This window comes from Sus scrofa, chromosome 1, assembly GCF_000003025.6.
Source record: "Sus scrofa isolate TJ Tabasco breed Duroc chromosome 1, Sscrofa11.1, whole genome shotgun sequence".
Taxonomy (NCBI): domain Eukaryota; kingdom Metazoa; phylum Chordata; class Mammalia; order Artiodactyla; family Suidae; genus Sus; species Sus scrofa.
Genome location: NC_010443.5, coordinates 201315778 through 201387866, shown reverse-complemented (window position 1 = coordinate 201387866; position 72089 = coordinate 201315778). Strand labels below are relative to the sequence as shown.

At 40.4% G+C, this 72089-nt stretch overlaps 7 protein-coding genes and 2 pseudogenes across 7 annotated transcripts; all 9 read left to right on the top strand.

The window, feature by feature from the left end:
• IFN-DELTA-3 (interferon-delta-3) lies at window positions 4654–5169 on the top strand. The gene has a single exon (NM_001164853.1). It carries the CDS (start codon window positions 4654–4656, stop codon window positions 5167–5169), a length of 516 nt encoding a protein of 171 aa, NP_001158325.1.
• LOC110255446 lies at window positions 8220–9677 on the top strand (annotated as a pseudogene).
• Window positions 17639–18211, top strand: IFN-OMEGA-3 (interferon omega 3). Its single transcript, NM_001164844.1, has one exon. The coding sequence runs from the start codon at window positions 17639–17641 to the stop codon at window positions 18209–18211; it is 573 nt and encodes a 190-aa protein (NP_001158316.1).
• IFN-ALPHA-10 (interferon-alpha-10) lies at window positions 33445–33990 on the top strand. The gene is given in 1 exon segment (NM_001166310.1): window positions 33445–33990. A coding segment is annotated over 1 exon segment (546 nt).
• On the top strand, window positions 44525–45079 carry IFN-DELTA-6 (interferon-delta-6). The gene is given in 1 exon segment (NM_001166312.1): window positions 44525–45079. A coding segment is annotated over 1 exon segment (555 nt).
• On the top strand, window positions 52929–53501 carry IFN-OMEGA-4 (interferon omega 4). The gene has a single exon (NM_001164852.1). It carries the CDS (start codon window positions 52929–52931, stop codon window positions 53499–53501), a length of 573 nt encoding a protein of 190 aa, NP_001158324.1.
• Window positions 61009–61587, top strand: LOC110255444 (annotated as a pseudogene).
• Window positions 65417–65962, top strand: IFN-ALPHA-17 (interferon-alpha-17). The gene has a single exon (NM_001195375.1). It carries the CDS (start codon window positions 65417–65419, stop codon window positions 65960–65962), a length of 546 nt encoding a protein of 181 aa, NP_001182304.1.
• IFN-OMEGA-7 (interferon omega 7) lies at window positions 70306–70878 on the top strand. Its single transcript, NM_001130232.1, is given in 1 exon segment — window positions 70306–70878. A coding segment is annotated over 1 exon segment (573 nt).

Sequence of the window (72089 nt, the reverse complement as noted above, 5' to 3'; positions counted from 1 at the left end):
CTCTAGAAAGTGCCCAAGAAACATCTAAAAACAGACTTCCCATTGGTAGAAGCACATATGGATCCAGAATCTGCAACAATGAACATCCTGGAGATATTAATTTGCAATTGTTTGTTGCATATGTGGAAATCAGGACATGGTAAGGAATGTCCTTCCTTACCGATACAATGTAAAATGAGAAGATGACCTAAAGCTTATGAGGACCTTGAACTTTTAAGCCTGAGACAGGAAAGGTGAGCCTGCAAAGGGCACAGAGATGGAGTAATCAGTGCAGTTAGGAGTCAACCAGGGAAGACCAACTTTCAAAAAGCTCTGAAAAAGAAAACAAAGGGCTGGAGAATTGCATGAGATGAAACTTAATTATTGACATGTGATAAAGGATCCACATTGCATCTACATGCTGCCAGGACACACATGTGATCCTGTGGGACCACTTAACTTCCCTGAGCCTCAGCTTCCTCAAACATAAAGTAAGTGAAATGATTCCTAGAGTTGTTGTGACAAGTAGACAATCTAGAATATTCAAGAGCTCTTAGAGTATCACCCACTGAGAAATAGCTAAATAGGTAGTGGCTATTTTCTTGTTTTCAGACAAATATAAAGGGAAATAATGAATTCTCCTACCCCTTTCTGTAACTGACTGCAAAACACCAACAGTCAGCAAAACAGAATTGGAAAACAGTGTCTCATCAATGATATGCAATTATACACAAAATATAATAAAATATATATATGGTACATATGCATATAAACAGATACTATAAAATAATACTGCATATATAATAAAGCATATATCTATGTGTTGATTCTGACACCTGGCACACTGCCCTCTCCCTCTCTGCTTTTCTGGATCCCATTCTTTCACTCCATCACCACAATCCTTTTCTTCAGGTAGGAAATCCTCATCCACTCTGCATTAAGCTGTACTGCCCATTCATACAGCTGTTTCCTTTCCCATTAGGGTTTATGGCTGCCAATACCTTCCACCAACTGCAAACAGAAGTTGAGTGAAATTCTAGGTTTGTGCAAAAACCCCCAGATGAATGTCCCAGACTCACCATTGACAACAGAAGGTCCAGTCTGGGCTGGAGGTGAGAGGCAGACTTGTCCTCTTTGGGAATGACAAGAGCAGGCTGACCTGAAGAGGTCTTGGCCACGGAACAAACAATGGACAACATGAGAGCTTGGAGTTCGGTTATTTGGGAGGACCTTCTGAGGACAGCTTCTCTGACAGCTGTAAGGAACTGCTCCAGGGGGCTGTGGGGTTGGGGGGAGGTCAGTATATATACGATTTTGGTAAATGATGAACCCGCCATCAAAGACACTCTTGGTAGAAGGTTGCTGATAATCATGAGCAGCAGATGTCTTTGTTCATGACTTTACTGCTTTTCGAGGTATAAGAGGCAAGAAACTGGCTTCATAAAATTTTCTCCTGAAATGATCTATTATCCGAAGGCCTGCACTGTCAGTTTTCCCAGAGCACAGAGTGCCTCCTTCCTGATCCCCACCCTGACCTCCTTTCAGGGTGTAGGAAAGTTCAGTGACTTCATTCCTGTGGAACCAGATGGAGAGTGACACCTAAGTTGTCATCCCGAAGGAGAAACATCAGAGCTCATATGGTAGAAACTGATAGGGTTTTTTTCTTTGTTGTTAAAATCACACAAAATATAAAATGTTTTAAAAAAACAGATCCGGAGTTCTCATTGTGGCGCAGTGGTTAACAAATCCGACTGGGAACCATGAGTTTGCGGGTTCGGTCCCTGCCCTTGCTCAGTGGGTTAAGGATCCAGCGTTGCCGTGAGCTGTGGTGTAGGTTGCAGATGCGGCTCAGATCCCGCATTGCTGTGGCTCTGGCATAGGCCAGTGGCTAAAGCTCCGATTTGATCCCTAGCCTGGGAATCTCCATATGCAGCGGGAGCGGCCCAAAGAAATAGCAAAAAGACAAAAACAAACAAACAAACAAAACCTATCCTAGGAATCTGCGTTGAAGGGTTAATAAACTTATTTTACTATGTATCACTAAAGAAATAAGTCATAAAGTCTTCCTTATTTTTTTGAATTGGCATAAACATCTACTCTCTTCTAACTATTTAATACAGATTTTGTCTATTTTTCATTATGACATAAAGTCACTTCAGCTGACTCAGACCCCACAGCCTGTTGCCCTACAAAGCAACACATAGCTACACTCTGGCATCTGAAGTGCAAGTAAGCATCTTTTGTCATCATATGCTCTTCCCTCTGATTGTTTCTTTCATTCCTAAAGATGCTGTTCTTTCCCAGCTTTCACTTTCTTTAATGGGTTCCTCCAGACAAATCATTGTAAAGCTCCTCACTCAGGTTTGCCCCTGTATACTAGGTATGTCTGTCCAGATTCAGATTTTTTTCCAATTGTATAAGTGAATGTGATCCAAATAGGGTTAATGAGAGAACTGAGTTAATATTAACGAAAAACCTTACAAAATGGCTAGTCTACTTGCATGATAAGCAAGCAATAATATTCAGTTATTACTCCTTAATATCGTGATTACTATTATCCAGATTAAAATCAGGATTTTCTGAAATCTACTAATTTCCTTCTCTGGTTTTTTTGTTTGTTTGTTTGTTTGTTTTGGTAGGGCTGCAACTGTGACATATGGAAGTTCCTAGGCTAGGGGTCAAATCTGAGCTACAGCTGCTGGCCTATGCCACAGGCGCAGCAGCTCAGGAGCTGCATCTGTGAACTACACCACAGCTCATGGCAACTAGGGATCCTTAACCCAGGACAGGGATAGAACCGGCGTCCTCATGGTTACTAGTCGCGTTTGAAACCACTGAGCCCAAGGGGAACTCCCTAATTCCCTTCCTTATAATTCCACTTTTCTCAAAGCACTCTTTTCATTGCCTGAGTGGATTTATCAACTAGACAGATGCTCAACAAGGCTGATCTCCAAGATCCTGCCAGAGAGGGTTAGCAACTGAGGTCCTGATTTCTAGTCTCTCTTTCTCTCTCTCTCTCTTTTCTTTTTGTGGCCCCACCTGTGGTATTTGTGAGTCCCCAGACTATAGCTACCAGCCTCCACCTCAGCCATAGCAACACGGGATCTGAGCCGCATCTGCCACCTAAGCCACAGGTTACAGCAATGTCCAGTCCTTAACCCACTGAGCAAGGCCAGGGGTCAACTTGCATACTATCACATGCTATGTCAGATTTTTAACCCACTGGGCCACAATGGGAACCCTTCTCTTGCAAGTCCCTGAGAGTCTTACAAAGGAAGCCTTCAAGATACTATTAAACTTTGGCACATTCCATTTCGTCTGTAAATTTTTTTACCAAAAAATGAAAAAGTCTGACCTGGTAAATATCTTTAACTGCTTCTATGGGTCACTAACTCTTCTTTTTAACAATCTAGTTAAGTTGAGGTTCTGTGAAAGGAGTTTCAGTAACCCGAGTTGAGTAAAAATTATTTTAGACTGTCACTGAGTCAAGAGAAATTATCAAACACAGTAACGCTCTCAATTAAAAACAAGTAAAGAGATAATTCTGAAAATAGTAGGGTTTGCTTCCATTAAAGCCAGGAAGGAAAAATTAAATTGTGCTTTTAGTATACAGAAAGTAAATTTTAAACAATGCTTCATAAAAATACTGTTATTTTCTTTGTTTAATATTTATTATTTTCAAAAACTATTTTCATTAAAAAAAAAAAAACAAAAAACATTTTGCGCTATGCCTTTGGCACTTGTAAGTTCCCAGGCCAGGGATCCAACCTGTGCCACAGCAGCAACCCTGAATCCCAGCAGTGACAATGCTGGATCCTTAACCACTAGTGTACCACGGAACTTGGCATAAAACTATTTCAAAAATAGAAAACATTTAAACATATTTAATGTAAAATAAATATAAAGATTAATTTTAATAATTTAATAATATAAATAAAATGCTGTGGGTTTTTAAACATTCCTCCTTTTCAGTTCTTCAATACTTTCACCAGCACTTTAACGCTGTATCCTTAAAGACAACAGGAAAGTGGCAGACTTCCAGGGACACCAGCTTCCCCGCCCTAGACCGGGGTGGTGGCCTCGCTCCAACTCACCCCCAGGGCGTTCCCAACACCGCCCAGTCCCCCCATCGCCGCCGCGTCCCCCTTTCTCTGAGCTGCTCCTGCATCGCGCCAGAAAGGAGTCCTAATCTGTAAAATCGGCTACAATTCACTCCGATTCTGAACCTCAGACCCCCTCAGGAAACGGATTCTTTCCTAAAAATGGCCTCGCTAAAGTGTCTAGGAGAAAATAACACACAAAACTCAGGGGCAAGTCCAGAAAATGCACGCTTCCATTCTCCCTACCGGAGAAAAATGTCGCTGGCAGGACCGCGACAAGGCTCCCTCCTCAGCATTCTGCACCGAGAAAACGAAGGTTTTTTTCTCACTATTAAATCACCACAAAATTGCTCAGCGACTTGGGGACGCTCCTTCTCTCCTGCTGCCAGGGACGCTGAAAGCACACCTGGCAAGTCTGCCTTTCCAAAACCCGATAAAAAGGCTTCCTGCGCCCTCTTGCGGCCAACTAAAGAAACACACCGCCCGAAGTTCCAGGGAAGGAACATTTGTGCTAATTGTTGAGCGGTGCCCGCTCGCCTCCTGGTGGCCGTCCGAAGAATCACTGAAATTCTCAATGGCCCAGGTCTACTTGCTGGTGGCAGGAGTGATGCTCTGCTCCACTCCTGCTTGCTCTCTTGGGCAGAACTTGTCTGGGATCCCTAGCCAAGAAAATAGGGAAATCTCCACATATTTGTGGTGGATGAAAAGGATCCCCTCTCAGTTGTGTCTAAAGGAAAGAACTGATTTCAAATTTCCCTGGAAACGAGACAATAACACCCCAATCCAGATGACTCAAGGCACCTGTTACCACCATCTGATACTCCAGCAGATCAGCAACCTCTTCAACACAGAGGAGAGCCGAGCTGCGTGGAACAACACCCTCCTTGATCAACTGCTCTCTAGGCTTCATCACAGCCTGGAACAACTGTGGAAGCAAATGGACAAAGACAATCTGGCTTGTCCCTACTGGGAAACTGTTGTCCGGAAATATTTCCAAGGCATCCATCGCTATCTGAAAGGAAAGGAATATAGCCTCTGTGCCTGGGAGGTTGTCAGGGTCAAAATTGGAGAGTGTCTCTCCCTCATGTAACAATTCTCAAAGAGATGTCCAAAGAGAAAAAGGTCACACTGTGACACTCCCTAATGAGTCATATGATTGCTTGTTTTAGCCTCCAAGCAACCCCGACTCATATTTCCACAAATGCTGACAACTATTTGACCTGAAAATCATGAATTAACAAACATATATTTAAAGAGAAGAATATGATCTGTTTCCCTACATAACTATTTTATTTAATCTTAAATCTGATTAGCATATGGGGGCATTTGCTGTTCCTATGTGTGAAGTTTATTTTAATGGAAAGGTTATTAGAATAGTCTGTTGTTAAAGACATTTGTTAGTTAACTTAATGCTACCTTCCTCAACAGGTAACAGAAAACTGTCAGGATTCTGATCATAACACATATCTTTATCTTTCCTTTGCATCAGAGCACAATGCTGGCATTACTGATCAGATGACTTTTCTAGTTGGCTCTTTTCCAAACAGTGATTCAGTGACATAGGTACCCTCCGTTGCGTGGCTTTGGCATATTCAGCATATGACTCAAATTTGTCTGTAGTAGTTCAGTCTATTCCATTCTGTGGTAAGTGGTAAAAGTATGGTGGATCACATGGGATGTTTTCAAGGAACAGGCAGTACAGGGCAATATCACTTCTGCTCACATTACTTGGTCTAAGTTGATGCTCATGGGAATCTGAGTAAAAGGAAGTTGGAAAATTATGAGGCGACTAATGGAAGAGGACACAATTTCAGTGATTAAGACCCCCCTTCATTTTACACTTTTTGCACTAATGACATTCTAGGCGGTGGGAAAAAAAACCTAATCAATGTTCTTGCTTGCACACACTTTTTCAAAAAATCAATCTGGACTAAAGTCTGATTCCACAGTTTCAGCTTAGGGGAGAGGAGGGTAATTCACAGCATCATTGACTCTTTGCAAGAAGCATTCACATTGATTCCCAAAGGCATAGGCTGAGGAAAACATGCACATGTGTGGAGACATTAAAAGGTGTTTCCTTCTTACCTGAGGGAGACAAGAAAAGTATGATCAGGCAGCTCCTTGCAGGTACTTGAGGATCATTGAACTAAAAGTGAGAGGGAGTCTTTCATTTACGGCCAGTCCTGACTCTCATCCTGACCTTCTGAATACTGAAAATATTCAATATTCAAACTTGAAGAAAAGAGTCCTGCAAAAAGTCTTCAAAAAAAAAAAAAAACCTCACAAATATCATATTATAGCTCCCCTTGTAGAATGAGGAAGAATTTCTAAAGTATCTTGGACTTATTGTCCTCTCAGATCATTTCTACTAATGTATGTTGGTATTATTCCTCCTATTATTACCATGATTGTTCCCTTCATGGATATTGATTGAGCTCCTGAAATGAAAGGGGCTGGCCTGTATGTCTAGGAAAGAGGGTTGTGTCAGATGGTTTCTGTGCCTTTGGTTATTTCACAGACTCCTGGGAGGTATTCTGAGGATACAATAGGTCAGGTCAGGTCTTAGTCTATACCTGCTTTTTCAACAGAAGAGCAAAGACTGGGTAGTTTGTCAAGAGTAGAAATGTGTTGCTCGCAGTGCTGGAGTCTGGAAATCCAAGATGAGGGTGTCAGCATGGTAGGGTTCTGGTTGAGAGCCTGCTTCAGGTCTCACACTGCAAAGTATCCTCTAACCTCACAGGGCAGAAGAGTGAGAGGTTTATCTCAGACCTCTTTTATAAGGGCACTGATTCCACTTGCAAGGCCTCCATCTTCATGCTCTAATCAGCTTCCAAAAGACCCAGCACTTAATACCACCACTTTGGGGGTTTGGGCTTCAATATATGAATTTTGTGGGGACTCTAAACTTTGGAGCATAAAGGACACTTAAAAAAAAAGCCTAGCATATAAAAGCAAGGACATAGTCATGCTGAGTAAATTAAAAAAAAAAAAAGAAGAAGAAGAAGAAGAGCAGGTTGGCATGTCAAAAGAGCAGACCAAGGACTTAGAATCCAAACTCTTGCTTTTCATCTGAAGGAATGTGCTGTTTCATTCCCATTTTTGGAAATCAAACAGAAATGGAAGGGAACGAAGATAATACAGGAGGCAAATGATCACTCATCGTCTTTGTGAGGAGTCTTCAAAGTAGCTCCCCGATAAAGGTGGTAACTGCCCCATCATTGAAGACCCACCAAGGATAATATGGTAAATTGCCTGGTGGCTGTGAGCTGTGTGAATCAGGGAGAGTCTGAGTCTAGATATGCGTCTCTTTCTGACACCTGACTAGTAATTTTCTGTTGTGACAAACTGAGGGCAAGGTGGACATAAGGCCATTCTTCTGAGTTTAATATGGTGCTGAGCAAAGGCAGAAAATGGTGCTATTCCTGCAAATTGAATCCCCAGAGCCCCATGCCACCTAAAGGAAAGAGAATCCTGCTGTTTGAGCAGTAAACGTAGTGGCTATTATTAATACCAGTAGGGGAAGTGTGGAAATACTAGCCATTGTCACAGCAAATATGGCTGTGATAAAGGAAAATAATTTGGTCATTCATAAATGCCTTCCCATAGAAGAAAAATCAGCAAAACTGCTTCAATGAAAATTACTTGTTGAGTGAGTACACTGGGCCTGGTGCCAAGGATACCACAGAATATAAGACAGAATCCAGTTACTACAGAGCTGATTTGCCAAGATGATCACATAGCTAGTATTTAAAGATCAGAATTAAAGGTCTTTGGAAAATTAGAAATTTAATGCAAAAATAGGGAGAAAGATGTAAATTGATGATGATTCCTAAAAGGTGCATTCTCATTGGAGATGATATTGCTCTCACAGGTGCAAACATTGAGTTTTTAGGGCTATGAACAAATCTTGGCTATTACCATGGTTTGTGACACTCCAAACTCAACCCTATCCAACAAAATCTTAGTCCTTACTATTTACTAGGATTCATTTTTCTCTTTGGTTTTCTTGCATATCATGAAAAGACTCACATTGACTTTATGGAAGATAGGCGAACTTTACATATGATCAGTGCTACACTGGAGGAGTTTCTCTGCATCATGTGCTTGATTTCAATGTCCTATTCTGAGAGGTGCCTTTTATGTACTTACCGCTGCCGTTGGCTGTCTCGTGGATGTTGCTTAGGTTTGAGCCTCAGTGTGAATCAGGCTAGAGGAATTAAATACAAATAGAAAATTGTATTTGTAAATTAAATAAGGCAACATTTTATTATTTAATTCTAACAAGTTGTTCAACACATCAATAATGACGGTAGTGCTAAACAGAAGAAAAAATGTGGCCAGAATCTATATGAATACCTAGCAGCTAGTGAAATTAAAAACTCCATTCTGATATGAAGTAAAACAAAAAGGTAAATACCTAAACAAAGTTCAGGAAACAATTGGTTTTGCAATGATTTTGAGCCTTTTTGAATAATTATGTCCATAAATTGGTATTATTATCAGGTATGAATATAAATTTTTATTTGTATAAGAAATTTGATCCATTTCTAACTATATAAGTAAATGTATATTACATTAAAAGTCATTCTGCCACCTTAGTTATGAACTTAAATTTCAATTCAATAGCTTTTACATTTAGTTGGTAGCTTAAAACTTTTCGATATTGTTAACTCTGCACTGAATACAAAGAGTAAGTGTTACACTTTCTTTGCCTATGCATAGAGTAGAAATATTTATGGATTACCTAAATAGATACATAGTACAGCTGGTTATCAAAATTTAATGTGGGGGCAATAAGGAAAAAATATTTTAAAGGAGTCTGGGGAGGAGAAAGGCAGGTGATAATGAAAAAATGTTGAGAAATGCTGCCCTACACATTTGGAGAGTTCATGTAAAAAGCAGAAACAGACATAGAAAGAAATATTCAGAAAATGGAAATGAATTTGCTCCCATTTAAGACACAGGCCTGAGGGAAGGTCTTCAGACATCCTAGAGAGCAGGGTCACAGAGTCACCCACCTCAGCCAGGACAGCAGCATCTGCAAGGTCCCCAAACTCAGCCTTCCTCATGGTCCTGGTGCTGCTCAGCTGCAACTCCATTTGCTCTCTGGGCTGCAACCTGCCTCAAACCCACAGCCTGGCTCACACCAGGGCCCTGAGCTCCTGGCACAAATGAGGAGAGTCTCCCCCTTCTCCTGCCTGGACAACAGAAGGGACTTTGGATTCCCCCAAGAGGCCTTGGGGGGCAACCAGGTCCAGAAGGCTGAAGCATGAGATGCTCCAGCAGACCTCCCAGCTCTTCAGCACAGAGGGCTCAGCTGCTGCCTGGGATGAGAGCCTCCTGCACCAGTTCTGCACTGGACTGGATCAGCAGCTCAGGGATCTGGAAGCCTGTGTCATGCAGGAGGTGGGGCTGGAAGGGACCCCCCTGCTGGAGGAGGACTCCATCCTGGCTGTGAGGAAATACTTCCACAGACTCACCCTCTATCTGCAAGAGAAGAGCTATAGCCCCTGTGCCTGGGAGATCATCAGGGCAGAAGTCATGAGATCCTTCTCTTCCTCCAGAAACCTGTGAGACAGACTCAGGAAGAAGGAGTGACAGACACTTGGTTCATCATAGAAATGCTTCTCACAGACTAACAAACCCACACTTCCTCCTGTGCTGCCATGTCACAGCCCCTCATTTCTGTTGTCATCCTGCCATGAAGTGACTCAATTTGTCAAAGGCTTTCAGGATTATTAGCAACATCCATGTTCTATTCTACAGGCACCGGTTCTTTACAGATACGTTTGCTGATCTATGCATTTATATGTTTCAATATTTATTTATTTATCTATAAGATTTAAATTATTTTTTCTCCATTTGATATGTGCACCTTATAAAAATCTTTGTATTTAGTCTGTTTACTATTTTTCTTCATTCATTAAAATTTCACTATAGGAAACTTCCTGTATTTGTTATTCTTAAAAAAGAAACACCAAGACTAACGTGCAACCTGAACTGAAAAATGTGTGGTGTAATTCATCTCCCCATCATTATGACATTAAATTTAGAAGACAATATAAACTTCCTCTAAACAAGGTTATATGTGGCTGAAGTGAACTTAAGAAATCCAATCTTGCTTTCTTGTTTCTTTGATTCTTGTAGTGAAAGTAACTTGAAAACAATAATCAGTTAAGTGAAAGTTAAATGCCAATTATGTTTAAAACTAATGCTAATATTAGCAATTAATATCAGGTAAGTTTAATGCTGTAAGGAGAAGAATGGATAAAACATGAAGTGCTCTCAGCAGAAGGTAAATGAAGCCATGTGAGAATTCTAAAGCAAGAGTAGAAGTTCTTCTCTACCACTGACGGGTAGGTATCAAACAGCCAATGTCCATTGGGTACTGGAGCTGGTGATTTCCAAGCAATTCCTGGACTGTAAAGCATGGGAACAGAAGTGATCCAATCAGAAGAGGGCACAGAATGAGAAAAGGAATCAAGTTGAGTCAATGACCTTAACCTTAAGAGGGAGCGAAGAGCTGCAAGGGAAAATGAGATGGAATGGCCATAGATTAATAGGACAAGAGAGAAGGGTGAGAAGACTGTGTGTAAAAGATGGACACTGCTTAGAAGATGCTATTATATTCATTTAAACTGGAGATGGAAACTGCACCTCCTTGAGAAATTAGATGGCACTGGTCACCTAAGTGAGAGATGACTGGGTGGGATTCATCAGCAGAAACCATCCTGGAGAACCTGGAAGGATGATAACAGATGAGAACTCTCCCTGTTTTCTTCACCTGGGGAGTCATTTTATTACTTTCACTCGCCTCATGGTCAGATTTGCATTTGCTTTCCTTTGACTTGAGTGCATCCAAAGGCCATGAGAGCTTTCTAAGAAAGTTGAGGGAAGAAAGAAAACTATGACATAGTGAAAATTATGGAAACTAATGGTATGGACTGTTTTATGTTCCCCCTTTTACCTCTCTATTTTGTTTTCTGTTTCAAGGTGAAACAGAAATAATTCAGAAGCTGCAAGACAGCCCTTGCCAGAAAAATACTACTAAAAGGGAACATGTATAAAGTTAAGACTCTGGAATCAGCAGTGAAAAGAAGGCTACTGTTTTCTAGCATCATGTGCCTTACATCTTCCCTGCTCTGCACCTTGATTGTGACGTGGAGAATCATGAATCAAGAGGCTCCATAGGAATATGATGAATGATCAAATGATGCTTATTTATTACTTCAATATAAAGTTCTTTTTTTTTTTTTTTGAGGGCCGCACCCAGGGCATATGTATGTTTCCAGGTCCAATAGGAGCTAGAGCTGCTGGCCTACTCCACAGCCACAGCAAGGCCAGGTCTGAGCCACATTTGCGAGTTACCCTGCAGCTCACAGTAATGCTGGATCCTCAGCCCACTGAGCAAGGCCAGGGATCAAACCTACATCCTCATTGCTAATAGGTGGGTTTATTACTGCTGAGCCACAATGGGACCTCCTCAATATAAGGTTCTGATGGCAGGTTAATAGAAGCTTGCGGTATAACGTGTGATGGAAAATCTAAGAATACTCTTTGTTATTCATTATTTTGAGTAATGATAATGAACCCTGTGCTCATAATACAATGGTGTACAAGATACAGACCTTTCTCCTTTGGTGGTTACTTGTCAAATAGGTCTAATAAAGTCATTTTTGAAGAAGACCAATCCAGAAGGATGAGGCAGCTTGGCTGACATGCAGAATAAAGAGGGCAGAAACAGAGCCCTGGACCAGAGGTAAACACAGTCAAATTCCTAACAAGATAAATGGAAATCCTTACCCTAAAGGACAATTTACCTCGGTTCCTTTTACCCGATACACCATGTTCAACTCTCAATAGAAACTTACCATACTAAGAGGAAAAAAACTGTTTGAAGAGACAGAGCAAGGATCAGAACTAGACTCAGACAAAGTAGAGCGTTAGGAATTATTAGAGCAGGAGTTTCAAATAACAGTGATTATTGTGCAAAGGCCTCTAAAGTACCCATCTATTTACTCATCTCAGCCATACTACATATGGTATTTAAATTTTTTTTTGTTCATACAACATCATGTTCATATTTATAATTAGCTGAAATCTAACAAAATATGCTTACCTTTATCTTTTATCAAATTATTTTCCATTTAATTTATGAAATTCTTCCCCAGAGGATATCTTTAGTTTTCTCTTAAACAAAAGAAATAGCTAAAAGTAGCAACCCATACTAAAAACTGGATGATGATTTGTACTCATCATTCATTTCTTTCTGTTGGTTATATCTCAAAACTTCATTTTCCTACATCAGATATGTGATAGTTCTGAGAACACGGACGTGAATAAAAAAAATGCCAAACCTCTTCTTTGGAGCTTTCAGTTGGAAAGATAAAGAGATATAAAAGCAATAATGATGCTATATTATTTCAGTTAGGTTTCTTGTTACAATAAGAGAGAGAGGCACAGGGATTCTCTCGCCAGAATCTCAATGGAGGGATATCAAGACAGGAAGAAAGCAGATGTGATCTAGAAAGTGCTCAAGCAACATCTAAAGACAGACTTCCCATCAGTAGATGCATGTGTGGATCTAGAATCTGCCACAATATACATCCTGGAGATATTAATTTGCAATAGTTGAATATATGGAAATCAGGACATGGTAAGGAATGTTCTTCCTTATGAGTACAGTGTAGAATGAGAAGATGACTTGAAGCTTATGAGGACCTTGACCTTTTAAGCCTGAGACAGAGAAGAAGAGCCTGAAAAGGGCACAGAGATGGAGTAGTCAGTGCAGTTAGGAGTTAACCAGGGAAGAACAACTTTCAGAAAGAACTAAAAACAAAGGAATGGGACTTCCTGTTGTGGTTCAGCAGGTGAAGGACCTGATGTTGGTTTCTGTGTGGATCCGGGTTTGATCCCTGGCTTCGCCAACTGGGTTAAGATCCAGCATCGTCACAAGCTGCGGCATATGTCACAGGAGCAGATTGGATCTGGTGTTGTGGCTGTGGCATGGGCAGCAGCTGCAGATCCAATTTGACCCCTCATCTGGGAATGTCCACATGCCATAGGTGAGGCCAAACAGGAAAAGAAAAAGAAAAAAACAAAGGGATGGAGAATTGCATGAGAAGAAACTTCAACAATTATTTTTAAGTGATATAGGATTCTGCACTGAATCAAGATTCTTCCAGGAACATGGGTGATCTTGGGAATCACCTAACTTCTCTGAGCCTCAGTTTCCTCATACAAAAAGTAAGTGAAACTATTCCTAGAGTGGTAGGTAGTAGACAGTGCAGAACATTTAAGAACTCTTAGCAGAGTATCATCCATTGAGTGATGTCTACACAGGTAGTGGCTATTTTCTTGTTTGCATGCAAATATAAACATACATAATGAATTCTCCTACCCTCCTCCGTAACTGACAGTAAAACACTGCAAAGCAGAATTGGGAAACTGTGTCTTCTCAGTTATATGTATTTATATAATACATGTGCACATTTGGTACACATGTATATAAATATATACTACAAAATATACTACATATGATAGTAGTGCATACTGACAGCATAGAATTATCACACAAATATATGGACACTAACAGTGTTCCCAGCATGGGTGACACGGATACCACAGCAGCCTGCAGAGCATCAGAAGGGATGAGGGTCCAGTGCCAGCTGCAAACCTGTTTCCTCCTTAGAACCCAGCAAGCTACCACAGAGCAGGGAAGGATACTCCCGGGACAATGAAACCCAAGGAATTTATTACATTCCATCTTGATGGAGCCTCTTTGAAAGACGAACATAATAAAACAAGGCTGAACAGAAGGGACATGGGCAGGGATTATGATCCATTTAGGAACCAGTGGGGTAGAGCCTTCCCAGCAGGACATGTATCAGCACTGCGCACCCTGGAAGATGAGAACTGCTCAAAGCATCAAAGACCTTTGTGGAAATCCATTTATTTAATTTAGGCAATTTGGAAAGAGAACATTGATGGATCAATCATCTTTCTTCTCTTTGCAGCTGGTACATTCTGCACTAAGTAGGGACATTTAAGTCAGAGGGGCCTTTCAAGTACATTTAGATGTCTGGAAACCTTCCTGAGGATTAGGATCCAAACAATAGGCAAAAAACAGTCCTATATTACTTCTAAAAATGCCATCTTATTAATAAATATTGTTTTAAATAATGGTATTGTTTTATGCTGCTTTCTAGGTTGTGACTAAAGACATAAATCAAGACAACTACTCTAGGCAGTGTGGCTGACTATTGAGTTCAAACCAGGCTCTCCCTGATAAGCGGCCCTTTAAAAACCTTCACTGCTTCTGTCTAGGAAGCACATACGCTTTTCCCCCTTGGTCAGTCCAAAGCCTCGTCAGAAACCACATCTTAACCATTAGCTAGAACAATAAAGAGAAAAGACTCTTCACTGGGCTCTCTGGAGACAACAGAAGGTCCAGTTTGGGCTGGAGGAGAGAGGCACACTTGTCTTTGGGAATGAGAACATCAGGCTGACCTGCAGAGGACTCCTGGGACATCAGCGAGGTCCTTGTCCACTGAACAAACAATGGACAACATGAGAGCTGGGAGACAGTTCTTGGGGAATTTCCTGAGGACTATAGCCTGGAGGAGAGCTGCTCCGACAGCTCTAAGGATCTGCTCCAGGTGGTTGGGGGAGAGATCAATACACATATATGATTTTGGCAAATGGGGTACCTGCCATCAAAGACACATCTCGGTAGAAGTTTGTAATTATTTTACTACTTTTCTTTTCTTTTTTTTTTTTTTTTTGTCTTTTTTTTGTTGTTGTTATTGTTGTTGTTGTTGTTGCTATTTCTTGGGCCACTCCCGCGGCATATGGAGGTTCCCAGGCTAGGGGTTGAATCGGAGCTGTAGCCACCGGCCTATGCCAGAGCCACAGCAACGCGGGATCCGAGCCGCGTCTGCAACCTACACCACAGCTCATGGCAACGCCGGATCGTTAACCCACTGAGCAAGGGCAGGGACGGAACCCGCAACCTCATGGTTCCTAGTCGGATTCGTTAACCACTGCGCCACGACGGGAACTCCTATTTTACTACTTTTCTAGGTGTAAGAAGAGGCAAAAAATTGCTTTCATAAAATTTTCTCCTGAAATGATCTACTATCTGAAGGCCTGATCTGTCCATTTTCCCAGAGCACAGAGTGCCGCCTTCCTGATCCCCACCCTGACCTCCTTTCAGGGTGTAGGAAAGTTCAGTGACTTCATTCCTGTGGAACCAGGTGGAGAGGGACACCTTAGTTTTCATCCTGAAGGAGAAATGTCAGAGCTCATACGGACAGAAACTGTTAGGTGCTTTGTTGTTGTTCTTAAAATCACAAGAAAAATCAAGACAAATATATTGCAGGTGTCTGCTGTTGTGGGGTTAATAAAGTTACTTTACTATATTTGACTGAAGAAATTACTCATAAAAATCTTAGAGATCTTTTTTTTTTCTGAATTGGCAGAAACATCTACTGTTTTCTAACCACTTAATAGGGATTTTGTTAATTTTTCATTAGAACTTAAAGTCACTTTAGTTGACTCAGACCATACCCTGTGGTGCCCTATAAAACAGCAGACAGCAACACTTTGGCATTGGAAGTGGAATTAAGCATCTTTTGTCATCTCACTCTCCTCCCTCTAATTATTTCATCAGTACCTCAAGATCATCCATGAAGCAGCCATGTTCGTCCCTTCCCATTGTTCATATGAACCTCGCCCTTCCCCTCTGCATTGCCTTGTCCCCATCTGTGCTGCACTGAAGTTTGCTAACTTAGAATATGTCATTGTATCAGTGGAAAACCACTTCCATATTTCACATTCAAGACATTCAGACCTACATTGCTTTTCTTTTCCACAAAGCAACTGTCAAATTTTACTTTCAGGAAAGTTGCAATGAGGAACAAAATATCTAAAGTCTTGAAAATGATCGCAATTGCAGCCCATTTGCCTTCCTTTACTTCCTTTATTTTTCTCACCTCATCAGGAATTCAAACTTGCCCTATAAACCCCTAACATTAGTGAATGCAATTTCTAAAAACCTTAAGTGAAGAATCACATACAAGTAAAGAAAAGAAGGCAATTTCTCCCCTGAGAATAGCCTAGGCCTCACTGCCCTGCATCCCCGAGACAGAGGAAGAGAGAAACCCAGAGGGATCCACTGAATGAATGACCAACTGAAGATCATTAGTTTCTGTGACATAAGCTTCTCATGAGAGAAAACTTTGTCACTAAATCACCTTTCTCCAGCTGAGAAACTTTGAGTATAACAAGCATTCATTTGTTTAAGGACAAGAGTTGACCAACAAATTTGTATTGACAAAATGTAAATTATCTGTCAAGTCAAACTGAAGTGATTTCAACCGGATAACTTCTCCACATCCTAAGACAGGACACACCTTTGCTCTCAGCATCTGAGGGCTGCTGGCACCTTTGATACCTGAGGACACATGTCAGGAGAGGAGGAGGTCACCACTGAGGACTAGGGTCCTTCAAGCAAACACTCTGGGGGCAAAGGCAGAGATCCTGGGAGAAGAATTATCTTCCCAACAAATAAATAGGGCCCTCCACAGTGAGGAGGTTTTAAAGTTCTCAGGATGTGGTGAGTCTGCTTCAGGGAGTGGGTGCAGGAGGTTAGGATGGGGACTCTGTTCCTCTAGAGGACAGGGTGTTACTAGATGTGACACCCTCCTTGTGAGGGAGATGCTGCCAGGAAAACACAATCATCTTGGAATTAGAATCTCCACACCCATATTCTCCTGAAAAGAACCAGGATTCCTGTCAGGGATATTGGCCCAGGCTGTGGAGGACTATAAGTCCCCAGGAAGAACATGGTGGAAAGAAAGGACAATGTCTGTAATTGTCCTGACCTCCTGGTCCCCTGAAGCAGAACCACATGGATCTGCATGGATCTGTTCTAGAAGCAAGAGAAACATAAAAGAATATCATTCACTCATAGTCACTGGCCTCTTCTGTTAATCAAATAGTAAATAAAACCCCTCTTCCATTTCAAAGCCGTTAATTTCCAAAGGTGGTCTCGTAAATCCCTAAGTGAATACAGACAGACACCATAGAGCTGAGAGATTTGGTCTCCTAAGTAAAGAAGGTGGGAAAAATGGAGCCTAAGATCAGAGGTAGAAATTTGCTCCTACAATGGAGAAGAGCAGTATTTATGAAGGAAAGGGATTCACACACACAAAGAGGATGTGTTTATACACCAACATCACTTCTGACTCTGAGACAAAGACATTTCTTATTTGATTGATAAATATCCATTTGCATGGACATATCTGAAGTTTCTGGGGGAAATTAAACTTCTACGACAAAATTAATGGTTCACAGTTATGATGTTGTCTTGGACCATATCGAGAATACATAAATGAAAACCAAAAAAGACGTGAAAGTGTAGAGAAATGTTTAGAAAATGAAAATTACTGTGTTCCCTGTTTAATGGCCTTGCTTAGAGAGAATGGCATCAGAGAACCTACCCCCAAGGTCCCCCTAGACACCCATCTCAGCCAGGCCAGCAGCGCCCTCATTTCCCCATGGCCTTTGTGTTCTCTCTACTGACGGTCCTGGTGGTGTTCAGCTATGGCCCTGGGGCATCTCTGGGCTGTGACCTGTCTCAGAACCACGTGCACGTCAGCAGGAAGAACCTGGTGCTTCTGCATCAGATGAGGAGACTCTCCCCTCCCTTCTGTCTGAAGGACAGAAAAGACTTCGGGTTCCCCCAGGAGATGGTGGAAGGCAGCCAGCTGCAGAAGACCCAGGCCATCTCTGTCCTCCACGAGATGCTCCAGCAGACCTTCCTCCTCTTCCACACGGAGCGCTCCTCTGCTGCCTGGGACTCCACCCTCCTGGACAAGCTCTGCTCTGGACTCCATCAGCAGCTGGAAGACCTGGACCCCTGTTTGGTGCAGGTGATGGGAGAGCAGACATCTGCCCTGGAAATGGCTGTGAAGAGGTACTTTGAGGGAATCCATCTCTACCTGAAAGAGAAGAAATACAGCGACTGTGCCTGGGAGACTGTCAGAGTGGAAATCATGAGAGCCTTGTCTTCAACCACTAAATTGCAACAAAGGTTAAGAATTATGGATGTAGACCTGGGGTCATCCTGACATGATTCTCATTCACTAAGATGCCATCTCATCCTAGCACATTCATCTTTTGTCATTTTAAGAACCTCTTATTTTGGATCTACCCACAAAATGCATTGAATTAATTCAGGTTAGTCCTTTTCAGTAGTAATAAGAATTAATGTTTCAAAATTTTTCAACTCCAGTGTTATCTGTCCCTTAGCAATGACTGTCCTGATGTTACTCATTTATATATTATTTATTTATTCTGTTATCATCTTTATATTTTCATGTAAAAATATTTATGCTTATATTATATTTAAATTTATAAAATATAATATAAATAAATATTATTAAATTTTCATATTCTTTCGTCTTTTTAAATGATCTTTACTTTTTCCATTATAGTTGATTTACAGTGCTCTGTCAATTTGTACTGTACAGCAAAGTGACCCAGTCATGCATACATTCTTTTTCTCATATTATCCTCCTTCATGCTCCATCATAAGTGACTAGATATAGTTACTAGTGCTACACAACCGGATCTCATTGCTTATTCATTCCAAAGGCAATAGTTTGTGTCTATTAACCCCAGACACCCAGTCTTCCATTTTATTTTATTTATAAAATAGTTATCAAAGAAAACCTCTTGAGTTTAATTCTATAAAACAAAATCCTTATTTTTTTATATAAATCTCAGAATGATATTTGTCCATTTTGTCCTATGGAAATGTCCTACCATTTTCCAGAAAATGCTTGTCAAAAGGTGGAACTCCATGGGATTGAGAGAAGTTCTGCAAATTATGGAAAACTGTCAGTCCTTCTGTCATGGGTGGACCTGATTTATATTCAGTCAGCAAAGAGTGGCCCATGTAAATATCTGATGGAAAGACTCACCTCGTCCTGGGAAGCTGGTGACATGTGGTGTGATGGGGGACCTGGTTGCTTTTCATTGCAAAATTAATACATAAGATGTACAGTCATCTTTTCATTCGAGATTCTCACCGTGAAGTTAAGAGAAGATGAGTAACCAAATAGATGCAAATCCAGGACTAGAGAACCCAGAGGAGGTGACCTTCAGGACAGGGACCGTCCTTACGCTCCTGTGGCCAACGACGCTCACCCAAAGGGAGCTGGTGGCTGAGAAGAGAAGAATGTCCTGACTTGGGTCACATAACAAGTCACATTTGGTTTCCAGATCTGATCTTTTCTCCAGAGACACACATGGGGTGAGGCAATCAGACAAAATATGCACACACACAAAAAGGGGCCAAGAGATCTGCCCCACATGAGGTGGGTGCAACAAGAAAGCCTTTCACTGGTCGCTTCTTGCTCTGTTTTCCTTTCTCTTTCTCTCATTTGCCTACACTGTCTAGTTGACATTTTCTTAGCTCTTTCTAAGTTTAAAAAATAAGTTGCTACAATTATCATGCAGGTGTCTTATATCCAAGGGAGAGTCTTTCTCTGAAGAAGGTGTCATGAAGCAAAATTTCTTGGTCAAAATACATACATACTGCAAACTGTCCACGATAAAAATGATGATATTAATCATATTTGAGAGCATATATGTTTATATATGTTTCCACGCATTGGCCAAAACAGGATCTTATCACTCCTTCTTAGTTTCTGCCAACCTGGTAGTTGACAAATAGCATCTAGAAGATCCACTAGTTGTCCTTTTCCTATTGATGGTCACTGTTTTCAGTCACAGCCCAGTCAGGAAAACAGAAAATTTCCTCAAGTCTTCTAGCCCATCTCTTGGGACTTGCATGGAAGCACTCTAAAAGAAAATAAACCTGCTGGCAAAGTAGAAATGGGGTGGATGGCATTGGAGCCCCAGCATCACAGAGCAGAGCTGAGATCAGATGTGAAGCTGACACTTCAGCTTCAAGACCAGCACATGAGGACAGGCGACAGCCTTTCCCATCACATCCACTGGAAATTCAGGTTTCTTCTCTGAATTTCCTCTTCACAACAAATGCTGCTACTGCTTTGCATTGTCACTTTCTCACTTATTTATAGAACTTGACTATTGGAGTTCTCTGGTGGTCTCAGTGGATTTAGGATCTGGTGTTGTCACTGCGAGGGTACGGGTCTGATCCCAGGGCTGGGAAATTCTGTATGTTGCAGATATGGAAAAAACGCAAAGATTTCATTACCATTTTTTATACAAAATCCGTGTTGTTCAGGTAGAGGACACATAGTCTTTAGGTCCTCGACTAGATCTCAGTCCCACACTCACACTGTGTCCCTCCCACCTTCCTGGTGCCCATTCTGAGTTTCATTTGTGACATAAAATGTGGTTTTCCTGTGTTCCGGGCCCAGAACTCTTTTCAGTTCAAACTCATGAACTAGTTTGTGTTTTGTCCTAGTCTAGTTTTCAGGGATTTAAAAACACTCTTGATGCCAGTATGTTTCAAAGATGAATTCTGGAATCACATACTCAAATGCTTATTTGACAGTTGGTATCTAGTAAGCATCTCAAATTTAGGTAATTAAAAATTAAAATCTCCTTAAAAACACACAAAAGAAAATGTAATCAACCAGCAGAACCTGTCCTTTCTCTTTTTTTCCCTCGTCAGTTAATAGCAACTCTGTATTTCCAGGTTCTCAGGGTAAAGTGCCTGACATCATTCTCCACTTCTCTCTCTCACTTCCTGCATCCAGTCTGAATGCAATCAAATTTTACATCACTGAGGGTTTTCATGCAATAATTTTTAAATCTTTGCATTATGTACAAAATTACATTAAGCATCCTTGGTTGGATTTATTAATCATTAACATGCCTTCTGGTTGTTTGATATTTTTCTTGCTTCGCATGCATAGTTTTTTTGATAATCCCCCGAAAATCTTTTCTTATTTAACCTGTTTAATATTTTTGAACCAGAATTTTGTTATTCTCAGATAAGAAGTTGAATGATATTTCTCTTTTTCCCTTGAGGGGTAAAATTAATTTTAACATATTTGCTGGTATTTTCTGATTTATTTCCTTTTTACCAGTTCTTTAAGATAATTCTAGAACAAAAATATTTAAATTTATATGGAAATACAAAAGACCCTCAATAGAAAAATAATCATGAGAAAGAAAAATGGAGCTGGAAGAATCAGATTCCCTGACCTCAGACTATACTGCAAAGCTACAATCACCAATACAGTAAACCACTGGCACAAAAACAGAAATATAGATCAATGGAATAGGATAGATTGGCCAGAAATTAGCCCACATTCCTACGGTCTGTTAATATACAATGAAGGTGGCAAGACTATAAAATCAAGAAAAGACAGCCTCTTCAAGACGTGGTGATGGGAAAACTGGACAGCTACACATAAACAAATGAAATCAAAACACTAACATCATACACAAAAATAAACTCAAAATGAATTAGAGACCTAAGTGTTAGACTAGATACTGTAAAACTCCTAGAACAAAACCTACAGAACACTCTTTGACATCAATTGCAGCAATATCTTTTCAGATCCACTTCCTCGAGTAATGAACATAAAATCAAAAATAAATAAATGGGACTGAATTAAATTTAAAAGCTTTTGCACAAGGAATTTCCATTGTGGCCTCGTGGTTTAGATCCCTGACTCACCCAGTGGATTAAGGATCTGCAGGTGCCACAAGCTTCACAGTAGGTCACAGAAAAGGCTCAGATTTGTTTTTGCTGTTGCAGTGGCTGCAGCTCTGATTTGACCCCTAGCCCAAGGAACTCTATATGCCTTAGGTGCAGCCATAAATAAAAAACAGGAAAGCTTTTCCACAACAAAGGAAACCATAAACAAAATGAAAAGCCAGCCCACACACTGGGAGACAAGATTTGCAAATTAAGTGACCAGCAAGGGAACATGCAAACTCATGAAACTCAGTATTAAAGAGCAAACAAACCAATCAAAAAATGAGCAGAGAACCTAATTGTGGATATTTCTTCAAAGAAGGTATAAAGCCAGCCAAAAAAAACATATGAAAAGATGCTCAACTTCACTAGTTATCAGAGAAATGTAAATGACAAGTACAATGAGGCATCACCTCACATCAGTAGAATGGCCATCATCAAAAAGTCAACATTTTGCCCTTCCCCACATGTACTCACCCAGGGCCTTATAACTGAGGGTCATTTAAATGTTTGTGATTAATTGACTGCCCAGAGCAAGGGCACTTCTACATTTCTTACTCCCACCCAGTATCCTGCACAATGTTAGGGGTATCACTTGCCTTGACAGTTGTTAGTAAAAGTGATTAATGTAATAAGCTTAAAGTAGCTGTGCCAGAAAAACTGTTTGCAAACTACAGCCTGGCTGCATTTTCTTCTGTGGGTTACTGCTGACTTCTCAGGTGAGTAAATTTAACTGGGTACCTCCTTTTTTATTGTTGTCTTTTTGTTTTTTCTAGTGCCACACCTGCAGCTAACTGGATACCTCTTAGTTTTTTCTCTACCCCCTGTTTGATTTAGGGAAATTGTTTTGTTTTACTTGCAGGATGGTTTGCTGAACTTTAAAACTGAGAAAATTAGAAGACTGTATTTCATTCAATACACCATCTCTGTTATATTCTCTGTATAATTACATCATCCTTGAGTAGACTATACAAAGCATCAGGGACATAGTAAGCCTAGATATGACAGGTGTTACTGTGACAGGTGTACACAAAGGTGTAAAAGCCACCATTTCGTATCTACCTGAAAGATGGATACTATTTTTTTCTTATTATTTTTGGCCCCGCCCTGGGCATGTCTAAGTTCTCAGGCCAGGGACTGAACCAATCAATGCCACAATAGTGACTCTGAACCTCACTGGTAACAATGCTGGATCCTTGGGAGTTCTTGTTGTGGCTCAGTAGGTTATGAAACTGACTAGTCTCCATGAGGATGTGAGTTTGATGCCTGGCCTATTTCAATGGGTTGAGGATCCACCGTTGCTGTGGCTGTGGTATAGGCTGGTAGCTGAAGCTCCAATTCTAGTCTTAGCCTGGGAACTTCCATATCCCACAGGCACAGCCCTAAAAAAGAAAAAAAAGAAAAAAAGAAATAAAGAAAGAAAAAAAAGCTGTATCCTTAACCACTAGGCCCTCAGGGAACTTTCCATAAAACTATTTTTAAAATATATGATTTTAAGTTACTTAATTTAAAATACATATAAGCTGGTTTAAAAATAAATTTAACTTAAATATATAAAAAATAAAATGCTGTGAGTTTGTAAACATTCCTACTTTTTAGCTCTCCAGTAATTTCTCCTCCACTTTCACTTTGTAGCCTTGAATGAAAATCACAGAGCATCTGGGGGAACAGCTTTCCCATCCTCTGGCCTCAGCAGTGGCTTCTCCCCTACTCATGCCCAGGGCATCCCCAATGCGACCAAGCCCTCCCATCACCCCTGCTTCCCCTGTCTCTGAGCTCTCCATGCAACATACCAGGAACAAGCCCAAATCTGTAAAATTGGCCATGACTCGCTCTGATTCTGAGCCTCACACCTATCCGAAAACAAAATCTTTAGTAAAAAGGCCCAGCTAAAGTTTCTGGGAGAAAATAATGTACAAAACTCGGGGGAAAGCTCAGAAAATGCAAGATTCCATTCTACCCATCAGAGAAAAATGTCACTGGCGAGGCCATCACAAGACTCCATCCTCAGCACTCAGCACTGAGAAAAATGGAAGGTTTTTTCCCACACTATTCAAACACCACAAAATCACTCTGTGAGGACCTGAAGCTTTCCCTCACTCTGTCAGAGATGCTGAAACTGCAAACTCAGAAGTCAGCCTTTCCTAAACTCAATAAAAAGACATCCTGTGACCTCCTGCAACATCCTAGAGAATGTGAGTTTATAAAAACTTTAATAAAAAATTTAAGAATATTTAAGGTAAAACAAATACACAAAAATTAGATTAAAATTAAAATTAATTTTAATATATAAAATGCTGTGAGTTTTTAAACATTCCTACTTTCCAGTTCTTCAGTTCTTTCTCCTCCGCTTTAATGTTGCAGCCTTGAAAGACACCATAAAGTCACAGAGCAGCTAGGGACTCAGCTTCTCTGTCCTTGGCCCTGGTGGTGGCCAAGCTCCAACTCACCCCCAGGGCGTCCCCAACACGGGATGTCCCCAAGAAAACGGAAAAGGTATACAGTTTTTCCTTTCTGCTGGCCTTCTTTAAATCCCAGACACGTTCCTAAATCTTCTCCCTGGAGGGTCCCAATATCTACTAGATTGATGTCCAGATTTTAAATGCCTTTCTCTTTTCCCTGAATTTGACTTTCTTTGCAGAAACAATCCTGAATCTGAAAACACAACACAGCATGCTCTGACTTTGAGCCATCAGTTTCTGCGAAAGTGGGCACTGGTGTCAACTGGCTAAAATCTCCCACCAGAAAGGGAAGGACGGACGCAGGGGCAGGTGCAGAAAATGAAAGGCTCTGAGCTAAGCAGAGGCAGAGCTTCCCAGCCAGTCAGGCTGGAGAAGGAAGTTGACTCACAGCTCTCGTGGCCCCACACACTCCCTGGGCCGCCAGCAGCGCCTCGCCAGAAGCGCCTCCAAGAGTCCTGCTGACCAGGTCTCCTGGGTTCTCCTTGTGGATGCTGAAGGGGAGTTTGCCCTGTGGACCCTGAGGCGTGTCCTGCTGGGTGGGCAAGGCAGGCCAGCCTGTTTCGGTGAGTTCGAGCGCGCCCTCTCAGCCACCAGGGTGCAGTGAAGAGAGCTCTGTGAAGGAGGGAGTCAAGTTTCTCTGAGGGCCAGGAGGGAGTCAAGTTTCTATGATGAATTTCTAGACTAATGGTCTGACTGCTGATGGCAATGGGGATGATCTGCTCCGTCCCTCACATTTTACCCCTTAGTATATGTCATCTAATATTTTTCCAATCACTTCCCATATTCATGTAATTTGGCAGCATAAGTATTTGTTACCTTGAATCCACTAGAGCCATCAGCTTAGTGTTTTCTACAGAGGACTCACTGAAATGTTTGTGATTTCTTCCCTCTTTGGTGCAGGGGCCATAATTCTCAAGGGTCTTGCATATTATGCATCTCATAACTTTATGGTGTACTGTAATTAAGCAATCTATATGAACCACCAGGGATAATTAAGTATGGTTATTTTATCATTCTTAGGAGTATTAATTTTGTTGCTCATATTTAAGGCCCTCAGAAATAGTTGCCAGTTGATAATTTTATATTTCTTGTGACATACAGTAATCAGAATACATTACTATTTGGTCAACTGATCAACAAATCTGTAGGTAAATGAAAATTAATGAAAATATAGAGAATTTGTAACAGTGAGATATTTAGAAACACAATATCAGTCGGTTAGAAGTATACAGCTTTCCAGAAAATAAGTGATGGTTCAATATATGCAGTTGGCACAGGCATCTGATGTCATGTACAGGGAGGTGGACTGTGGAATCTGACATACCAGGTTTTGAAACCTGGATTGGCCATTTACTTATTAGATGGGTTGAGGTGCGGAAGTATTAAATGAGTCCCTTAGAAAAGTCAAAGGAATCTATACTTCCTATCACCATCATTTTTGATTAAGACTAGAATTTATCTGGTAGATGCTTGGTGATCTTGTTCCCAGTAGAATTGTAACATTTCATTAGTAATCAATTCAGGTTTAATGTGCCATTAAGAAAATGAAGCCAGCATCAATCAATGTGTTTTTTGTATCGAATAAAAGTCAAGAATGAAATATATCCTAATGACCTCTTGCCATAAACACAAGACCTTGGGATCCTATCACCATGTTACAGATGTAATGTGTGTGTGCCCCAAATCCATATATGGAAACCCTACCCCCAATGTGATGGATTAGGAGGTGGAGTGTTTGGGAGGTCATTTGGATTTGGTGAGGTTATGAGGGTGGAGCTCTCAGGAATGGGATTAGTGCCTTCATGAGGCTCACCAGACAGCTTGCTTCCTCTCTTGCTCTCCAGCATGTCAGGATACAAAGAGAAGCTGGCAGGCTGCAACCCAGAAGAGGGCTCTCACCAGAACTCAACCATGATGCCACCAGATTGCAAGCTTCCAGTCCTCAGAATTGTGACAAATACATTTCTGCCACCCAGAACTGTGACAAAAACATACAAGCCACCCAGTCTCAGGTACCTTGTTAGAGTAGCTTGAATTAAGACACAGGGCATCATTCATTTAGCTCCTATGACACATTAGTTAAGATAGTGCCTTAATATTTCAAGTTCAAATCATACCTGACAGAGATGAAATTGTCACATACAATCATTCTCCATCCTTTTCCTGAAAAGAAGAATGGATATCTGTGCTCACAGGTGAAACCTAAAGACAATGAATCAGTGAGAGAATTGACAGTCCAGCTAAAAAACATGAGTATTAATGATAAAGGAAACAGCAAGAAATAGGATGAAAGTATAAGAAAGAAAACAATGGTGTTTGGTTCCTCCCAAGAAATAATTCCAAGAAATTTCTAAAAGAACTCTTATTCGGGAGTTCCCTGGTGTTGCATAAGGTTAGGGATCCAGCCTTGTCACTGCTGTGGCTTGGACACTGCTGTGGCACAGGTTCAGTCCCTGGCCCAGGAATTTCCACATGCCACAGCTTGGCCAAGAAAATGAAATGAAATGAAATGAAATAAAATAAACTCTTATTCTAATATAGTTTTGAAAACACTTTGGAGGTCATTTAAAGAATTTTTCCCTAATCACGGCTTGCTTAAAATTTGGCATCAATCATTACTTTAATCAGTAACCAGTCAGAAAGGGGGACAGTGAAGTTCAGAGTTTTGAGAGTCAAAATATTTCTTTAATTTCTGAGTTTTCCTTTTACCTTGTTAATAAAGAGCTTCCTTGATTCTGAGTTCTGAATTATTTTCATTTTATTTTCATAATATCCTCAAATAGATAGAATGAAGTTAGGTTTTTATTCATTTTAATCTGCTCAGGGACAAATCTCCTTAAGGCAGGGGGTCATTTTGCCTAGTTTCTAAGTAAATCTACATATAAATTAATATAAAAGTTGGTATGTGTAATATCTCTGTGACAGGGGCTGATAAGAAAGGATAATTAATAAATTCAGATTTATTAACTATTCAACATTATTTATTTAATACTTTGCAATATTTTGATCTGAAGATCTGTTTTCTTAGTACATTATATTTCTGTACCTGTTTAAAATTACTAGAAATGTTTAGCCATATGTCAATTTAATCACTTTGTGATTGTGACAGGTATCAAAGAAAAAGTATATCTCCATTTGTTGTCTGATTTTATTATTTCATTGTGCTAATGTTAAATCAGAAATTACACAAAATTTCTTACTGATATAACTAGGAAAATTCCACTTTACCTATGTCAAGAAAATTGTATTTTTAATTACTCAGAAGGTAAAACATTTTAATGTTTTTTAAAAAGTTCAAATTATTTAAATACTTCATTTAGGAGATTTTTAACATGGTCAACACTGGTACACATGCTTGCACAGAACTGATCTGCCTGAGAAGAGAGATGGACCTTTGGCCCATCCCCATTCCCACCTCCATTCTAACATTCAGACTTTATATCATTTTATAAAAGAAAGTCTCTCTTAGACATCCCAAGACTCATCACGGCTGTTCCAGGGTGCAAGTCCTCACGGAGGGCCAGTTTCAGAAGATATAGCTTTGGGGAGAGATTCCCTTGCTGCAAAGTGGAAAAGGCTTTAGCAAGATGCTTATGCTTTATCAGTGAGCTCCTCTCTCTGCTGTATCCGCATCTTCCTTTGGACAGGCTGGGTTTTGATCAACATTAAAAGTGCTTAATTTTCATCATCGACATCCGGAATATGACTATTCCTTAGCATTACAACCACTTGTAGGTATGATCTTATTCTCTTCATACCAAAACTTATAGAACGTCTCTGCAATATGAGTCCCTATCTCTTCACATGCAGCCCATTTCTCCAATTACTAGAATCTGGTGCCTGTCTCCTTGTTTTCTTGAAACTGCTCAGCCAAGGTGCGTAACAAACTACATCTTACTGAGGCCACAGTTCACCGTCAGGCAGCCCCAGCTGACATTTCAGAAGCATCAAACACTTGTTCCCACATTGACCATTTTAAAGTTGGACCTTCAGCTGGTTTCCATGTCACCACCATCCTCTGCTTTTCTGCTTCTCCTCTTCTTCCTTTGCTGACTCCTCCCTCTCATCTTAGGGACCTTCGGTTTTCCTCAAAATTCCACACTAGGCATCACACTTTGTCCTCTCTGCACAGAGTCTCAATCTCCCAAATGGTTCCAAATGTCATCTCTGAGATTACAACTTCCATATGCATGACTTTACCCAGAGCCACATCTCAAAACACTTGTTCCTCTCCAAACCCTTTATCTCCCTGCTACCCTACACGATCTCCACACAACATGTCCACCACTGGCCATCATGCAATTACCTGGCTAACCCTGCAGACCCTTGAGATGCCAGCTCACCAGCTGCTTCTTCCAGAAGCTTTCTCTGATCCGTGGGATTCCACATGCTCCCAGTGTCCTGCACTTTCCCTGTCACAGTATCAACATGCCTTTAGTTGAATGCTCACCAACCCATATCCCCACTAGACTGGAAGCTCTGTGACAATACCAAGGTGTCTGCTCTGTTCATTGTATCTGGCACCCAGCACAGTGGCAACAAATAGAAGGCATACTCACTACCTATTTGTTGAAGTTTAAATTCCATGATTCTAAAATATATTTCAGACAGTTTCTTCATCATGAAACTGCTGAAATGGAATCGACAACCATCAGACATACTTTTTCAACAAATTAAGGGAACAGCTCCAATAAGTAACAAGGACTTACTGAATAGCACAGGGAAAGTTACTCAATATTCTGTAATAACCCACTAAGGAAAAGGATCTGAGGAAGAATGGATACATGTACCTGTATAATTGATTCACTTTGTTGTACACTCATGCAACAATCATCAATGAAGCGTCAAGAGAGAAAAAAGGCACACGTGATACATCCTAATCAGTAACATTATTGTTTGATTTGACCCCCAAAGCAATCTCACCTCACATTTCCACACATGCTGAAAAATATTTGAAATGAAAATCATGAAGTATCAAAAATATGTTTAGAGAGACTATGATTATTTCACTGAATAAATGTTTTATAGAGTAATTTCTTAAATTTGATGAAGTTATTGGGGGCCATTTGCTGTTCCTACGTGGGAAGTTTATTTTTAATGGAAAGGTTTTCAGGACAGTCTGTTGTTGCAGACATCGGTCAGTTGACTTAATGCTAGCTGCTGCAACAAGTGAACAGCAAACTGTCAGCAATCTGATCCTAAGAGAAATTTAACTTTCCTTTGTATCAGAGCACCACACAGGCACTCCTGATCAGATGAATTTTCTGATTCGCTCTGCTCCAAACAATGATTTGATGACATGGGAACCTGCTATTGTGTGGCCTTGGCATATTCTATGTATGACTTCAAATTTCTCAATAGTGTTCAGGTTTTTTTTTTTTTTTTTTTTTCCTAGTTTCAGGAAAGGGAGTAAGTATGGGGATAGCATGGGATGTTTTCAAAGGCCAGGTCAGTACAGGGCAATGTCACTTCTACTCACATTAGTTGGCCTGAGTTGATGCTCATAGGAATCTAAGTGCAGAGAAATTGGGAAATGATTCCATGACTAAAGGAAGAGGGGAAAATTGTAGTGAATAAGAACACCCTTCATTTGTACATTATTTGTACTGATGACATTCTGCGTGGGAAAAAAACAACCAATATTCTTGTGTTCTTGTCTGCACACAGTTTTTACAAAACAATGTGAGGAGTTCCCGTCGTGGCACAGTGGTTAACGAATCCGACAGGAACCATGAGGTTGCAGGTTCGGTCCCTGCCCTTGCTCAGTGGGTTGACAATCTGGCGTTGCCGTGAGCTGTGGTGTAGGTTGCAGATGCGGCTCGGATCCCGCGTTGCTGTGGCTCTGGCGTAGGCTGGTGGCTGCAGCTCCAGTTCGACCCCTAGCCTGGGAACCTCCATATGCCGCGGGAGCAGCCCAAGAAATAGCAAAAGGACAAAAATAAAAAATAAAAAATATAAATATAAATAAAATAAAAAACAATGTGAGTCAATTATGGAATAATTATTCCATAATTTCAAGTTAGGTATGTTTACCTGGCTGCTTCTCATTAAGAGCTCTAGCTGCACTGATTCTGAAAGAATGATTCATGCTGATTCCCAAAGGCATAGGCTAAGGAGGGAAATATCCACATATGTAGACACATTATAAACTGTTTCTTTTTTCCCTGAGGAGTAAAGAAAAAGTATGATCAGGCAGCTCCTTGCAACCTCTTGAGGACCTCTGAACTAAAAGTGAGACTGAGACTTCAAGTTACATCCAGGCCTGTGATCCTCATCCTCATCTTCTGCATACTGAAAATGAAAACTTGAAGAAAATAATCCTGCAGATAATCCTCAAAAAAGCCTCACACAATATTCCCTTAAAACATCCCTTGTAGAACCATGAATAATTCATAAAGGGTCTTTGCATTGTCGTCCTCTCACACCACATCTATATAATATATGTTGGTATTATTCCTTCTATTATTGCCATGATGGTTCCCTGCTTGACTATTGATTGAGCTCTTGACACAAAAGCTGCTGTCCTACATACCTAGGAAATGAGGTTGGGCCACATGGTTTCTCTCCATTTAGGTATTTTACACACTCCTGAGTAGTATTCTGAGGAGAAAATAGTTCAGGTCATGTCTTGGTCTATTCTTGCTTCGTCCCCAGAAGAGCAAAGACTGGGTAGTTTGTAAAGAGCAGAAATGTATGGCTCACCGGTCTAGAGCCAGGAAATCCAAGATGAGGGTGTCAGCATGGTGGGATTCTGGCGAGAGCCTGCTTCAGATCTCACGTTGCAGAGTCTCCTGTAAGGTCACAGGGCAGAAGAGTGAGGGCTTTTCCTCAGACCTCTTTTGTAAGGGCACTAATTCCCCTTGTGGGGCCTCCATCCTCATGCCCTAATCAGTTCCCAAAGGGCCAATCACTTAATACCATCACATTGGGGGTTTGGAGTTCAAAATAGGAATTTTGCAGGGTCTCAAACATTCAAAACATAGAGATCTTTATAGACTATACACCTGGCATCTAAAAGTAAGCTTATAGTCATGTTGAGTAAAAAAGAAGAACGAACAGGGTTGCAGACAAAATAAGAAGAGCAAGGACTCAGAACAGAAACTCTTGAGTTTTGACCTGAAGTAATGCTCTAATTATTATATGACAGATTTTGAACAAAAGCTTGAAATGGAGCCCATCATCCCAAGCAATGGAATGAAAATACAGAGGGCAAATGAGCATTCATCCTCTTTGTGAGGAGTCTCTAAAGAATCTCAGGATAAAGGTAGTAATGGCCCCATCAATAGAACCACCAAGAGTAGGTGGGTAAATATCTGGTTGCTGTGAGCTGTGTGAATCAGTTAACTGTTGGGTGATTACACTGGGCCTGAGTGCTGAGCATACCACAAAGAATAAGACAGAGTCCAGTTACTACACAGCAGATTTGCCAAGGATGATCACATATCTACTGTTTAAAGATTGGAATGTTGATAGCTGAGGAAAGACAAAATCCACAGCAAAATCAACGGCACTCAAGAATGGAGCTGAAAGTTAATTCATTCCACAATAATATTCAACATGTTTTCAGTTCTCAATTAACTAAATTGGTGGCTTCCTTTTGTTTGACAAGAATTTACTTGGATTGGAACCTCTGAAAGTCCTTTGATAACTCTGAAATGTAGTGCAAAAATATAGAGGAAGATTCAAAGGGATGATGACTTCTAAATTATGCATTCTCTGTGCCCTAAGAGGTGCAAACATTAGCTTTTAGGGATATGAAATAATTGTGTTATTAGAATGCTGTGTGGCACTACAAATTCAACCCTATCCAACAAAATCTTATTCCTCAGTATTCATTTTTCTCCTTGGGTTGTCTGCTGTATCAGAAGAGCAGTACTGACACTGAATTCACTGAATATAAACAAATTGTACGTAAAATCAATGAGGGGTAGCTTTTACTTATCAGCTTCTATTGGCTGTCTTGTAGATGTGGCTGATGTTTGAGTCTTAGTGTGATTGAGGCTATGGGAGTTAAATACAAACATTAAATTGTATTTGTACATTAAAAACAAAAATGGTTATATTTCATTATTTAATTCCTCTAAAGAAGATGCATATCAATAAATATGTCATGTGCTAAATAGAAAAATTTTGAAAATATCTATATATTAGCCAGTGAAGTTAAAAAAACATATTCTAATATGAAGCAAAACTAAAGTAGTAAAAACAAATATTAAGAAAATAATTTGTCTTTCAATGATTTTGACTAGTCTTGAATGTTTTTTATTTTTTTTTTATTTTTTATTTTTTGTCTTTTTGTCTTTTTTTTTGTTGTTGTTTTGTTGTTGTTGTTGTTGTTGTTGCTATTTCTTGGGCCGCTCCCACGGCCTATGGAGGTTCCCAGGCTAGGGGTTGAATCAGAGCTGTAGCCACCGGCCTACGCCAGAGCCACAGCAACGCGGGATCCGAGCCGCGTCTGCAACCTACACCACAGCTCACGGCAACGCCGGATCGTTAACCCACTGAGCAAGGGCAGGGACCGAACCCGCAACCTCATGGTTCCTGGTCGGATTCGTTAACCACTGCGCCACGACGGGAACTCCTTGAATGTTTTTTAAATAATACTTTGATATCATTATAAATCATCTATATAAATATTATTTGAGTATGTAATTTAATACATTCTTATTTTAGTAAGTCAATATATTAGACTAAAAGTCACTCTGCCAACTTAGTTTACAAGACTTAGTTATAAACGTAAATAAGATTCAATAGTTTTTACATTTCATTTATAGCTTAAAATTTTTTGTCCTTCTTAACATGCATTGAATACAAAGAGTAACCTTTCACATTCTTTTTCTATGGATAAGATAGAGATATCCATGGATTACATAAATAGATACACAGTATGCCTGTGTTTACATAATTTCATGGGGGAACAATAAGGGAAAAAAAATCTAAAAAGGCTCTGTAGAGAGAGGAAGGGAAGGCAATAATGAAAAAGAAATGGTTGAGAAATGTTGCCCTAACCCATTTGGAGAGTGCAAAGTGAAAAGCAGAAACAGAACTAGAAAGTAAGAGAAAACATTTCAGAAAATGGAAATGAATTTGTTCCTATTTAAGACACAGGCCTGAGGGAAGGTCTTCAGACATCCTAGAGAGCAGGGTCACAGAGTCACCCACCTCAGCCAGGACAGAAGCACCTGCAAGGTCCCCAATGGCCCCAACCTCAGCCTTCCTCACGGCCCTGGTGCTGCTCAGCTGCAATGCCATCTGCTCTCTGGGCTGCAACCTGCCTCAGACCCACAGCCTGGCTCACACCAGGGCCCTGAGGCTCCTGGCACAAATGAGGAGAATCTCTCCCTTCTCCTGCCTGGACCACAGAAAGGACTTTGGATTCCCCCAAGAGGCCTTGGGGGGCAACCAGGTCCAGAAGGCTCAAGCCATGGCTCTGGTGCATGAGATGCTCCAGCAGACCTTCCAGCTCTTCAGCACAGAGGGCTCGGCTGCTGCCTGGAATGAGAGCCTCCTGCACCAGTTCTGCACTGGACTGGATCAGCAGCTCAGGGACCTGGAAGCCTGTGTCATGCAGGAGGCGGGGCTGGAAGGGACCCCCCTGCTGGAGGAGGACTCCATCCTGGCTGTGAGGAAATACTTCCACAGACTCACCCTCTATCTGCAAGAGAAGAGCTACAGCCCCTGTGCCTGGGAGATCGTCAGGGCAGAAGTCATGAGATCCTTCTCTTCCTCCAGAAACCTGTGAGACAGATTCAGGAGGAAGGAGTGACAGACACCTGGTTCATCTCGGAAATGCTTCTCACTGACTAACAAGCCCACACTTCCTCCTGTGCTGCCATGTCACAGCCCCTCATTTGTGCTGTTGTCCTGCCATGAACTTAATCAATCTGTCAAAGATTTTCAGAAATATTAAGAAAAATCCTATTCTACTCTACAGGAACTGGTTCATTACAGATGTTCTTGCTAATCTATTTATTTATCCATTTTAATATTTATTTATTTATCTATCTATAAGATTTAAATTATTTTTGTATATTTAATATTACATGCACCTTATAAAACATCATTGTATTTGGTCCATTTATTATCTTTATTTATTAAAATTTTACTATAGGAAACATCTTGTATTTGTTTGTTTAAAAAAAGAAATACCAAGCCTGAATGTGCAATCTGATTAAATAATGTATGATGCAGTCATTGTGACATTCAAGTTAGAAGTGAATATAAACTTTCTCAAAGCCAGGTTGTATGTTGCCCTTAGGATAGAGAGCTGAACATAAGAAATTCAATCTGGCTTTCTTATATCTTTGATTTTTGTAGGGAAAGTAACCTGAAAACAATAATCAGTTAAGTGAAAATTAAATACCAATTATGTTTACAACAATACTGATTAATGTTAGAATGTAATATCGGGTTGGTTTCAATGCTATAAGGAGAAGACAGGAGAAAAAAATGACATTCTGTCAGCAGAAGGTGGATCAAGCCATGTGAGGATTCAAAAGCAAAAAGAGAACTTAATTCTCTACATTGATTGGTAGGCAATGTAACTGCTAATGTCCACTGGGTACTGGAGCTAACGATTTCCAAGCAATTCCTGAACTGTAAAGCATGGGAACAGAAGTGATCCAATTGGAAGAGGGCACAGAATGAGAAAAGGACTTGAAGTTGAATTGTATGCCCTTAAGAAGGAGGGAAGACCTGCAAAGGAAAATGAGGTGGAATGATCCTAGGATAATAGGACAAGACAGAAGGGTGAGAAGACTGTGTGTAAAAGACTGACACTGCTTAGAAGATGCAATATGTTCATTTAAAATGAAGATGGGAACTGCCCCTCCTTGAGAAAATAGATGGCACTGGCCACCTTAGTGAGAGCTGACTGGGTGGGATTCATCAGCAGAAACCATCCTGGAGAACCTGGAAGGGTGAGGAGAGAAGAGAACTCCCCCTTTTTTTCACCTGGGGAGTCGTTTTACTACTTTCACTTTCCTGATGGTCAGATTTGCTTTTGTTTTGCTTTGACTTCAGTGCATCCAAAGGCAATGAGAGCTTTCTAAGAAAGTTGAGGGAAGAAAGAAAACTATGACATAGTGAAAATTATGGAAACTAATGGTATGGACTGTTTTATGTTTCCCCTTTTACCTCTCTATTTTGTTTTCTGTTTCAAGATGAAACAGAAATAATTCAGAAGCTGCAAGACAACCCTGCAGAGAAATAGCAACTAAAAGAGAACATATATAAAGTTAAGACTCTGGAATCAGCAGTGAAAAGAAGGCTACTGTTTTCTAGCATCATGTGCCTTACGTCTTCCCTGCCCTGCACCTTGACTGTGACATGGAGAATCATGAATCGAGAGGCTCCGTAGAAATGTACTCACTGATCTAATGACTATTCATTACTTTAACATAAGGTTCAGATGGGAGGTTAATAGAAGCTTGTGGTGTGAGGTCTGACAGAAAAAATCTATGAATATCCTTTGTTAACCGTAATTTTGACTAATTATTATGAACTCTATGCTCATGATACAATGGTGAATAAGATATAGCTCTTTCTCCTATATTGGCTTCTTGAAAAAAGGTCTAATAAAGCCATATTCAAGAAGACCACTCCAGAAGGATGACGCAGCTTGGCTGACCTGCCTCATCCGCATTTCATGAAGAGGACAGAATCAGAGCCAATGACCAGAGGGAAACAAGGTCAAATTCCTAGCAAATCCTCACCCTAAAGGCCCATTTACCATACTTCCTTTTACCCCATATACCATGTTCAACTTTCAACAGAAGCTTACCACACCGAAAGGTAAAAAACACAGTTTGAAGAGACAGAGCAAGTATCAGAACTAGAACCAGAGAGAGTATAGAGTTAGGAATTATCAGACCAGGAGTTTAAAATAACAGTGCTTTTTGTGCAAAGGGCTCTAAAGTACCCATCTATTTATTCATCCACTTCATCTCAGTCAGATCTTGTATGCTATTTAAAATCCTTTTGTGGAGTTCCCGTCGTGGCGCAGTGGTTAACGAATCCGACTAGGAACCATGAGGTCGCGGGTTCGGTCCCTGCCCTTGCTCAGTGGGTTAATGATCCGGCGTTGCCGTGAGCTGTGGTGTAGGTCGCAGACGCGGCTCGGATCCTGCGTTGCTGTGGCTCTGGCGTAGGCCGGTGGCTACAGCTCCGATTCAGCCCCTAGCCTGGGAACCTCCATATGCCCCAGGAGCGGCCCAAGAAATAGCAACAACAACAGACAAAAAGAGGCAAAAAGACAAAAAGACAAAAAAAAAAAAAAAAATCCTTTTGTACATATAACATCATGTTCAACTTTATAATGTATTCAAATCTAACAAACAGGCTTACCTTTATATTTTATCAAATTATTTTTTGGTTAATTTGTGAAATTCTTCCCTAGAAGACATCTTGGAATTGTTCACTCTTACAAAAAGAAATAGCTTAAAATTGCAATCTACACTAAACATTGGATGATTGTATTCTACTCAATTCTTTCAGTTAATTATATTTTTAAAACTTCACATTCTTACAACACGTGATAGTTCACATATCTGCTGTAAGAACACAGAGGTGAATAAAGTAAATATCACATCTCCTCTTTGGGAATTTCAGTTTGGCAGAGAAAGACATAAAAACAATAATTATGTTAAATTATTTCAATTAATTTGCCTGTTTCAATGAGAATGAGAGAGGCAAAGGGATTCTCTTGTCATAATCTCAAATGAGGCCTCTCAAGAAGGGGAGAAAGCAGATGTGCTCTAGAAAGTGCACCAAAAAAACAAGACAGATTTCCCATTGGTAGACAGGTATGTGGGTCTGGAATCTGCAACAATGAATATCCTGGAGATATTAATTTGCAACTTTGGTATGTTTAGAAATCAGGACATGGTAAGGAATATCCTTCCTTATCAGCAGGCTGTAGAATGAAAAGATGACCTAAAGCTTATGAGGACCTTGAACTTTTAAGCCTGACACAAAGAAGGAGACACAGCAAAGGGTGCAGAGATGGAGTAGCCAGTGTAGTTAGGAGTCAGCCAGGGCAGAACCTTCAGAAAGCACTGAAGAAGAAAACAAAGGAGAACTGCACAAGATGAAACTTTAATAATTATTTAATGGGGATAGTGGATTCTGTATTGAATCTAGATGCTGCCAGGACATACAGGTGATTCTGGGTGACCACGTTACTTCCCTGAGCCTCAGTTTCCTCAAATGTAAAGTGAAACTATTCCTAGAGCTGTTGTGAGGAGCAGAAAATATGAAACATTCAAGAGTACTTAGCAGCTTATCATCCCCTGAGTGAAGGTTAAACAGGTAGTGACTATTTTCTTATCACATAAATAGAAATGTGTAATTCTCCTACCCCTCTCTCTCTGTAACTGACTGCACAGCACTGACAGTCTGCAAAACAGAATTGGGAAATAGTGTCTCATCAATCATATAGAATTATACACATGATAATATGATACATATACATATGTGGTACACATACATAAAACATAGACATCATAAAATAAACTACATAAAGTATACCACATATCTATCTGCAGACGCTCATTCCTGGAACACTTTCCTCTTCCTCTCTGCTTTCCTGGATCCCACTTTTGCACTGCAACATCACAATACTTTCCTTCTTCCCAGTATAGAAATCCTCATTCACAGGCTGCATTAAGCTTACTATTCACACAGCTGTCTTCTTTCTCATTAGGGTTTCTAGATATCAATTTCGTCTAAAGACAAGAAAGTCACCAAGTGCAAGCCAAAGAAGGGAAAGTGCAAGGTTTCACTAGAGCGTGACTCCAGGCTGTCTGCCTGCCAAACACTGCAGGTCCAGACTGTCCAGCCTCCAAGAAACACAGGGAATAGAGGGAGCCCTGCCCAACACTGAACTATGGCGAAAACCAGGAGCTCAGTTGTGCCTCTATTGGGTGCTTCCACATGCTGATGGCATCAGGAGGGTCTCCCCTGGCTCAGCACTCTCATTGGCTCAAAAAACCCGAAGCCCAGGAGACATGGAGGTGAAAGTCAGCAGAGCTGGAGAACTTGGAACAAGAACAGAGATGTTTTAAGCTTTCACTGGAACAGCAGCAGATCCTCAGGACAAGGAACAACATGCATGAGCTGCACTGAGGCAACACTATCTCCAGAACATTCCTTTTCTGAGAATGAGAAGACTGAAGTGGATGCTGAGAGCACAGGGAGCACACAAATACATGGCCACTAGCAGTGTCCCCAGCGTGGGGGACACTGATATCACAGCAGCTTGCAGAGCATCAGAAGGGATGAGGGTTCCTCCAGTGCCAGCTGAAAACCTGTTTCCTCCTTAGGACCCAGCAAGTTATCACAGAGCAGGGAAGGATATTCCAGGGGACAATGCCATCTAAGGAATTTCTTACTTTGCATCATGATGTGGCCTCTTTGAAAGATGAACAAAATAAAACAGTGCTTGAACAGAAGGCACACAGGCAGGGATTTTGATACACTTAGGAACCGGTGGGGTAGAGCCTTCCCAGGAGGACATGCTGTGCTCAGCAATGTGCACACTGGAAGACGACAACTTTTCAAAGCAGCGAAGACTTTTCTGGAAACATATTAAGTAATTTAGGCAATTTGAAAAGTGGGCAATAATGGATCAGTCTCTTTGCTTTGCATACTGCACTGAGTAGGGACATTTAAAGTCAAAGGAACATTTCAAGTCTTTTAGAAGTTTGGAATCCTTCCTGCACATTAGCATCCAAACAATAATTAAAAAAAAAAAGTCCTAAATTACTGCAAAAAATGTCATCTTATCAATGAATGCTATTTAAATGATATTTCAATTCCTACAATATTATTTTGTGATGCTTTAATAGGTGGAGACTATAAACATGAGTTAAGACAACTATTCTAAGAAGTTTTTCTGGCTGTTAAGTTCAAGCCAGACTCTCCCTGCTTAGCAGCCCCTTATTTTTCTTTTTTCTTTTCTTTTTTTCCTTTTTGGCTGCTCTGGGGTATACGGTGTTCCCCGGGCTAGGGATAAGATCCAAGCTGCCATTCCACCTAAGCTGCAGATGCAGGGCAGGGGATAGAACCTGTGTCCTGGCTGATCCAATTGTATCACAGCGGGAAATCCTAAGTACCCTTAAAAACCTCCACTGCTTCTGTCTAGGAATCGCACATACTCTTTCACCTTCGTCATTCAAAACCCTCATCAGGATCCACATCTTAAGTATTAGTTGGAACAATAAAGAGAAGAGACTCTTCATTGGGCTCTCAGTAGACAGCAGAAGGTCCAGTCTGGGCTGGAGTGAGAGGCAGACTTGTCTTTGGGAATGAGAACAGCAGGCTGACCTGAAGAGGACTCCTGGGAAACCAGCAAGGTCCTTGTGGACTGAACGAACAATGGGCATCATGCAAGCTGGGAGTTCAGGTATTTGGGAGGATTTCCTGAGGACTATAGCCTGGAGGACAGCCTCTCAGACAGCTCTAAGGATCTACTCCAGGGAGTTAGAGGGGCTCAGTATATATATGATTTTGGAAATGGAGTTCCTTGCCATCAAGGACACATCATGGTAAAAGGTTGCTTCTTGTCAGGAGAAGCAGATGTCTCTGTTCATGACTTTACTGCTTTTCTAAGTGCAAGAAGATGTAAGAAATTACATTCATAAAATTTTCTCCTGAAATGATCTACTACCTAAAGGCTTGATCTGTCAGTTTTCCCAGAGCACAGAGTGCTTCCTTCCTCATCCCCCACCCTGACCTCCTTACAGGGTATATTAAAGTTCAGTGACTTCTTTCCTTTGGAACCAGATGGAGAGGGACTGAAGGAGAAATGTCAGTGCTCATATGGACAAAAACTGTTAGTTGCATTTTCTTTATTTTTAAAGTCATAAGAAATATCAGTGTTAAAAAAAGGCCTATTTATAAAACCAAAACAAATTGATGGATTTTAAAAGCAGATAAAACAGGTGAAACCATTGGAGGTAGGGAAGAATTGGGAGGCTGGGAATAACATATACACACACTACTGTATAGGTAGATGATTGGCAAGAATATATTGAATGGCACAGGAAAATCTGCTCAAAAGTTTGTAATAAAGTATACAGAAAAATGGGTATATTTCTATATATGACTGATTTACTCTGCTGTACAACTGAAACTAATACAACTTTGTAAGTCAACTATACTCCGATAAAATAAAAAAAAAAAAATAGGAGTTCCTGTTGTGGCACAGTGGAAATAAATCTGACTAGGAACCATGAGGTTGTGGGTTCGATCCCTGGCCTTGCTCAGTGGGTTAAGGATCTGGCATTTCCATGAGCTGTGGTATAGGTTACAGATGTTGCTTGGATCTGGCATTGCTGTGGCTGTGGTGTAGGCTGGTGGCAGTAGCTCCAATTCCACCAATAGCCTGGGAACCTCCATATGCCAAGGGTGCTGCCCTAAAAAGACAAAAGACAAAAAAAAAAAAAAAAAACCAAAAAACAAAAACCAAAGTGCTTAGTCCAAGATATAAAATTCAGTTATTACTTTTTAATATCATGACCACTCTTATCCCAATTAAGATCATGATCTACTGGAATCATCTAAATCCCTTCCTTGTAATTCTAGTTTTCCCTAAGTACTCTTTTCATTGCCTGAGTGGATCTTTCAATTAGACAGATGCTCAGCAAGGCTGATCTCCAAGATCCTGCCAGAGAGGGTTAGCCTTCTACCAACTGGGGTTCTGGTTTCCAGCTTATTGTAAGCTGACTTCTTCCTTCTCTCTTCAAAACGGATCGCATGAGGATTAAATTTTAAAAAAAATTCACGTGGCTCATTCTACAAGTCTGAAGGCAGTCACGTGACCCAAGAAGTGTGTCTTCTTTGAGCCTCTGGCAGAAGCAGCCACATGCCTGCCTTCCTGTTGTACATACTGGCCTCACCCTTCCCCCCTGCATAGCCTTGTCCCCATCTGTGCTGCACTGAAGTTTGCCAACTTAGAATATGTCATTGGGTCAGGGGAAAACCACTTCCCTTCTTTCATAGTCATGACGTTCAGACTTAATACTTGTTTTCTCTTTGCCCACAAAACAATGCAGATTTTACTTTCTAGGAAAGGTGCAAAGAGAAACAAAAAACTAAAGTCTGGAAAATGAAAGAGACTGTAGTCCCTTTGCCTTTCTTTTACTTCCCTTTATTGCTCTTACCTCATCATGAATCCAAACTACTGTAGCAGCAGCAGGACTAATCTTGCCCAATCAGCCCCTCAGTCAACATAGTTTATAAAAACTTTAAGTGAAGAGTCACACACACGCAAAGGAAAGAAGGCAACTTCTCCCAGACACAGACGACGTGAGAAGCCCAGTGGTTTCCACTGACCAACTGAACAACCGAAGGTCACTGGATTCTGTGCCATGAGCTTCTCAAGAGAGACAAGATCATCATTGAATCCCCCGCCTCAGCTTTAACACTCTGAGCTTAACAAGTGTTCAGTAGTCTAAGTAACAAACGGAACAATAAAACTTGTATTTGGCAAAATACAAATTATGTGTCTATTCAAGGTAAAGTGTTTGCAATTGGATAATTCCTCCACCTCCTTAGACACAACAAACATTTGCTCTCAGCATCTGAGGGCTGCTGACGCATTTGATACCTGAGAGAGGACACAGGTCAGGAGAGGAGGAGGTTACCACTGAGGACTAGGGGCCTTCAGGAAAACACTCTGGGGGCAAGGGGAGTGGGAGTCCAGGAGGATGAATTATATTCCCAACAAATAAACAAGCACCTCTGTAGAGAGGCCCCAAATGCAAACACAAACTCTAGGAGAGGCATGGCCTACAGGACTGTGAGGGAGCACAGCACAAGCTTCCACCCTTAGAGTGGTGCCTGGGGCAATTTGGAGAGAAATCCTATAGCACTTGAAGTGTTTTGCATTTAGGAAAGTTGTCTGAAAAAATATAGTTGTTCTGTGAATCACAGAAACAAGATGAATAGTCCTTCCCTCGTCCTTAGTTAGGCTCAGACCATCTCTGGTGATATAAAGACACAGATTTTTTTAAAAAGTTGTACAGACCAGGACTTGGGTTAAAAATACGAATCTGGGTGAGGATGGTAAGCTAGAGGACATTCCTATATTTTCAGCTGTGGAAGATCACCACACTAATTCTAACTATTTCCTGGGGGAGTATTAGGGTAAAGTAAGGAAATACTTTCCACAAGTATGAATTATAAATCAAGATAAGAATTTTTTTTTTTCTTTTTTAGGGCCAAACTTGAGGCCCTAAAAAAACATGGAAATTCCCGGGCTAGGGGTGGAACCAGAGCTACAGCTGCCAGCTTCCAGGCACAGCCAAAGCAATGACAGATCCGAGCCACATCTGCAACTTATACCATAGCTCACAGCAATGCCAGTTCTTTAATCCGCTGAGGGAGGCCAGGGATTGAACTCACATCCTCATGGATCCTACTCTGTTTCAGTAACCACTGATCCACGATGGGAACTTCCAAGATAAAGAACATTTGAATGCAATATTTAAAAAAAGAAAATTCTAAACCTACACAATGAACAAAATATCAAAATTTTAAATAAAGACAATATTGACCCTGCACTTGCAACTCCCTGAGAATCTTTCAAAGGGAGCTTTCTAGTTTGCCAGTGACATCATGGAAAATTCTATTGTCTATAAATTCTTACTAAAAAAGTTTTAAAATGGTCTGACCTACTAAATGTCCCAACAGCTTGTATAGGAAATGAACTCTTTTAAACCATAGAGTCAAGGTCGAGTCCTAGAAAGAGTGTTTCAGTAAACCTGACTTAAGTATTATTAAAAACTGGTACAGAGCCAGGAGAACTTGTCAAATATGGAAATTCTTTCAATTAATAACACGTAAAAAAATTAATCTTGAAAAAAATTAATTTAACACTTCCATTAAAACCTATAAGGTAAAAATGAAATTATATTAAATGATTGCTTTTGCTTTAAAATAAGCAAGGTTTTGGAGTTCCTTTGTGGGGTAGTAGCTTAAAGATCTTGGCGTTGTCACTGGGTTGCATCATAGCTATGGCTGAGGTTCCATTCCTGGCCCTGGCCTGGAAAATTCCCTTTGCCATGAGCTTGGCCAAAAAAAAAAAAAAAAAAAAGTTCACATAAAGTTTGATATAGTGCTGTGTTTCAATCATATATATTTTAATATTTAATTTTTTATATTTTAAAATAGTTCAATAAATTATTAAAATATAAAAATAATTTAAAAGTAATTTAAATTAAACGGATATCAATTAAAATAAATTTAATTTAAAAATATAAAAGGTAAAATGCTTCAAGTTTTTAAACATTCCTTCTTTCCAATTCTTCAATAATTTAACTCTGTAGCCTTGAATGACACCAGGAAAGTCACAGAGACTCTTGGGGCACAGCTTTCCCGTCCTCTGGCATGAGGAGGACACGCGCCAAATCACCACCTGGGCGTCCCTAACACCTCCCAGTCCTCCCGCGGCCGCCCTGTCCCCCCTTTCTCCCTCTCTCTCTCTGTCTCTCTCTCTCTCTTTTGTTTTTTTGTTTTGTTTTGTTTTGTTTTGTTTTTTAAGCTTTTTAGGGCCGCATTAGCGGCATATGGAGATTCCCAGGCTAGGGGTCGAATCAGAGCTACAGCTGCCGGCCAATACCACCCACAACCAGCGCCACGTCAACCCAGGATCCGAGCCGCGTCTGCAACCTACACCACAGCTCACGGCCACCTCGGATCTTTAACCCACTAAGTAAGGCCAGGGGACGAACCTGCAAACTCCTGGTTCCTAGTCAGATTCATTTCCGTTGTGCCACAATGGGAACTCCACATCCCCCTTTCTCTGCGCTGCCCCTGCATCGCTCCTAAAAAGCCCCAATCTGTAAAACTGGCTACAACTGGCTCTCAATCAGAAACAGATTCTTCCGTTAAAAAATGACCTCGCTAAAGTTTCTGTACGAAAATACCGCAGAAAACTCAGGCGAAAGCTCGGAAAATGCAAGGTTCCCAGATCCCTACCAGACAATAATATCGCTGGTGAAGCCGGGACTAGCCTCGCTCTTCAGCAGTCAGGGACTCGGGAGGTTTTTCGTGCACTATTAAAGCAGCACCAACTTGCTCCGTGCAGACGATCAGCTCTTTCTCTCGCGCTGCCAGCCCCGCGGAAACTACAGCCTCTGAAAGTCAGTGTTTCCAAAACACCGCCTAGAGAAGCACTCTGCCCTGGGTTCGGGGAAGGAACGTTCTCGCTTACAGTTTAGCGGTGCCCGCGCGCGCCCCCTGGCGGCCCTCTCCTGAATCGACTGAAATTCTCAATGGCCCACATCCATTTGCTCCTGGCAAGAGTGATACTCTCCTCCACTGCTGCTGGCACTCTTGGCCAATTCTCTGGGATCCATAGGCTAAAGAATAGAGAAATCTTCATGCTTTTAAGACAGATGAAAAGGATCTCCTCTCAGGCATGCCTAAAGGACAGAACTGACTTCCAATTTCCTTGGAAAGGAGGCAAAACCACCAGAACACAGACATCTCAAGGCACCTGTTACCACCCTCTGATGCTCCAGCAAATCATCAACCTCTTCAACACAGAGACCAGCCGTGCTGCTTGGAACGACACCCTCCTCGATCAACTGCTCTCTCGCCTTGATCACGGCCTGGAACGACTAGAGCAGATGGAAGATAACAATCTGGCTTGTGCCTATTTGGGAAGTGTTGTCTGGAAATATTTCCAAAGAATCCATCGCTATCTCAAAAAGGAGGAATGTAGTTCCTGTGCCTGGGAGGTTGTAAGAGTAGAAACTGAAGCGTGCCTTTCCCTTATGCAACAATCGTCAACGAAGAGTCAAGAGAGAAAAAAGGCACACTTGTGACACATCTTAATCAGTAACATTATTGTTTGATTTGACCCCCAAAGCAATCTCACCTCACATTTCCACACATGCTGAAAAATATTTGAAATGAAAATCATGAAGTATCAAAAATATGTTTAGAGAGACTATGATTATTTCACTGAATAAATGTTTTATAGAGTAATTTCTTAAATTTGATGAAGTTATTGGGGGCCATTTGCTGTTCCTACGTGGGAAGTTTATTTTTAATGGAAAGGTTTTCAGGATAGTCTGTTGTTGCAGACATTGGTCAGTTGACTTAATGCTAGCTGCTGCAACAAGTGAACAGCAAACTGTCAGCAATCTGATCCTAAGAGAAATTTAACTTTCCTTTGTATCAGAGCACCACACAGGCACTCCTGATCAGATGAATCTTCTTATTTTTTTCTCCTCTAAACAGTGATTCAGTTTCCTAAGTACTGGCTCTTTTGTGGCTTTGGTATATTCAACACGTGACTTCAAATTCTCTGTACTAGTTCAGGTTATTTTTCTAGTCAACAATAAATGGAATAAATATGGTTATAGCATGGATGTTTTCAAAGGTCAGGTCAGTACAGGGCAATGTCATTTCTGCTCACATTAGTTGGCCTGAACTGATGCTCTTAGGAATCCAATCCAGAGAAGTTTGGAAATGATTCTGTGACTAATGTTAGTTGAGAAAAGTTCACTGAATGAAATCACCTTTCATTTTACACTGTTTACAATAATGACATTCTGGGTGGGAAAAAAACAACCAATGTTTTTGTATGAACACAGGTTTTAAAAAACAATCTCAGCCAAGGTATGATTCCTTAATATCAACTTAGGTATATTGATTTGGCTGCCACTCATTAGAGTTCTAGCATGACCGATTCTGAGAGAAGGATTCAGGTTGATTCCCTAAGGCATAGGCTAATGAGGAAAATATCCCCACCTGTAGACCCATTACAACTGGTTTCCTTTTTCCCTGAGGGAGACAAGAAAACTATGATCAGGCAGCTCCTTGCAAGTCACTGAGGATCACTGAACTAAAAGTGAGAGCGAGTGAGTATTCCCTTTAAATCCTGGCCTGATTTTTATCCTGATCTTCTGAATACTAAAAATGCAAACTTGAAGAAAATACTCTGGCAAATAATCTTCCAAAAAATTCCTCGTATGATATTCCATTATAACTTCCCTTGTAGAACCATGAAGAGTTTATAAAGTATCTTTATTGTCCTCTCACATCACATCTATATAACATATGTCGGTATTATTACCCCTCATATTATACCATGATTGTTCCCTTCATGAATACTGACTGAGCTCCTGAAATGATAGGGGCTGGACTAGATGTCTAGGAATCAAGACAGACATCTTGACTTGATGACAGACATCAGATAGTTTCTCTCCCTTTAGGTATTTTCTAGATTCCGGGGAAATATTCTGAGGAGAAAATAGTTCAGGTAATGTCTTAGTCTACTCCTGTAAAGAGAAGAAATGTTTTTCTCACAGTACTGGAGTCAGGAAATCCAAGATCAGGGTGTCAGTGTGGTCGGGTTCTGGCAGATCCTGCTTCAGGTCTCACACTGCAGAGTCTCCTGTAACCTGACAGGGCAGAACAGTGAGGGGTTTATCTCAGACATCTTTTATTAGGGCCCTAATTCCACCTGTGAGGTCTCCATCCTCCCTAATCAGCTCCCAAGGACCCACCATATAATAGCATCACTGGAGTTTAGGACTGCATAATTCGAATTTTGTAGATCCTCAAACATTCAAAACCTAAAGTCTTTAAAGCTGCAAGCCTGGCATCTGGAATTAAGAGTAGAGTGTTGGTGAGTCAAAAAGAAGAATGAGCAGGGTGGCAGGAAAAAGGGAAGACCAAGGACTCAGAATCCAAACTCTTGATTTTTGACCTGAACTAATGCTCCCATTATTATGTTGCAGATTTTGTGTATCAACCTGAAATGGAGTCCACCATCCCATGGAAGAGGATGAAAATATAGGAGGCAAATGATTTTTCATCTTTTTTGTGAGGAGTCTCCAAAGAATTTCAGGATAAAGGTAGTAACAGCCTCATTTATAGAACCACCAAGAGTAACTGGGTAAATGTCTGGTTGCTGTGAGCTGTGTGAATCATGGCGAGTCTGAGTTTAGATACATGGCTTTATCTGACACCAAGCTATTTATTTTCTATTATGACATAGTAGAGGGCAAATTAGAGATGAAGCCATCCTTGGGCATTTAATATGGTCACAGAGGTGAATAAAGCAAATGCTAAACCTCTTCTTTAGGAGCACTCACTTTAGAAAATAAAGAGATATAAAAGCAATAATGATGCTAAATCACTTCAATTAAGTTTCCTGATACAGTGAAAGAGAGAGAGGCAAAGGGATTCTCTCACCAGAATCTTGAAGGAGGCAACTCAAGAAGGGAAGAAAGAAGATGTGCTCTAGAAAGTGCCCAAGAAACATCTGAAGACAGATATCTCATTGGTAGACACATATGTCCATCTGGAATCTGCAACAGTGTACATCCTGGAGATATTAAGTTGCAATTATTTGCTGCATATGTGGAAATCTGGATATGGTAACTGATGCTGTTCCTTATGAGTAGAGTGTAGAATGAGAAGATGACTTGAAGCTTATGACAATGAATTTGTCTCTGAGACAGAGAAGGCGAGCCTGCAAAGTGCACAGAGATGGAGTAGTTAGGAGTCAACCAGGGAAGAACAACTTTCAGATAGAAGCAAAGAAGAAAATAAAGGAATGGGAGTTTCTGTTATGGTTAAGCAGATTAAGGACCTGAAATTGGTCTCTGTGAGGATGTGGGTCTGATCCCTGCCCTCACTCAGTGGGTTAAGTTCCAGCATTGTCACGAGCTGCAGTATATGTCATAGATGTGGCTTGTGTCATGCCTGTGGCATGGGCAGCAGATGCAGATCCAATTTGACCCCTCATCCGGGAATGTCCATATGCTGCAGGTGTGGCCAAAAAAGAAAAAGAAAAAAGCAAAAGGATGGAGAATTGCATAAGATGAAACTTAAAGAATTATTTATATGTGATATAGGATTCTACACTGAATCAAGATCCTTCCTGGACCCATGAGTGATTTTGGGAATCACCTGACTTCTCTGAGCCTCAGTTTCTTCATATAAAATATAAGTGACACTATTCCTAGAGTGGTAAGTAGTGGACAGTGTAGAATATTTATGAAATCTTAGCAGAGTATGATCCATAGATTGATGGCTAAACAGGTAGAGGCTATTGTTTTTGTTTGCATACGAATACAAATGTAAATAATGAATTATCCTAACTTTCTCTGTAACTGACTGTAAAACACTGCAAAAGACAATTGGGAAACCATGTCTTCTCAATTGTATGTACTTATATAATACATACGCATATATGGTACACATGAATATAAATATATACTACAAAATATACTACATATAATATACTATATGTCTATCTGGTGATTCTGATACCTGTACACATCCTCCATCCTCACAGCTTTCCTGGATCCCATTCTTTCACTGCAACATGACAGTCCTTTCCTTCTTCCCAGTATAGAAATCCTCATCAACTCTACATTAAGATTTACTGCCCACTCACACAACTGTTTTCTTTCCCATTATGGTTTCTGGCTGTCAATTTCCCCTTAAGACAAGAAAGTCACCAACTCCAAGCAGAAGTTGAGTGAAAGATCTAGGTTTGTGAGAAAACTCTTAGATGACTTCATGCTCTCTGCCTGTCAAGCACTGCAGATCCAGACTGTTCAGCTTCCAAGAAACATAGGAAATAGAGGGAACTCTGCCCAACACTGAATGTAGGGGAACCCAGGAATTCAGCTCTGTCTCTGTTGGGTGCTTCCACGTGCTAATGGCATCCGGAGGGGCTCCCCCAGCTCAGGACTCTCAGTGGCTCAAAAAAACCCAAAGCCCAAAGTTCAGGAAACATGGAGGTGGAAGTCAGCAGCAGCTGGAGAACTTGGAATGAGAACAGAGGTGTTTAAAGTTTTCACTGGAACAGGGGGCAGGTCCTCAGAACATGGAAATACATGGATGAGTTGCACTGAGGCGGCTGTTTCTCTAGAACATTCCTTTTCATAGAATGAGAAGACTGAAGTGGATGCTGAGAGCAGCGAATTATCACACAAATGTATGGACACTAACAGTGTTTCCAGCATGGGTGACATGGATATGACAGCAGCCTGCAGAGCATCAGGAGGAATGAGGGTCCTCCAGTGCCAAGTGCAAACCTGTTTCCTCCTTAGAACCCAGCAAACTATCACAAAGCAGCGAAGGATATTCCTGGGGACAATGAAACCCAAGGAATTTCTTACATTCCATCATGATGGAGCTACTTTGAAAGATGAACAAAATAAAACAATGCTGAACAGAAGGCACACAGGCAGGAATTATAATACATTTAGGAACCAGTGGAGTAGAGCCTTCCCAGCAGGACTTACATAAGCAATGTGCACACTGGAAGATGACAACATCTCAAGTATCAGATATCTTTGTGGAAATTCATTTATTTATTTTTGGCAATTTGGAAAGAGAACATTGATGGATCAATCATCTTTCTTCTCTTTGCAGTTGGTGTATACTGCACTGAGTAGGAATATTTAAGTCAGAGGGACCTTTCAAATACATTTAGATGTCTGGAAACCTTCCTGAGAATTAGGGTCCAAAGAACAGGCAAAAACCAGTCCTACATTACTTCAAAAAATATCATCTTATTAATGAATGTTGTTTTAAGTAATATTTTTATTTCAATCTTACAGTACTGTTTTATGTTGCTTTATAGGTTGTGGCTAGAAACATAAATCAAGACAACTATTCTAAGCAGTGTGGCTGACTATTGAGGTCAAACAAGACTCTTCAAGCTAAGGAGCCCTTTAAAAACCTTTACTGCTTCTGTCTGGGAATCGCATATGCTCTTCTACCTTGGTCATACAAAGTCCTCTTCAGAACCTATATCTTAACCGTTAGATAGAACAATAAAGAGAAGAGACTCTTCACTAGGGTCTCAGTAGACAACAGAAGGTCCAGTCTGGGCTGGACATGAGACACAAACTTGTTGTCTTTGGGAATGTGAACAGCAGGCTGACATGAAGAGGACTCCTGGGAAACCAGTGAGGTACTTGTCCACTGAACAAACAATGGACAACATGAGAGCTGGGAGTCACTTATTTGGGAGGACTTCCTAAAGACTGTAGCCTGGAGAACAGCCTCTCAGACAACTCTAGGGATCTGTTCCAGGCAGATGGGGGTGAGGTCAGTACATAAATGATTTCGGCAAATGGGGAACCTACCATCAAGGACACATCTGGGTAGAAGGCTGTCACTCCTCACAAGGAGCAACTGTTAATGATTTTACTGCATTGCTAGGTGTGAGAAGAGGCAAGAAATTGCTTTCATAAGATTTTCTCCTAAAATGATCTGAAGGTCTGCACTGTCACTTTTCCAGAGCAGAGAGTGCCGCCTTCCTGATCCCCACCCTAACCTCCTTTCAGGGTGTATTAAAGTTCAGTGGCTTCATTCCTGTGGAACCAGATGGAAAGGGACTTCTTAGCTGTCATCCTGAAGGAGGATTGTCAGAGCTCATGTGGACAAAAAATGTTTGGTGCTTTGTTTTTGTTGTTCTTAAAATCACAAGAAAAATCAAGACTTAAAAAAATATATATATTCCAGGTGCCTGCTGTTGGGGGGTTAATAAAGTTATTCTACTATATTCAATTGAAGAAATCACTGATAAAATCTTGAGTTCTTTTTTTTTGTCTCAATTGGCAGAAACATCTACCCTCTTCTAGCTACTTAATAGGGATTTTGTCAATTTTTCATTAGAACTTAAAAGTCACTTTAGTTGACTCAGACCATACCCTGTGGTGCCCTATAAAACATCAGACAGCAACACTTTTGGCATCGGAAGTGGAATTAAGAATCTTTTGTCATCTCACTCTCCTCCAGGTATTTCATTGGTACCTCAAGATCATCCATGAAGCAGCCATGTTCGTCCCTTCCCGTTGTTCATATGAACCTCGCCCTTCCCCTCTGCATTGCCTTGTCCCCATCTGTGCAGCACTGAAGTTTGCTAACTTAGAATATGTCATTGTGTCAGTGGAAAACCACTTCCATATTTCACATTCAAGACATTCAGACTTACACTGCTTTTCTTTTCCATAAAGCAACTGTCAAATTTTACTTTCAGGAAAGTTGCAATGAGAAACAAAATATCTAAAGTCTTGAAAATGATAGCAATTGCAGCCCATTTGCCTTCCTTTACTTCCTATATTTTTCTTACCTCATCATGAATTTGAACTTGCCCTATAAGCCCCCGAAAGGGAATATAATTTCTAAAAAATTTAAGTGAATAATCATATACAAATAAAGAAAAGAAGACAATTTCTCCCTTGGCAATAGCCCAGGCCACACTGCCCTGCATTCTCAGAGATAGAAAGAGACAAAGGAAGAGAGAAAACCAGCCGGATCCACTGATGAATGAACAATGGAAGACCACTAGTTTCTGTGACATAAGCTTCTCATGAGAGACAGATTCATCACTGAATCTCCCACCTTCAGCTGAGAAACTTTGAGGATAACAAGCGTTCATTTGTTTAAAGAAAAGACCTGACTAACAAAATTTGTATTGACAAACACAAATTATTTGTCTACTCAAACTGAAATGATTTCAGTTGAATAAGTCCTCACAGCTGGATACAGAACAAACATTTGCTCTCAGCATCTGAGGGCTGCTCAGCTTTGATACCTGAGGACACAGGTCAGGAGAGGAGGAGGTCACCACTGAGGACTAGGGTCCTTCATGCAAACTCTCTAGGGGCAAAGGCAGGAGTCCGGGAGGATGAATTACATTCCCAATAAATAAATAGGCCCCTCCACAGTGAGGAGATTTTAAAGTCCTCAGGATGTAGTGAGTCTGCCTCAGAGAGGGTCCAGGAGGTTAGGAAGGGCGCTCTGTCCCTCTAGAGGACAGGGTGTTACTAAATGTGACACCCCCCTTGTGAGGGAGGTGATGCTGGGAAAACACAATCATCTTGGAATTAGAATCTCCACACCCATATTCTCCTGAAAAGAACCAGGATTCCTGTCAGGGATATTGGCCCAGGCTGTGGAGGACTATAAGTCCCCAGGAAGAACATGGTGGAAAGAAAGGACAACGTCTGTAATTGTCCTGACCTCCTGGTCCCCTGAAGCAGAACCACATGGATCTGCATGGATCTGTTCTAGAAGCAAGAGAAACATAAAAGAATATCATTCACTCATAGTCACTGGCCTCTTCTGTTAATCAAATAGTAAATAAAACCCCTCTTCCATTTCAAAGCCGTTAATTTCCAAAGGTGGTCTCGTAAATCCCTAAGTGAATACAGACAGACACCATAGAGCTGAGAGATTTGGTCTCCTAAGTAAAGAAGGTGGGAAAAATGGAGCCTAAGATCAGAGGTAGAAATTTGCTCCTACAATGGAGAAGAGCAGTATTATGAAGGAAAGGGATTCACACACACAAAGAGGATGTGTTTATACACCAACATCACTTCTGACTCTGAGACAGACATTTCTTATTTGATTGATAAATATCCATTTGCATGGACATATCTGAAGTTTCTGGGGGAAATTAAACTTCTACGACAAAATTAATGGTTCACAGTGATGATGTTGTCTTGGACAATATCGAGAATACATAAATGAAAACCAAAAAAGACGTGAAAGTGTAGAGAAATGTTTAGAAAATGAAAATTACTGTGTTCCCTGTTTAATGGCCTTGCTTAGAGAGAATGGCATCAGAGAACCTACCCCAAAGGTCCCCCTAGACACCCATCTCAGCCAGGCCAGCAGCGCCCTCATTTCCCCATGGCCTTTGTGTTCTCTCTACTGACGGCCCTGGTGGTGTTCAGCTATGGCCCTGGGGCATCTCTGGGCTGTGACCTGTCTCAGAACCACGTGCACGTCAGCAGGAAGAACCTGGTGCTTCTGCATCAGATGAGGAGACTCTCCCCTTCCTTCTGTCTGAAGGACAGAAAAGACTTCGGGTTCCCCCAGGAGATGGTGGAAGGCAGCCAGCTGCAGAAGACCCAGGCCATCTCTGTCCTCCACGAGATGCTCCAGCAGACCTTCCTCCTCTTCCACACGGAGCGCTCCTCTGCTGCCTGGGACTCCACCCTCCTGGACAAGCTCTGCTCTGGACTCCATCAGCAGCTGGAAGACCTGGACCCCTGCTTGGTGCAGGAGATGGAAGAGCAGACATTTGCCCTGGGAATGGCTGTGAAGAGGTACTTTGAGGGAATCCATCTCTACCTGAAAGAGAAGAAATACAGCGACTGTGCCTGGGAGACTGTCAGAGTGGAAATCGTGAGAGCCTTGTCTTCAACTACTAACTTGCAAGAAAGGCTGCAAATTGCTAATGTAGACCTGGGGTCATCCTGACATGATTCTCATTGACTAAGATGCCATTTCATCCTAGCACATTCATCTTTTGTCATTTTGAGAACCTCTTATTTTGGATCTACCCACAAAATGCATTGAATTAATTCAGGTTATTCCTTTTCAGTAGTAATAAGAATTAATGTTTCAAAATTATTCAACTACAGTGGAATCCGTCCCTTAGCAATGACTGTCCTGATGTTACTCATTTATATATTGTTTATTTACTTATTTATTCTGTTATCATCTTTATATTTTCATATAAAAATATTTAAGCTTACATTGTATTTAAATTTATAAAATATGCTATAAATAAATATCATTAAATTTTCATTTTATCTTATTAATTATGAAGAAAACTTCTTGTGTTTTTTTTAATTCTGAAATCCAAAATCCTTATTTTTCATATAAATCTCAGAATGATATTTGTCCATTTTGTCCTATGGAATAGTCCTACCATTTTCCAGAAAATGCTTGTCAAAAGGTGGAACTCCATGGGATTGAGAGAAGTTCTGCAAATTATGGAAAACTGTCAGTCCTTCTGTCATGGGTGGACCTGATTTATATTCAGTCAGCAAAGAGTGGCCCATGTAAATATCTGATGGAAAGACTCACCTCGTCCTGGGAAGCTGGTGACATGTGGTGTGATGGGGGACCTGGTTGCTTTTCATTGCAAAATTAATACATAAGATGTACAGTCATCTTTTCATTCGAGATTCTCACCGTGAAGTTAAGAGAAGATGAGTAACCAAATAGATGCAAATCCAGGACTAGAGAACCCAGAGGAGGTGACCTTCAGGACAGGGACCGTCCTTACGCTCCTGTGGCCAACGACGCTCACCCAAAGGGAGCTGGTGGCTGAGAAGAGAAGAATGTCCTGACTTGGGTCACATAACAAGTCACATCTGGTTTCCAGATCTGATCTTTTCTCCAGAGACACACATGGGGTGAGGCAATCAGACAAAATATGCACACACACAAAAAGGGGCCAAGAGATCTGCCCCACATGAGGTGGGTGCAACAAGAAAGCCTTTCACTGGTCTGCTTCTTGCTCTGTTTTCCTTTCTCTTTCTCTCATTTGCCTACACTGTCTAGTTGACATTTTCTTAGCTCCTTCTAAGTTTAAAAAATAAGTTGCTACAATTATCATGCAGGTGTCTTATATCCAAGGGAGAGTCTTTCTCTGAAGAAGGTGTCATGAAGCAAAATTTCTTGGTCAAAATACTGCAAAATACTTGGTCAAAATACTTGGTCAAAATACTGCAAACTGTCCACGATAAAAATGATGATATTAATCATATTTGAGAGCATATATGTTTATATATGTTTCCACGCATTGGCCAAAACAGGATCTTATCATTCCTTTTTAGTTTCTGCCAACCTGATAGGTGACAAATAGCATCTAGAAGATCCATTAGTTGTCCTTTTCCTATTGATGGTCACTGTTTTCAGTCACAGCCCAGTCAGGAAAACAGAAAATTTCCTCAAGTCTTCTAGCCCATCTCTTGGGACTTGCATGGAAGCACTCTAAAAGAAAATAAACCTGCTGGCAAAGTAGAAATGGGGTGGATGGCATTGGAGCCCCAGCATCACAGAGCAGAGCTGAGATCAGATGTGGAGCGACACTTTAGCTTCAAGACCAGCACATGAGGACAGGAGACAGCCTTTCCCATCACATCCACTGGAAATTCAGGTTTCTTCTCTGAATTTCCTCTCCACAACAAATGCTGCTACTGCTTTGCATTGTCACTTTCTCACTTATTTATAGAACTTGACTATTGGAGTTCTCTGGTGGTCTCAGTGGATTTAGGATCTGGTGTTGTCACTGCGAGGGTGCGGGTCTGATCCCAGGGCTGGGAAATTCTGTATGTTGCAGATATGGAAAAAACGCAAAGATTTCATTACCATTTTTTATACGAAATCCGTGTTGTCCAGGTAGAGGACACATAGTCTTTAGGTCCTCAACTAGATCTCAGATCCCACACTCACACTGTGTCCCTCCAACCTCCCTGGTGCCCATTCTGAGTTTCATTTGTGACATAAAATGTGGTTTTCCTGTGTTCCGGGCCCAGAACTCTTTTCAGTTCAAACTCATGAACTAGTTTGTGTTTTGTCCTAGTCTAGTTTTCAGGGATTTAAAAACACTCTTGATGCCAGTATATTTCAAAGATGAATTCTGGAATCATATACTCAAATGCTTATTTGACAGTTGGTATCTAGTAAGCATCTCAAATTTAGGTAATTAACAATTAAAATCTCCTTAAAAACACACAAAAGCAAACATAATCAATCAGCAGAACCTGTCCTTTATCTCTGTTCCTTAGTCAGTTAATGGTAACTCTGTATGTCCAGGTTCTCAGGGTAAAGTGCCTGACATCATTCTCCACTTCTCTCTCTCACGTCCTGCATCCAGTCTCGACGTAATCAAAGTTTTACATCACTGAGGGTTTTCATGCAATAATTTTTAAATCTTTGCATTATGTGCATCAGGCTTCTATAATCTACCAAATCATGTTAATAGCTATGCTGAAAGCATCCTTGAATTATTAGGTAAATATACTTAGGATTTATTAATCATTAACATGCCTACTAATTATTGTAGTTATATTTTTCTTGCTTCGCATGCATAGTTTTTTTGATAATCCCTGAAAATATTTTCTTATTTGACCTATTTAATATACTTGAACCAGAATTTTTTTATTCTCAGAAAAGAATGTGGATGATATTTCACTTTTTCTCACAAGGGGCTAAAAATAATTTTAACATATTTGCTGGTATTTTCTTATCTATGTCCTTTTCACTAGTTCTTTAAGATAATTCTAGAACACAATAATTTTTAATTTGTATGGAAACACAAAAGACCCCCAAGAGACAAAACAATCTTGAGAAAGAAAAGTGGAGCGGAAGAATCGGGTTTCCTGACTTCACACTATACTACAAAGCTACAATCACCAAAACAGTATGTCATTGGTATAAAAACAGAAACACAGATCAATGGGATAGGATAGATTGCCCGAAATTAGCCCACACACCTATAGTCTACTTATAAATGACAAAGGTGACAAGAATATACAGGGAAAAAAGATAGTCTCTTCAAGAGGTAGTGCTGGGGAAACTGGATAGCTTCATGTAATGAATGAAATCAGGACACTTTCTAACACCATACACAAAAATAAAATCAAAATGGATTAAAGATTTAAGTGTTAGGCCAGATATTGTAGACCTCCTAGAACAAAACATAAATAACACTCTTTGACATAAATCACAGCAATATCTTTTCAGATCCACTTCCTAGAGTAATGAAAATAAAAACAAAAATAAACAAATGGGACCAAATTAAACTTAAAAGCTTTTGCATAGCAAGTTCCCATCGTGGCTTCATGGTTTAGATCCCTGACTCACTCAGTGGATTAAGAATCTGGCATTGTCACAAACTTTAGAGTAGGTTGCAGATGAGGCTCAGATCCGTTGTTCCTGTTGCTGTGGCTTCAGCTCTCATTTGATCCCTAGTCCTGGGAACTGTATATCCTGCAGGTGGAGTCATAAATAGAAAAAAGAAAAGGCTTTTCCATAACAAAGGAAACCGTAAACAAAATGATGTGACAATATTTGCAAATTAAGGAATTGACAAGGGATTAATTTCCGAAACATACAAACTCTTGAAGCTCAATAATAGCAAACTAATCAAAAAATGAGTAGAAGACCTAAATGATGGGCATTTCTCCAAAGAAGACATAAAGATGGCCAAGAAACATACGAAAAGATGTTCAACTTCACTAATTTCTAGAGAAATGCAAATCAAAACTACAATGAGGTATCACGGCCTTCCTCAAAAAGCCAACAAACGAGTAGAACAGCCTTTGTCAAAGAGTCAACAAACTATGCAGACTACAAAGGGTGCAGAGAAAAGGGAACTCTCCTACACTGTTGGTTGGAATGTAAATTGGTACAACTACAATGGAAAACAATATAGAGATTCTCAAAAAACTAAATATAATTCTTCCATATGATACAGCAATCCCACTCTTGAGCACATATCCAGGAAAAGCATAATTCATAAAGATAACTGCATCCCAATGTTCCTTGTAGCACTATTTACAATAGGCAAGTTGTGGGAACAACCTAAATGTCCACAGAGAGAGGAATGAATAAAGAAGGTGTGGAACATATTTACAATGGAATATTAGCCATAAAAAAGAGTGAAATCATGCTGTGTGCAGCAAGACGGATGGACCTAGAGATTATCATGGTAAAAGTGAAGGAAATCACACAGAGAAAAACATCATCTGATATCACTTATATGTGGAATATCAAAAAAAAAAAGGATACTAATGGACTTGTTTAGAAACAGAAACGGACTTACAGACTTTAAAAACTAAGTTATGGTCAACAAAGGAAACAGGATGGGGGAGGGATAGACTGGGGGTTTAGAATTGGCACATGCACACTATTGTGTATGGAATGGATGGTCAATGGGGACCTGCTGTATAGCACAGCAAACTCTAACCAAATTCCAGGATAATCTATATGAGAGAGGATTTGAAAAAGAATGGAGATGTGTATGTGTTTAACAGAAATTATCACAACACTGTAAATCAATTATACTTCAGAGAAACTTGGAAAAAAAAAAAGATACTTCCCTGAAGAATTTGCAAGTCCATTCTAAAAGCTATAGGCTGAAAGTGATCCTAGGAAAGAGTGGGAAGGCCCTTAATTATTGTGAAAACTCTTTCTTCTACAAGCATTTTCAGGTTATTTATCTATGTAAATTTTATCCTTAAATCCGGCCTATATTCCTCTGTCTCCTTTGCCTATAAAAATATTCATATGGATGCCTCTAAAAAAACTTTACAAGTGAAACATAACAAATAAAATGTCAATATGTGGACATAAGCCAAAAGCCTGATATTTGACTATTTGAAATATGTAGAAGCATCTCATCTAATCTCAGCACATCATTTATTCATCACCATGGACTGAGGTTTGGCTGAGATGTGAACATGGGGTTAATAACCTGCAGTAATCATCCAGGCTTAAGGAATTAAAATTGACCACCCAAAATTCTACCAAGCTTTATATGTTTCATTTAAGACATTTCAACTTTTATTCTTCTAATAATTTCCTATAGTTCTGCCTTTTCAAGGACAACATCCTGCCCTTTCTTTTTAAACTCTCTCACCCCAGCCTTCCCCACATTTTCTCTCTCAGGGCCTTATAACTTAGAATCACATAAATGCTTGATTAATTGACTGTCCAGAGCAGTGGCACTTCTACATTTCTTATTCCCACCCAGTATCCTGCACAGTATTAGGAATACTATTGGTCTTTGGGTTTGTTAATAAAAGCAATAAATGTTACAAACTTAAAAAATTGTGCCAGGAAAACTGTTTGAAAACTACAGTCTGGCTGCATTTTCTCTGTGGGTGACTCCTGTCTTCTCGGGTGACCAGTAACTTTGTTAATTGGGCATCTCCTTAGTCTTCCCTCAACGTCCTGCATGATTTAGTGCAATTATTTTCTTTTCCCATGGTACAGTTTGCTCACCTTTCAAATAGGGAAAATGAGAATACTATATTCGATTCAATATACCATTTCATGTTATATTTTCTGTATAATAAGGATATAACCACTCATAAAGTTATATCAGTGAGCAGATTATAGAAAGCATCAGGGACATATTAAGCCTACCTATGACAGTTGTTACTGTGACAACTGTACACAAAACTGTAAAGCCATTAATTCATGTCCACCAAAAGATGATTATTCCATATCTGTGCCTTGTTCAGACTGTGATTTTTTTAATGGAAAAATTCTACCTCTGAGAATTAAATTAGGACAGCATTTTTAGTATTGTACAAAGCACATATACAACATTTTTAAATTCTTCAAGCAAATGAAGTATTCTAATAGCTGTATCAAACATGCCATTAAAAATACTATTTTTTTACAATGTTAATTCTTCCAACCCAGGATCATGGAGTGTCTTTCCATTTCTTTGAATCCTATTTAATTTCCTTGATTAATGTTTTATAGTTCTCAGCATATAAGTCTTCAACCTCCTTGATCAGGTTTATTCCTAGGTATTTACTTTTTGGGGGTGTGGTTTTAAAAGGTACTGTATTTTTATATTCCTTTTCTAATATTTCATTGTTAGTATACAGAAGTGTCCTCAATGCTTGTACTGGACACTAACTCTTCTTTCTAACAATCTAGTCAAGGTGAGGTCCTGTGAAAGGCATTTCAGTAACATGAGATGAGTAAAAATTATTTACTTTTAAATTATTATTTATTTCTTGCACAGTCACGAGAAATGATCAAACATGATCATTCTCACAATTAAAAGCAAACAAACAATATTGAAAACAGTAATGAGTTTGCTTCCATTGAAGCCAGGAAGGTAAAATTATATTAATGTATGCTTTTAGAATACAAAAAGTAAAGTTTACATACCATTTGATAAAATACTTATATTTTCTTTGTTTAATATTTAAATTATTTTCAGAAAACTATTTTTCCCTTTTTATTATTTTGGTTGGGCCCACAGCATGTGTAATCTCCCAGGCCAGGTACTGATCTGTGCCAGAGCAGCCACCTGGAGCTGCAACAGTGACAATGCGGGATGTTTAAACACTAGGCCAGTGGGGAACTTGTCATTAAATGATATATAAACATACAAAAAAAGTTTAAGATATTTAATGTAAAATAAATATGTTAAGTTAAAAATAAATTTAATTTTAATATATAAAACATAAAATCCAAGGAGTTTCTAAACATTCCTCATTTTCAGCGCTTTAATGTTGCAGCTTTGAAAGACTTCAGGAAAGTCATGGAGCATCCAAGGGCACAGCTCCCCCGACCTTGGCTCCTGAGGTGGCAGCGCCCCAATTCACCCCCTTACCTCCAGGGCATCTCCAACACTACCCAGTGGTCCCATCTTCACCACGTCCCCCTTTCTCTGAGTTGTCCCCGCACGCACTAAAAATAAGCCCAGACCTGTAAAATCGGCTACAACTCAGATTCCGAGGTTCGCACCACTCTGTATACGGAATTTTTTTTTTCCAAATAATGCCCTACTAAAGTTGGTGGGCGTAAGCAAACAAACAAACAAACAAACAAAAAACAAAAAAACAACTTACACAACTCAGGGGAAAGTCCAGAAAACACAAGGTTTCATTCTCCCTACCGGACAAAAACGTCACTGGCGGGGCTGGGACAATGCTTGCTCCTCAGAACTCACCACCACGAAACCGAAGGTTTCTTTCGCACTATTAAAGCAACACAAAATCGCTCCGTGAAAATGAGCCGCTTTTTTCTCTCACTCTGCTGGATACTCAAATCTACAAACGCAAAAGTTAGCTTTTGCCCAACAAACCCGATAAAGAGACATCCCCGCCCTCTTGCGACCGCCTAGAGAAGCACGCTGTCCCTGGACCCAGAGAAGGAAACGCTGTGCTGTTAGAGATACCGGCAAGCTCCCAGGCTGCCTTCTGGAGATTCACTGAAATACTTAATGGCCCACATCTATTTGCTAGTGGCAGGAGTGATGCTCTGCTCCATCCTGGCTTGCTCTCTTGGCAGAACTTGTTAGCCCAGAGAAGAGGGATCTCTTTAGACTTTCGATACAGATGAAAAGGATCCCCTCTGAGTTACACGTAAAAAACAGGACTGACTTCAATTTTCCTTGGAAAAGAGAAAATAACACCCAAACCCAGACATCTCAAGGTCCCATTACCCCCATCTGATGCTCCAACAGATCGTCAACTTCTTCAACACAGAGGACTGTCATGCTGCATGGAACAACATCCTCCTCCATAAGCGACTCTCCAGGCTTGTTCGCAGCCTGGAACAACTAGGGAAGCAAAGGGAAGAAGACAAACTACCTTTCCCCTCTTTGCGAATTGTTGTCTGGAAGTATTTCCAAAGAATTCACTGCTATCGAAAGAAAACAAATATAGCCCCTGTGCCTGGGAAGTTGTCAGAGTCGAAACTGAAATGTGTCTTTCCCTTATGTAACAATCCTCAAAGAAAAGTCGACAGAGAAAAAAGTCACACTTGTGACAATCCCTAATCAATCACGTTAGTGTTTGATCTGCTGCCTAAAGCAATCTTAACTCATATTTCCACAGGTGCTGAAAACTATTAGAAACAAAAATCATGAGCTTACAAAAATATGTTTAGAGAGAAGAATATGATTTATTTCATTCAATAAACATTTTTAAAAGAGTAATTTCTTAAAGCTGATTTTTACTGAGGGAATTTGCTGATCTTCTGTGTGAAGTTTATTTTTTAATGGGAAAGTTATTAGCAGTCTGTTGTTAAAGCCATATCAGTTAACTCAATGCTAGCTGCTGTAACAGGTACACAGAAAAATGTCAGGATTCTAATCATTACAGAAATTCATGTTTCCTTTGCATTACAGAACAATGCAGGCACTCCTGGTCAGGTATGTCTTCTGGATGGCTCTCCTCCAAACAGATTCAGGGACTTTTTTGTGGCTTTGGCATATTTAACAGATGACTTCGAATTTGTCTGTAGTAGTTCAGTCTGTTCCAGACTGTGGTAAATGGAAACTTATTGTGGATCACATGGGATATTTTCAAAGGACAGGACACTACAGGGTGATACCACTTCCACTCACAATAGTTGTCCTAACTTGATGCTCATGGGAATCTAAGTGCAAAGAAGTTGGAAAATTATTAGGTGGCTGATCAAAGAGAAGTTCAGTGAATAAGACCACCCTTAACTTTACACTATTTGTTCCAAAGATATTCTATGCAGAAAAAAATCAACCAATATGCTTGTTTACACATACTTTAAGAACATCAGTCTGAATCAAAGTCTGATTCCACAGTTTCAGCTTGGAGAGGATAATATGGATTCAGTTCAGAGTTCACAGCATTGCTGACTCTATGAAAGGAGCATTCAAGTTGATTCCCACAGGATAGGCCAACAGGGAAAATACCCACACATGTGGAGACATTAAAAGTTGTTTCCTGATTACCTGAGAGAGACCAGAAAAGCATGATCAGGCAGCTCCTTGCAAGTTCTTGAGGATCACTGAACTAAAAGTGAGAGTCTTCCAATCTGGTCTGTGATTTTTCGCCCTGATTTTCTAAATACTGAAAATGCAAACTTGAAGAAAATACTCCTGTAAATAATCTTCAAAAAAACACCTCACACAATATTCCATTATAACTTTCCTTGTAGAACTACAAAGAGTTTACAAAATATCTTGGATTTTGTCCTTGTAGGTCATATTTAATATACATCAGTATTATTCCTTCTCCTATTTTTACCATTGTTGTTTCTTTCATGAATATTGATTGAGCTCCTGAAATAATGGGCTGGACTAGATGTCTAGGAAATGAGGTCAAGTCAGATGGTTTCTCTCCCTTTTAGGTATTTTACAGATTCCTCAGAGATATTCTGAGGATACAATAGGTCAGGTCATGTCTTAGTCTATTCCTGCTTCTTCCACAGAATAGCAAAGACTGGGTAGTTTGTAAAGAGAAATGTATTTCTCAGAGTTCCACAGTCTGGAAATCCAAGATCAAGGTATCAGCGTGGTGGGGTTCTGGTTGAGAGCCTGCTTCAGGTCTCACACCACAGAGTCTCCTGTAACCTCACAGAGCAGAAGAGTGAGGGGTTAATCTCAGACCTCTTTTATAAGGGCACTGATTCCACTCGTGAGGCCTCCGTCCTCATGCCCTAATTAGCTCCCAAAGGCTCACCAACTAAAACCATCATTTTGTGGGTTTGGACTTTAAAAATAGGAATTTTGTGAGGATTCAAACTTTCGGAGCATAACGGTCATTGAAGGCTTCAAGCTAGCACGTAGCAGAGAGAACACAGTCATGCTGAATAAATAAAGACAAAAGAGCAGGTTGGCAGGCAAAAAGAGCATACCAAGGACTCAGAACACAAACCCTTGAATTTCAACCTATAGTAATGCTCTATTACATGCAATTTTGGAAATCAAACTGCAATGGAATGGAATGAAGATATAGGAGGTAAACTGTCATTTATCATCTTTGGGAGGCATCTCCAAAGTATATCCTGATAAAGGCAGTAACTGCCCCATCAAAGAAGATCCAAAGTATAATGTGGTAAATTATCTGGTGGCTGTGAGCTGTGTGAATCAGGGAGAGTTTGAGTCTAGATGTGTGGCTCTGTATATGACACCTGACTAGTAATTTTGTATTGTTACAAACTGAGGGCAAGTTAGACCTAAAGCAATTCTCCTGAGTTTATTATGGTGCTAGGAAAAGGCAGAAAATTGTGATTTCTTGCAACTTGAACCTGCAGAGCCTTATGCAACTTAAAGGAAAGAGAATCCTGGTGGTTTGAGCAATAATCTCAGACGGCATTACTGATACCAATAGGAGTATTGTGGAAATATTAGCCATTGTCTTTTTTAATCCCAGCATATATGGCCATGAGAAGAAAAAAGAGCTTGGTCATTCATAAATGCCTTCCCATAGGAGGAGAAAAATCTGAGAAATGTTAGTTAAAATTACTGCCTGAGTGATTACACTGGGACTGGTGCAAATGACACTACAGAGATAGGACAGTGTCCAGTTATTACTGAGCTGATTTGCCAAGATGATCACATACCTATTATTTAAATACCAGAAAGTAAAGTCCATTGGGAAATTTGAAATTTAATGCAGAAATACAGAGAAAGATGTAAAGTGATGATGATTCTTAAATGACACATTCTCATTGGGAATGATATTGTTCATATGGGTGCAAACAGTAGTTTTTAGGGGTATGAACAAATCTCAGTTATTAACATGGTTTGTCCCACTCCAAACTCAGTCCTATCCAACAAAATCTTATTTCCTATTATTCACTAGTATTCATCTATCTCTTTGGGTTTTCTTGTGTATATTTTAAAAGCACTGACACAGACTTTATGGAACATAAATAAACTGTATGCACAATCAGTGCTATATTGGAGGACTTTATCTGCATCATTGGCTTGATTTCAGTGTCACATTCTGAGAATTGGTCTCTACTTACTTATGAGCTGCTACTGGTTGTCTTGCAGATGACAGTGTGATTTGAGCCTCAGTGTGATTCAGGCTAGAGTAATTATATAGAAATAGAAAATTACATTTGTAAATTAAATAAAAGGTTATATTTCATTATTTAAATCTACTAAAGTTGATCAGCACAACAATAATTATGGGAGTGCTAAACAGGAAAATGTGGACAGTATCTAGCAGCTGGAGAAATTAAAAATCATTTTCTGATATAAAATAAAATGAAAACTTAGGTGCCTCAAAATAGACCTTAAGAAAAATTTGTTTTGCAATGATTTTGAGCAGTTTTGAATGAGGTTTAAGTTGGTAGTATTATGTAAAGTATTTATATAAATATGTATTTGGATATGTAACTTGATACATTCCTATCTATCAAAGTAAATATATTACATCCATAGTCATTTTGCCTCCTAAGTTAAAAAGTTAAATTACAATTCAGTATGTTTTACATTTAATTCATAGCTTAATACTTTTTCTTAACTCTGCATTGAATACAAAACATAAGCTTTGCACTTTCTTTCTCTATGTATATAGTAGAGGATATTTATGGAACACATAGATACACGGTATATTAGTGTCATCTAAATTTCACGGGGGGTAATTAGGAAAAAAATATTTAAAAACAGTCTGTGGGCAGAGGGAAGCGAGGCAGTAATGAAATAAAAAGTTGAAAAATGCTGCCCTAATTCACTTGTAGAGGACAAAGTGAAAAGCAGAAACAGAACTAGAAAGTAAGAGGGAACATTCAGAAAATGGAAATGAATGTGTTCCTATTTAAGACACAGGCCTGAGGGAAGGTCTTCAGACATCCTAGAGAGCAGGGTCACAGAGTCACCCACCTCAGCCAGGACAGCAGCATCTGCAAGGTCCCCAATGGCCCCAACCTCAGCCTTCTTCACAGCCCTGGTGCTACTCAGCTGCAATGCCATCTGCTCTCTGGGCTGTGACCTGCCTCAGACCCATAGCCTGGCGCACACCAGGGCCCTGAGGCTCCTGGCACAAATGAGGAGAATCTCCCCCTTCTCCTGCCTGGACCACAGAAGGGACTTTGGATTCCCCCAAGAGGCCTTGGGGGGCAACCAGGTCCAGAAGGCTCAAGCCATGGCTCTGGTGCATGAGATGCTCCAGCAGACCTTCCAGCTCTTCAGCACAGAGGGCTCGGCTGCTGCCTGGGATGAGAGCCTCCTGCACCAGTTCTGCACTGGACTGGATCAGCAGCTCAGGGACCTGGAAGCCTGTGTCATGCAGGAGGTGGGGCTGGAAGGGACCCCCCTGCTGGAGGAGGACTCCATCCTGGCTGTGAGGAAATACTTCCACAGACTCACCCTCTATCTGCAAGAGAAGAGCTACAGCCCCTGTGCCTGGGAGATCGTCAGGGCAGAAGTCATGAGAGCCTTCTCTTCCTCCAGAAACCTGTGAGACAGATTCAGGAAGAAGGAGTGACAGACACCTGGTTCATCATGGAAATGCTTCTCACTGACTAACAAGCCCACACTTCCTCCTGTGCTGCCAGGTCACAGCCCCTCATTCGTGCTGTTGTCCTGCCATGAACTTAATCAATCTGTCAAAGGTTTTCAGAAATATTAAGCAAAATCCTGTTCTACTCTTTAGGCAGTGGGTCCTTACAGATGCCCCTGATGATCTATGTATTTATATATTTAAATATTTATTTATTTAATAACCTATAATTTAAATTATTTTTATACTTAGTTTATTAGTTTTTATTTATTAAATACTTACTACAGGAAACATCTTGTGTTTATTTTCTCTTTAAAAAAGAAGCTCTAAGTCTGAATGTAAAAGTCAAGAATTATTATTGTAATTCATTTAGCCAATATAATTACATTCACCTCAGAAGTAAAAACAGACTTCCTCCAGGGGTTCCCTGGTAGCTCAGTGGGTTGAGTATCCAGCATTGTCACTGCTGTGGTGCAGGTTTGATTCCTGGCTACAGAACTTCTGCAGGCTGTGGAATTTCTGTGGGTGTGGCAAAAAAAACCCCAAAAAAACCAAAAAAACACTCCTCTAAGTCAGGTTGTGTGTTATCCTCAGGACACAGAAGTGAACATAGATATTTAAACCTTATTGGTATCTTTGATTCTTTTTTAAGGACAGTAACCTAAAAAAAATAATCACTTAATTCATAACTAAATATTAATTATTTTAAAAATAACACTAGTAATACAAATTGCTATCAGGTTTAATGCTATGATGAGAAGAAGGGAGAAAAATGGAATTCCATCAGCAGAAGATGGGTCAAGATAGGTGAGGATATAGTAGTAAAACTATTTGATATACTCTAGAGTTAACTGGTAGACATTTAAGTACAAATGTGCACTGGCAAATTTCCAAGTAATTCCAAAACTGTAAAGGGTGTGGCAAAGAAGGGATCAACTGGGGAAAGAGTACAGAACAAGAAAAGGACTTAGAGTTGAGTCCTGTGACCTTAACCTTAAAAGGGATGTGATGCCACAAAGGAAACAGAGGTGAAGAGCCATATGTTAACAGGACAAGAGCGAAGGCTGAGAAGACCATGTCTGAAAGACGAATCTACATAGAAGGCTCAATGCCCTCAGTCCTTATAGACTGAACAAACAATGGACAACACGAGAGCTGGGAGTTCAGGTATTTGGGAGGATTTCCTGAGGACTATAGCCTGGAGGACAGCCTCTCAGACAGCTCTAAGGATCTGCTCCAGGCAGTTAAGGGGGAGGTCAGATATATATGATTTTGGAAATGGAGTTCCTTGCCATCAAGGACACATATGGGTAGAAGGTTGCTGCCAGTCATGAGGAGCAGATGTCTCTGTTAGTGACTTTACTGCTTTTGTAGATGTGAGAAGAGGTATGAAATTGGGTTCATAAAATTTTCTCCTGAAATGATCTACTATCCGAAGGCCTGATCTGTCCATTTCCCAGGGCACAGAGTGTTTCCTTCCTGATCCCCACCCTGACCTCCTTTCAGGGTGTATTAAAGTTCAGTGACTTCATTCCTGTGGAACCAGATGGAGAGGGACATTTCAGTTGTCATCCTAAAGGAGAAATGCCAGCACTCATATGGCTAGAAATTGTTAGGTGCTTTTTCTTTGTTCTTAAAGTCACAAGAAAAATCAAGTGTTAACAATAAATAAATTTCAGGAGTATGCTGATATAGGGTTAATAAATTTGTTTTACTATGTTTCATTGAAGAAATCATAAAATCTTAGACTTCTATCTTTATGAATTAGCAAAAAATCTGTTTTCTTACTATTTAGTAGAGATTTTGTCTAGTTTTTTTAGAGTTATCAGCAGTTCATGTAAATCAAACCGACTCCCTGTTGCCCTACAAAACAAGAGACAGCAACACTTTGGCATCTGAAGTGGAAGTAAGCATCTTTTGTCATCTCACACTCTTCCCTCTAATTATTTTGTCGGTTTGCAAAGATCATGTTATTTTTCACTCTGCACTTCCTTTAATGGACTCTTCCAGACAAATTATTATAAAGCCCCTCACTCTGGTTTGCCCTTCTGTATTTGGTACACTTGAAAGATTTATATCCAGATTTATATCCCTCTCTGGCCATGAAAGTGAATGTGATCCAAATAAGGTTAAGGAGAGGACTGAGTTCAATATTTTAAAGAATTTACAAAGTGATTAGTCCATGATAAGCAAATAATAAAATTAAGTTATTACTTCTATCTTTATTTCCTTTTTTTATGGCCACACCTGCATTGTATGTAAGTTCCAGGTCTAGGGGTTGAATTGGCACTGCAGCTGCAGGCTTACACCACAGCCAGGGTAACACTGCTCTGAGCCGCATCTGAGACTTATGCTGCAGCTTGCATCAACACTGCATGCTTCATCACTGAGAGAGGTCAGGACTCAAACCCGCATCCTCAGAGAGAGAGACGAGTGTTCTTAACAGGGAATGAGAATACTTTTTATTGTCCTCGTTACTATTATCCATCTAATTTTCTTCCTCTTTACTTTTCTCAATAAACTCTTTTTTATTGTCCAAGTGGATTTATCAAGGATTTGTCAACTAGACAGATGCTCAGCAAGGATAATCTCCATAATCCTGCCAGAGAGGGTTACTTAACCTTCTAGCAACTGGGGTTCGGGGTTCAGTCTCTTGTGAACTCATTTCTCCCTTCTCTCTTCAAAACTGATCACATGAGGACTAAATTAAAAAAAAAAAAAAAAGTGGCTCGACTTGAAAATCGGAAGATAGTCAGCTGATCCAGGAGTGGATCTTCTGAACTTCCCTGACTTAGAACATGTCATCATGTCAGGGGAAAACCACTTCCCTTCTTTCACATTCATGACATTCAGATTTACATTTGTTTTCCTTTGGCCCACAAAACAACTGTCAAATTTTACTTTCTAGGAAAGCTGCAATGAGAAACAAAAAAATCTATCATCTTGAAAATGATAAAGATTGTAGCATATTTGCCTTCCTTTTGTGACAACTTCATCACTGAATTTCCTGTCCCCAGCTTCAAAACTTTGAGAAGAACAAGCGTTCAACTGTTTTCATAAAAGAGATGAATAATAAAATTTGCAATGGGAAAAATACAAACTATTTGTCTACTGAAGGTGAAAGGTTTTCAATTGGGTAATTCCTCTACCTCTGAAGACAGAACAAACCTTTGCTCTCTCAGCATCAGAGGGCTGCTGACATCTTTGATACCTGAGGACACAGGTCAGGAGGGAAGGAGGTCACCACTGAGGACCAGGGTCCTTCACACAAATACTCTGGGGACAAGGGTGGGAGTCCTGGAGGATGAATTATTTTGCCAAGAAATAAACAAGCCCCTCCATAGCAAGGAGATTTTAAAGTCCTCAGGATGTGGTGAGCCTGCCTCAGGGAGTGGGTCCAGGAGGTTAGGATGGGGACTCTGTTCCTCTAGAGGATATGGTGTTACTAGATGTGACATCTCCCTTGTGAGTGAGGTGCTGCTGGGAAAACACAATTATCCTGGAGTTAGAATCGCCACACCCATATTCTCCTGAAAAGAACCAGGATACCTGGTAGGGATATTGGCCCAGGCTTGGAGGACTATAGGTCCGCAGTAAGAAAATGGTGAAAATAAAGGGTGATGTCTGTAATAGTACTGACTTCCTGGTCCCTTGAAGCAGAACCACTTGGACCTGCTCAAACATGTTCTCGACAGAAGAGAAACATTGGAGAAGCTCATTTACTCATAATCATCAGCCACTTCTGTAAAACAAACACTAAATAAAAACCTTGTACATTTCAGAGTGTTTAAGTGCCAGAGGTCTGAAAAATTAATAAAAAATATAGAACATACAGAGCTAGGGAGCCAGCCTTCTGTGTAAAGAAGGCAGAAAAATCAAGCCTAAGATCAGCACTAGAAATGTGTACCTGGAAGAGAGAAGAGCAGTATTAATGCATGAAATGGAGACACACACACAGAGAGGATGTGTTTATACACCAACATCACTTGGGACTTTCAGACAAAGACATTTCTTATTTGATTGATAAATATCCATTTGCATGGACATATCTGAAGTTTATGGGGGAAATTAAACTTCTATGACAAAATTAATGGTTCACAGTGATGATGTTGTCTTGGACCATAGGCAAAATACATAAATGAAAACTAAAAAAGAAGTGAAAGAGTAGAGAAATGTTTAGAAAATGAAAATTACTGTGTTCCCTGTTTAATGGCCTTGCTTAGAGAGAATGGCATCAGAGAACCTACCCCCAAGGTCCCCCCAGACACCCATCTCAGCCAGGCCAGCAGCGCCCTCATTTCCCCATGGCCTTTGTGTTCTCTCTACTGACGGCCCTGGTGGTGTTCAGCTATGGCCCTGGGGCATCTCTGGGCTGTGACCTGTCTCAGAACCACGTGCATGTCGGCAGGAAGAACCTAGTGCTTCTACATCAGATGAGGAGACTCTCCCCTTCCTTCTGTCTGAAGGACAGAAAAGACTTCGGGTTCCCCCAGGAGATGGTGGAAGGCAGCCAGCTGCAGAAGACCCAGGCCATCTCTGTCCTCCATGAGATGCTCCAGCAGACCTTCCTCCTCCTCCACACGGAGCGCTCCTCTGCTGCCTGGGACTCCACCCTCCTGGACAAGCTCTGCTCTGGACTCCATCAGCAGCTGGAAGACCTGGACCCCTGCTTGGTGCAGGAGATGGAAGAGCAGACATCTGCCCTGGGAATGGCTGTGAAGAGGTACTTTGAGGGAATCCATCTTTACCTGAAAGAGAAGATATACAGCGACTGTGCCTGGGAGACTGTCAGAGTGGAAATCACAAGACCCTTGTCTTTATCCACCTACTTACAAGAAAGGCTGCAAATTGCTAATGTAGACCTGGGGTCATCCTGACATGATTCTCATTCACTAAGATGCCAACTCACTTTGTACATTCAACGCTGGTCACTTGAAAAGACTCCTTTTTGCTTTAATCACAAAACTTACTGAATTAATTCCATTAATACTTTTTCAGTAGTAGTAAGCAATTATGTGTTAAAATATTTCAGCTCCCGAGACAATCAGGTCCTAAGAGCTGATTGCTCTGATGTTATTTATTTATTAATTTACATATTTATATTTATTAATCTTGTATTTTATTTAAAATTTCATATAAAAGGAATTCATGCCTACATTGTATTAAAATTTAGAAATATGTTCATGTATTTCATTAAAGTTGCATAATGTTTTATTATTAAATTCTAATGAGAGAAAAGCTTTTGAGTATTTTTAATTCTGCAAACCTAAACCCTTATTTTTTCTATATAAATCTATGTCAGAATGATATTGGTCTATTTTGTCCTATGGAACAGCCCTACCACTTTCCAGGAACTGCTTTTCAAAATGTGGAACTCTGTGGAACAGAGAGGAGTCCTAGTAATTATGGGAAACTCTTTGACTTTCTGTCATAAGTGGATCTGATTTATATCTAGCCAGCAAAGGCATGTCTGTGTAAATATCTGAGGGAAGGAGTCATCTCCTCCAGGGAAACTGGTGACACACAATGGTGATGGACTGACCCGGCACCTGCTACCCTTCCTTACACCTTCTTCCCAGTCCTGCTTTCTTGAACCACTCACTCCTCATACAGCAGCTCACTCCCTCCAACTGACTCCCCTTCCACACAAGTGTCTGCTTCTGTGCCAGTTTCTAACCTCTGACCTCAAGGTTGGTTTTTGAGTAGAAGCCACAGGAAAAGAGCACAAGTAAAATAGGAAATTCTAGGATTATCAAAACCTTGGGATCCCAGCCATGCTATTTAACAGCAGTGTGACCTTGACAAATAACACAGTCACCATGCTCTCTAGTTGTTCCTCATCATTAATATGGGGATAATAATATATTTTCTCATATGATTCTTGTCAGGATTCAGTGACTAAACATACACAAGAGGCATAAAAGTGTGCCTGGCAGAAATAATCAGGATTGTTAGAGGCAGTGGGTACCCTCAGGGAGGACACAGGAGAACTGGTCTGAGGGAGGGAGTGGAGGGCAACACAAGAAAGGCGGCAGTTCCTGGGCAAACTTTGTTTTTTAACTTGGGTGCTGGTTTGACAGTGAATTCG

Bases quoted from the DNA above. Each gene is read 5' to 3' on its own strand.
- IFN-ALPHA-17 (NM_001195375.1), top strand. From the start codon at position 65,417: ATGGCCCCAACCTCAGCCTTCTTCACAGCCCTGGTGCTACTCAGCTGC.
- IFN-DELTA-3 (NM_001164853.1), top strand. From the start codon at position 4,654: ATGGCCCAGGTCTACTTGCTGGTGGCAGGAGTGATGCTCTGCTCCACT.
- IFN-OMEGA-4 (NM_001164852.1), top strand. From the start codon at position 52,929: ATGGCCTTTGTGTTCTCTCTACTGACGGCCCTGGTGGTGTTCAGCTAT.
- IFN-OMEGA-3 (NM_001164844.1), top strand. From the start codon at position 17,639: ATGGCCTTTGTGTTCTCTCTACTGACGGTCCTGGTGGTGTTCAGCTAT.